The sequence below is a fragment of the Mytilus edulis genome, chromosome 10 (assembly GCF_963676685.1).
Source record: "Mytilus edulis chromosome 10, xbMytEdul2.2, whole genome shotgun sequence".
Taxonomy (NCBI): Eukaryota; Metazoa; Mollusca; class Bivalvia; order Mytilida; family Mytilidae; genus Mytilus; species Mytilus edulis.
Genome location: NC_092353.1, coordinates 58,178,456 through 58,250,544, shown reverse-complemented (window position 1 = coordinate 58,250,544; position 72,089 = coordinate 58,178,456). Strand labels below are relative to the sequence as shown.

General features: G+C 32.6%; 3 protein-coding genes across 3 annotated transcripts; 2 read left to right on the top strand and 1 right to left on the bottom strand.

Annotated features, from left to right (window-relative positions):
* Positions 1-14,049: 14,049 nt before the first annotated feature.
* On the top strand, positions 14,050-17,740 carry LOC139491542 (uncharacterized protein KIAA1958 homolog). The gene is made up of 2 exons (XM_071279292.1): positions 14,050-15,501; positions 17,726-17,740. Exon 1 carries the CDS (start codon positions 14,279-14,281, stop codon positions 15,194-15,196), a length of 918 nt encoding a protein of 305 aa, XP_071135393.1. The 5' UTR covers positions 14,050-14,278; the 3' UTR covers positions 15,197-15,501; positions 17,726-17,740.
* A 25-nt stretch (positions 17,741-17,765) lies between these two features.
* LOC139491543 (uncharacterized) lies at positions 17,766-19,543 on the top strand. The gene is made up of 2 exons (XM_071279293.1): positions 17,766-17,879; positions 18,916-19,543. Exons 1-2 carry the CDS (start codon positions 17,829-17,831, stop codon positions 19,366-19,368), a joined length of 504 nt encoding a protein of 167 aa, XP_071135394.1. The 5' UTR covers positions 17,766-17,828; the 3' UTR covers positions 19,369-19,543.
* An 18,536-nt stretch (positions 19,544-38,079) lies between these two features.
* LOC139492505 (uncharacterized) lies at positions 38,080-61,214 on the bottom strand. The gene is made up of 5 exons (XM_071280676.1): positions 59,979-61,214; positions 56,899-56,929; positions 50,805-51,094; positions 39,417-39,444; positions 38,080-38,527 (listed from the first exon to the last, which is right to left on the bottom strand). Exons 1-5 carry the CDS (start codon positions 61,170-61,172, stop codon positions 38,226-38,228), a joined length of 1,845 nt encoding a protein of 614 aa, XP_071136777.1. The 5' UTR covers positions 61,173-61,214; the 3' UTR covers positions 38,080-38,225.
* Between the last annotated feature and the right edge of the window lie 10,875 nt (positions 61,215-72,089).

The window sequence follows — 72,089 nt, the reverse complement described above, 5'->3', positions numbered from 1 at the left end:
GTTTTGACATTGTATTCGAAATCGTATTGAACACATTTTTGTTCGTTATTGTACTTTAAGGTTGTTGTATGTTGTCTTTTGTAATTTCTACCTTTTGGCATCCAATAAAGATGTGATCGAAGAACAGTGTGCTTTTTTCAATGCATGTTGGATTCACAAGGTTTAACTAACTGTCATCCCCGGTATAGGACAGACGATTCCAACTTTTGGAAATATATATTTCTTTCTATTCATACAAAAAAGATTTGTTAATCTCTTTTGCCAATTCATTTCAGATACTTTCGGCAGTGATTAAAATTCTTTATTACAGTATCAAAACAAATAGTAGAGTGCCCAATCATCAAATTTGATCGATTTGCCTTAACGGAATAACACACGGCTATATTTTATATCATTGGAAAGAGGAGAACAAACCTCATCGAAATACCATTGTCGTCGTTGTCTGCCGTGGTCACGTTTTTTTCAATTAGGGTCAAAGGTCAAAGCAAAAATTCCAGAAAAATGCACAGTCACATTTAGATAGCTTGTTTCTCCTACATATATGCGTTTAGAGCAAAATAAAAACAAATGATTTATAGCAAAATATCTTTTGTATCTACATTTAGAACTTATTTTATATTTTCATCGCCAAAAATGACTTTAGATTGACTTTTCCTGCATATAGGGTGCAAATTTGAAATTTTCAAACAGCTGTTGAATAACAGTGACCTTGACCTACTTCATTTCTAAATTTGAAATTTGTGTGTTCAATTCATTACATGTAAGATCTAAAGATATTTTTTAGATCTTATCTTTAATAATTTGTCGAAAACAAAAAGTGTTTTTCCCGTCTTTTGATAGTAAGGTGTTCGTCAATATCTAGGTAAATATCATATTTCTGTTATTGAGTGTGAAAAAGTATATTATCAAATGATTTGTTTCGAAATTTTTGTAACATTAACGTCGAAGTTGGTTGAATTTAAAGCTCTGTGTTTAGCTTTGCTTTACAGAAGTAAAAATTACTGCAAACGGGAAAAAAAGAGTGTTAAAGTTATGAAAACAAAACGTCTATTAGAAACAGGTAAATCACCCCATCCTACATATAAAACAGATGACTAAATGAGCATCAATTATCCATAATGTTTACAAGTATTCCAAAATATTATGAGGGAGAGGGTTATGTACAGCACCGATGAATTTTACAAACAATTGCAAACAAAAACGGCTTGTTAAACCAAAGGGACATTAAAAACTTATAAAATGAAGATAGACTGACAACAGCATGACAAAAACACAAAAAAAAAGAACAAATGCAAATAGAAAATTATGATCGAAGCTAGTATTACCTACTATCTTCTATGGTCTCCTGTAGTTTAAGCCCACCAAATACGTTAAGGTCAGAGACCATATGACAGGGCTTTTTATTGTTGTTTTTTAACATATCTTTCCCCACTAGATAGATTATTACTATATTTCCCACGATTTCAAAATTGAGTAGATGTTTTATTTATTGTTGAAAATATTATGGACTGCTTAATTTTCATTCAATAGCTAACAATTATTCATAAGGTACAAACAGAAAAATGAAATCTTATACATCGTCATCTTCGTCGTCATCAATGTTTTTACCTGCAACCAGACGAGTATTTACATTTACACATGTGTAATTTGCCAGACATGGGCATAAATATGTGCACGATAGATTTTGTTCAAAGCAAATGCAACTCTTTGAAAACACAGATTTCCCCTTACAAGTATAAACTAAATCTTACAGAAATCTATAAGACATCTGACCTTTGAGATAGACAAGAACAAGTCATTTTTCTTTTCTCATCCGACCTGAAGAGGAGAATGTAGGGTTGTTTTGCTATATGGGAAGACATCAATTATGTCTCGAGTGAAGCTCTTATTACATGTTGTTTGAAAGTAGATTCACAAGGAGGAAGTTTGACAAGGTAGAAATTTTAAATTGTAAAATTGAGAATGGAAATGGGGAATGTGTCAATGAAACAACAACCGGACTATAGACAGACAATTTTAGCCATGTTTACGCTGAATTGGTTTAGGTCACAATGATCTATTTTGAGTTTTGACTTGAGATCATTCAACCTAACAAAACGATCTCCAGCTGCATCTATCGATTCATCGATGTCAAACTTCGAAAGGTTTGACAAATCGATGAAATCATCTGGGTTGTCCTTCAAGACTGAGAAACAGTGCGCTTACCGATCCTAACCAGGGATGACGTTGTATCGCATCATGTTACAGTATATGTGGCTGGTAGAATGTTATAGATGGCAAACCCCAGAATTTTACATATTTTGTGGACCAGTATATAGCGGCACAAATATTGTGTTCAAGTGATAGTGCCTGTTTGAAACCATAGCTCATGCGTATGCTGCATGGAGGGGAAGTAATGAACGCATAAGATCAGAACATCTGTATCTTGTGACTTTATTATCATTATCCTAGTACCGTTGATTCCTTTCACATCGAACTCTTTGTCTACATAAATAGCATTTAAACTCATGCTGGTATTTACCTCATTGGGCGTACAAAACAATTCTTAAAACCTGAATACTCCTTCTGAGCAGATTTATGGTCCTTTGAAGTGCTAGCTAGATAAATGACTTCCTCATATATCATAGAAACTGTTGATCTTCCTTGATGCTGAACAATCGATTCGCCAAGAAATCTGCTTAAGGCCTGCTGGTTCTCACTGACTAAAATAAACTTTTTCTAGACAGGAATTTGACGACCTTCTATAAATGACCTGAAACACTTTTACAGACGAACAAGAACTTGTTTTAGCTTTAAAATAACCGCAGTTGTGTCTGCTAGTGTAAGATTTATAGCAGAAATTGTGGTACATTATTTTGTAATCATCAGTACGAAGATGGTCTAGGTCTGAAGCATCATGCAATATACTATGATCTTTCCGTGTTCCCATAGCCTCGATAAAACTTTTGATTGTGCTAATTCCTCGCATATTAATAAGCAATTCAGTAGAATAACTCTGACATATAACGCACATCATCTCATTGTATTTCATTCCTACTTCATTTAGGGCTTGTTGCGCATAGTTTAACAGGAATGTGAATGTGTGCTATATTCCCGGTCTGAAACGTGACCGAAGGATTTGATTTGTATATTACAATTATAACAAAACTATAAATTAAAAAAACAATTAAAGTTATAAAAACCAACAAAAAGAATATTTCGTAAAACAAAACAACGAGCTTCAAACCAACTGGACTATTCAAAACATACAAATCGACCAACCATACAAGCAAAAAAGAGAAATTAAGTTAGTGACAATTGTCCTAGTTAATGACCTGATAGTGTAAGTTACAAAACGATTAACGGCACGAGAAAGGCGTGTTTGAATCATGGCAGAATTATCACTAAATTTGTGTTTTGTGCTGGTTCATATTCTGGACGCCAGTCTTTGCTCCTTTCTTATAAAATCCACATACCAAAAAACAAATATTAAATACTAAACTCGTTCAAAGGATATCTACACGTCTCAATCTTCAAAATCGCTTATCTAAAAATACCACCATCGCTAACATTTTAAACAAAAAAAAATCGTGGTTACCCTTCTATCGATAAGTGTCATGCCAAAAAAATTACTTACATGTCCCCGTCTTTCCACCAACAATACGGTAAGGTCCACGTTTAATGGTCGCACATTTATTTTCTTTAAATTTTGAAACTGATATTACTTGAAAAACAAACAGTATTATTTATTTACTCACATGAAACAAACCGGGATGCGGTATTCAGTACGTAGATGAAACTGGACGATATTTATCTAAACGCACGCAAGAACACCTGTATCATTTTAAAAGACCCAATAAATTCAGCAGTATCATATATCAACATCTTAAGAAGCACAATCATCCTATTAAATATTTAACAGTTCAACCTTTAGAAGTAGTAAATAAGCAGCCTGGTGAATCTCATTCAACGTTTATACGATCACGGAAAATAATTGAATTAAATTGGATTAAAAAATTACAGACAGTCTACCCTCTCGGTCTTAATGATAATATCATGGGAATTGGTAATATATCAAAAACCGATTCTGTTAACACTTTGGATATGGTTGCTAAAACTGTTCGAAAAAATCTTTTTCATGGAAGTAGAAAAAAATCGCAATCAAAAAAATGTTAGGACCAACCATACAAATATTTCGGACTCAATTTCTATTTCAAAAAACAACGGCAGACATTATCTGTTAACCAAACTCTGATCTTTACCTATAAATAAATTAAATAAAATTTTAGAGGATTGCAACACAATTTTATATTGCAGTCCTACGTATGAAATCGTTCAAATTATAATGGCATATTGTTATTCTAAACTGTTTTCCAAAATTGATCGACCTGAAGATCATAAAAAACATTTCATTAAAATAAAGTATGTCAATAATGTTTTGATTTTGTAAATATTGCCGGTATTTTTAACGAGCATTCTGTTAAAGACCAAATTCATGGATATTTTGATAATACTGAACTCCCTCTTATTTGTTATATTTACAAGAAATCAACCCGGAAATATGTGTTTAATTATAGCCAATTGTGTAAAGATGTAAATATCAGTGAAAATACACCTATGTCATGTAATTGCAGTAATTCCGAATACACTTATGACCCCATTTCCCATGTCATAACAGGAGACCTTAACATCGTTCGCGACCGAGAGTTCAAATAACTCCTCAGAAAAGGACCTAAATATCGTCCCCCGTCAGTTATTAATTGGAATGAGTGTCGTAATACCATCCACGACTCACTCTGTACCTACTGCTTGAAATGGGTAAAATGGGAAAAAGCTGACAAAAAATCTTTGGACTCTTTTTTTAATTCAGTAATGAAGATGATTGATATTCGAATACAACATTTTAAAGAACCTTTTACTCTTAACAACAACCATAAAAACTCTATTTCGCGTATCAAACATAAACAAAAATAACTAGCCAAGGAATTTGTGTTTGTCCCGGCTGATAAAGCTGCTAATAATATCATTATTGTTTGACGAAAATTTTATATTGAGGTTCTGCAAAAGGAAATCATGAAATCACCAACATTCCAACTCACTTCATTTGTAGAAAACGACATCTGTACAAAACACAAACTTTTAACTACTTCTTCACAAGCAGAACCAAATACAATGAAAGTCTCAACTATGTACTGGCTTCTGAAGCTACACAAAAAAAACTTACAAATATCGATTCATTTCATCTTCAAGCCATTGTTCCACTTCTTAATTGTCTATTCTACTTACTAGTACACTTGGTACAATAAAATACCTGATAAAACATTGTTCAAATAAGGCCTTTGCAAATAGTGGAATTTATTACTTTTGGAGTGTCAAAAACGCGTTGGAAGTACTTGATAAATTGCATGCATATATTGGTGATTTTGAATCTGTTCAAAGTTTTGATTTTTCTACCCCATATACCACTTTGCCTCATATTCTTATTAAGAAAAAATTCACATCCCTAATTAACTGGGCGAGTACATATGTTCAAACTCTTTTAGGTCATTTTTTAGTAGCAATAAACAAAAGAACTATGTCAATTGGAAATGCGTTGATACTATATATGCGCTTGAATTTTTACTTGATAACATTTTTGTTCGCTTTGGAGATTCCGTATATCGTCAAATTATTGAAATTTCAATGGGGACTAAGTGTGCACCACTTATTGCAGACCTGTTTTTGTATTGTTATCAGTTACAATTTATGACTAAAATTAGCAAAGACCCATCGAAACAACATTTGATACAAAAATGTAACAATACCTTTAGATATTTGGATGATATATTGGCTCTAAATAATGACCACTTCAGTACGTATACTAAAGAAATGTATCCTGTTGAACTTCCTTTAAATAAAGATAATACTAACAATGACCACTGCCCTTTCCTCGATCTTGATATCTATATCATTAACGGGAAGCTTAATACAAAAAATGTATGATAAAAGAGATGATTTTTCATTTCCTATCGTTAATTATCCATGTTTAGATGCTGACATTCCCTTGTCACCATCTTATGGTGTTTGTATATCTCATCTAGTACGTTTCGCTCGTGTATGTAACAACGTATCCGATTTTAGCGAGAGAAATTTATGTATTACTGAAAAATTATTACACCAGGGTTTTCGATATCACAAATTAGTCAAAATATTTACTAAATTTTATCATCGGTATAAGGAAATAATTCGTAAATATAACTCAACATGCAGACATCTTATACGTTCGTGTATTTCACATCCAATATTTTATGGTAATATTCTTTAACAAGCACAAAAATGTAAGTATTCACCTTAAAAGCTTACAAAACCTTTAAGCAGACTTATTAAGAAGAGATATACATTTAGTTACGATACTGTTGTCAGGTCATTAAAGATTGCATATTTTGGCTTTAAAATTGATTCACTTATAGGGTCTTTGCATTTGACCTAAAACACATTTATTTAAAAAAAAAAACAGATGTTGGCATGACACGGGTTATGTTCTTCTCTTATATTTTATGATAGTATGATACTAAACCCCTAACGGGAGGGATTGTGTCTGATATTCATATGATGAAGATATAATCTTTCAATCAGTTTAATTGAGGTCTGGAACTGGCATGTCAGTTAACTGCTAGTAGTCTGTTGTTATTTATGTATTATTGTCATTTTATTTATTTTCTTTTGTTACATCTTCTGACATCGGACTCGGACTTCTCTTGAACTGAATATTAATCTGCGTATTGTTATGCCTTTTACTTTTCTATATTGGCTAAATGTAAAAGGGGAGGGTCGAGATGTTTAACCCCGCTGCAATTTTGCGCCTGTCTCAAGTCAGGAGTCTCTGGCCTTTGGTAGTCTTGTATGCTTTTTAATTTTAGTTTCTTGCGTATAATTCGGAGTTAGTATGACGTCCTTTATCACTGTATTAGTATACATATTTTTTAAGGGACCAGCTGAAGGACGCCTCCGGGTGCAGGAGTTTCTCGCTACATTGAAGACCCATTGGTTGTCTGCTCTATTGTCGGGTTGTTGTCGCTTTGACACATTCCCCATTTCCTTTTTCTAAATTTTGTGAAATATTGACATGCAAGCAAAATGCAAAACAACGCTTGAGCGTATGTTGTCAATCTGAACCAAACTAGCTACTACGAGCACAATAGTATTTCACAATAATCAATTTTTATAAATGTTTGAAACTAAAAGAATCATAGGCATAAGTTAGTTTTAGTGTTTGTTAATGTCCCTTTTGAAAAATTTAATCAAAATCAAAGAAATGAACAAAAGAGAACTCATAAATATCTGATATAAGTAAAATGATTTATGACTACATTGCACCACACTAAAGCTAACCAAAATTAACCATATCATTTTTTATTTTATTTTTTAAATTTCTTCATAAGGAAATTGGACCAATTAAAAAATTAGACCGTTGTTTTCTATTCAGTTGATGTGTTTGTGCTTTTGATAAAGGATCGATTTGAATTTTCCTTGAAATTCGGTATTTTGTTATTTTACTATTTTAAGGTAGATCATAAGTATAGTCTTTTTGAGACAGAATTTTCTTATAATTTGCCAAATTGAAGATGCTTTTTTCAAAAATATATTAAAAAGTATGGGTCACAGTGCTATTTTTCAAGATATGAGTAGTTGAAAATTGACTTCATTTGGTTAGATTGTTTATAAAAAAAAAACACATTTATGTGCACAAAAAAAATTCTATGAGATAGAATTTTGAAATAAATTGTGAGAAGATATGTTTTATCGTATGTTTTAAGAAAATAAAAAGAAAAATGGTGTCACCGAACTTGTTTTCTTGCTACAAGTAAAAGTAAAGAATTTCCCTATTAGTCGAGTATATTTTATCTACTAAAAGAGTTATCTCCCCTTAAAAGACTCATTTGAAAAAATGATTCTAAAAACAAACAAAAATGAAATTGTTTAAGTATTTTGTAATTGTTTATTTACATGTGACGCAATTTATTTCTACCTAGGTTTTTGACCAATCCACTCAATGAGTAAGGCAGCAACCATTTGATTTTCGGGGGGGGGGGGGGGGCTATGTTTTTTTTTCTGGACAAATTGTTTTCGCGACAAGTCGAAAACAATTTTTTTCTTTCAATTTTAGCATTACATATAGTGGCAGCTGAGGGTGAAACAAACAATTTTTTTTTCTCAGAATCAAAAACAAATTATTTTTTTCTCCAAAAACTGGAAACAAACTTGTTTTTCCAAAAAAAAACAAAGCCCCCCCCCCCCTCCAGAAAATCAAATGGTTGCTGCCTAACAATGTATGATGGACTACTACGTGTTTACAATCAACCGGGAACACGTGTTATTTACTGAAATACAACACTTTTTTTCGTTTTTTCGTTTTTTCGCTTAGTTTTTCATTTTGTGTATCCTCATTTATAGTTCGTGATAAAAAGTATTCCTTCCATGCTCAGATAAACGAAGAGTTTTTTCTATGCGAAGAAAAAAGGGTTTGAATTACCCGATATATAGCCATTAATATGTTTGATGATGGCACGGAGATTTCATGTATTCGTCCACCAGACAAAAACGAAACAACAGCGAAAAACACAATTACCCATGAGACAATCTTACTTGTGTAAAGTAAGCCGTCGATAACAGCCGGTGCTAATATTAACGAGTACAGCAATTTCCGTATTGATAGTTAAAGGCAAATGTGTTATCCTTGAATTCTGTGTTCGTAAAAAGGCGAAGAAATATTTACATATATGGCAGTGTAAACAAAATCTATAAGTACAAATGTATTTATTTTTGTCACATTTCAGTATATGAGACTTCCAAACTGTTCCCTTTGTTTTGAAGGTAGTGAAGTCAGCAACTGTAGTTTCATTTTGTTTTCGTTCGGACTCGGACATTTGCCAAACTGAATAAAATCATTACAGCTGATTTCCTTATGCTTGCAAAGTAAAATTTTGGTTGTCTTGCTTGTTTTGTGTGTATAGTTGTTTATTCAAGCTTGCAAATAAGTTCTGACGTAAAGAAATCTAGAGTTCTCGGCCTGTTTAACCATGGATGAATATCCATTGCAGAATCTTATTCAAAATTTAAAATACTGTAGACTCATATTACAAATTGTTATTATAGAAAAGACAAAGGAATAAGTACAAACGATTTGTTTTTAAATAGAAATCAAATGATTACAAAATAAGTTTGAATTATTTGTTCCACGTTTCAAAGGGAGTACTAATAACCGAAAATAATTTAAATTACATAATAAGATGAAAATTATACATCATAATATGCATAGTAATTCGTGTAAATTAAATCAAATTGGAGATGCAAACTCGTTAGCTGTTATTATACTATGCTATAGATAAGTAAACAGTTCTTGTTGATCTCAGTTATATGAGTACAATGTGGTTGCTCTCTGAAACGTAATATTTTATTAAAATAATTAAGGCAGCATTTCCATTTGTCATAGTTAACCTGAATAAAATTGAGAATGGAAATGGGGAATGTTGTCATTTGATATCATATTCGTTTTAAAGCAAATGATTAACATAGATTTGCATTGAACTGAATTTGTCAAGGGTTCTATTTCATGAATTGAATTTCAAAGAATTAATTTCCATCAATTTCAATTCTCTTAAGATTTTCAAAATTTAAAATACAAATATAAAATAAAATTCTTTGATATCTGTCACTAGGTATTACTATTTCCAGCTGTTGACTTTTAAAAAAAAAACTATTGTTGTATAAAGTTACGCAACAGAGGGACGGCATTCCCGATATTCAGCTAGAATGTAATACAGCCAAAAATAGCATGACATATAATGGTAGAAGTTTACTTATCGTTATGTTTTGATTCACGCATAATAATCAAATGAAAAATTGCAATAAAAATCCTAAATAATATTAATGTGTATTAATTGTTCATGTTGTTTATGCGACTTTCGTCACTCTGGTCTATTTGAGAGAGGACAGGTTTTTTTTTATGAAGGAATATTTTAAGTTTGGATATAATGCGTCTTCTGATTGGCTGACGTTATTTTGTTATGAGCCCATAGACATAATTTAGTCATGTGACCGTGACGTCATCAACGTTTTTTCATGGTTTTCTACGGTTTAAAATGGAATTTAGAATTAAATTATAAGAAATGACTGTAATATTTTTTCTGTATACTCGAAATAACATAAAACATGTGGTGCACACTGTTAAATAACCCGCTACGAGCGTTATTCAGTGTGCACCAAATTGTTTATGTTATTTCTTCATAGACAGAAAAAATATTACAGTCATTCCTTAAATACATAGTACGTTCATAGACTCATTGACTTTTGTTGGTGGAAATGGCCCATGGCAACCCAGGAAAATTTACATTGAGCTGGGTTCAACCTCACAACATCAGCAGACTAGTGATCACTGTAGTTGAAATAATTATAATACATGCAATAAATGGCAACCAACATGACCAAAGCCAGTCGAAATCTTATGCATTTACAATGTGTTCTGATATATGACGTTTTGGTTTAACGTTTTACAATATCAAGTAGTCACATGAATCTACGATACTGTTAATTTGTGTTATTAAAATTGAAAGCGTTCTGAAAACGGTGTCTGAGTAGGATTTTTTGTAGTTCGTTTTATTGTTACTTTGAGCGATAGCAAGAAGAATGGTATTTACCAAAATAAGCATAGATAGATTTAAGATATAGGCTACAAAGTATAAGTACTTTTAACTATATACGTATTCTGTAATTATCAACTTTTTTTTATATTCAGGGTTTTGTTTTTTCACATCATTATCTTGAACTTTGATGGATAGTTGTCTCACTGGCAATCATACCACATTTCCTTATTTGTAAAATTTGTTTCATTATTTAGAGAAGTCCGAATAACTCCAATGTCAATGGGTTTTTCTTTCTTAATCACACAGCCATTATTTTTACAGATAAAAGGCATTCTCACATTTCAACCTTTTTGTCTACATACATACCTTACTTAATTTTAAAAGACAAAGCAAAATTATAGTTTTAAATAACTATGGCCTATGTTCCATGTGCAAATTAAAGCAAATGATTAACATAGATTTGCATTGAACTGAATTTGTCAAGGGTTCTATTTCATGAATTGAATTTCAAAGAATTAATTTCCATCAATTTCAATTCTCTTAAGATTTTCAAAATTTAAAATACAAATATAAAATAAAATTCTTTGATATCTGTCACTAGGTATTACTATTTCCAGCTGTTGACTTTTAAAAAAAAAACTATTGTTGTATAAAGTTACGCAACAGAAGGACGGCATTCCCGATATTCAGCTAGAATGTAATACAGCCAAAAATAGCATGACATATAATGGTAGAAGTTTACTTATCGTTATGTTTTGATTCACGCATAATAATCAAATGAAAAATTGCAATAAAAATCCTAAATAATATTAATGTGTATTAATTGTTCATGTTGTTTATGCGACTTTCGTCACTCTGGTCTATTTGAGAGAGGACAGGTTTTTTTTTATGAAGGAATATTTTAAGTTTGGATATAATGCGTCTTCTGATTGGCTGACGTTATTTTGTTATGAGCCCATAGACATAATTTAGTCATGTGACCGTGACGTCATCAACGTTTTTTCATGGTTTTCTACGGTTTAAAATGGAATTTAGAATTCAATTATAAGAAATGACTGTAATATTTTTTCTGTATACTCGAAATAACATAAAACATGTGGTGCACACTGTTAAATAACCCGCTACGCGCGTTATTCAGTGTGCACCAAATTGTTTATGTTATTTCTTCATAGACAGAAAAAATATTACAGTCATTCCTTAAATACATAGTACGTTCATAGACTCATTGACTTTTGTTGGTGGAAATGGCCCATGGCAACCCAGGAAAATTTACATTGAGCTGGGTTCAACCTCACAACATCAGCAGACTAGTGATCACTGTAGTTGAAATAATTATAATACATGCAATAAATGGCAACCAACATGACCAAAGCCAGTCGAAATCTTATGCATTTACAATGTGTTCTGATATATGACGTTTTGGTTTAACGTTTTACAATATCAAGTAGTCACATGAATCTACGATACTGTTAATTTGTGTTATTAAAATTGAAAGCGTTCTGAAAACGGTGTCTGAGTAGGATTTTTTGTAGTTCGTTTTATTGTTACTTTGAGCGATAGCAAGAAGAATGGTATTTACCAAAATAAGCATAGATAGATTTAAGATATAGGCTACAAAGTATAAGTACTTTTAACTATATACGTATTCTGTAATTATCAACTTTTTTTTATATTCAGGGTTTTGTTTTTTCACATCATTATCTTGAACTTTGATGGATAGTTGTCTCACTGGCAATCATACCGCATTTCCTTATTTGTAAAATTTGTTTCATTATTTAGAGAAGTCCGAATAACTCCAATGTCAATGGGTTTTTCTTTCTTAATCACACAGCCATTATTTTTACAGATAAAAGGCATTCTCACATTTCAACCTTTTTGTCTACATACATACCTTACTTAATTTTAAAAGACAAAGCAAAATTATAGTTTTAAATAACTATGGCCTATGTTCCATGTGATGATCGTACGGTGACCTTTAAAGTAGTTAGCATTATGTGAATTCTGTTGGAAAGTTGTAACAATAGCAATAATGCCAATTGTCCTTTTGTTTTGAAAATAAATATTCTCGTTCTTCAAGTCTGTTATTTTTGTTTCATTACAATTATCTAAAAAATAAAATTTAAAGTTTCGATGCGTTTTGATTAGTTTCTAAAACTGTAACTTCTTCTAAGTTTCCCAGCACTACTGTATAATTGTTTAACTAATGATTATCTCACGGCTTTCCAGATGTGAAATCTATTGACTAGTATTACAGAGTCGGATCACTTTTAAACACCTTAAACCGTCAACCTGTCATTTGTATATTTGTATAATGCCTATATCTACTATGAACAAAACGAAATACATAGAATATTCCATTTAAACAGCAATCAAACAAAGAGTAAACATGTAAAAGGTCGTTAAAAACCTACTTGTAACAGCAATTAACCTAGCGTTCCGTTTTTATATTTGATTTTAAAAATTTGATATAATTGGTTTCATTTTATACAGTCATGACAGTACTTACAGAAAAAAACTATAATAAACAATAATTTTCTTTTAAACAAGATGGTGATAAGAGCTTAATTGTTTTGTCTTCTTTCTGTGGCGCATTGACAACATGTTCCAAAATTTTATCATATCTTCCTCGGTTCCATATGTTGCACTTTAGTTTTCCTTCAATTGTTTGAAGTAACTTTTTTGTGTATGTTTGCTCTTAATTTAGAGACTTTTGTGCCTGACCAATTGTTCTACAGTATGTCAGCTGTATACTCTAGTGCATGAAAACTGCCAACTTATTATTAAGATAACGGATAGATTAACCTCAAACTTACTGAGTTATTTGTAGAATGCTTTTTTTCACAAAAAAATCTTTAAAAAAAACGAATGAATTAATTTTACAAATTCCCTGAATTTAATCAGTGAATCTTTTAATAAGATCTGACTTAATTATTCCAGGGATTTTGTAAAATCACTAGTTAAAATCAGGGATTTTATAAAATCACTAATCAGTTCAGTGATTTTACCAATTCCCTGAAATTTCAGTGATTTTACATAACCCCCGATTTCACAAATTCCCTGTAACATATATGTCGTGTACAAATTGCGATTTTGCACATGTTATGACATGTTCAGAAATATCTTACGTGTTATCAATGCTCTTCAACTTTGCACTTGTTTGACTTTCTAACTATTTTGACCTGAGTGTCATTGATAATTCTTAAATTATATGATTGACTAAACACGCGTTTGGCGTATTAAATTTTAAGCCTGGTACCTTTAGTACTAATTATGACATGTACCGAAGGATTGTACATAATATAACTTACACTTCGGACGCAAGAAATTATTAAACGTGTTGTTTTCAATTTTTTACATCACTGGATCGATACCTCTGCTGGTGGACTATGAGTCCCCGAGGTTATCATCAGCTCAGTAGACGGTACTTCGGTACTGATATGATTTTTCTCTAATTTTCGAGCTATTTTCACACTTCTCAACCGGTGTGAGAAAAATATTTCTCGTCTCTAGAGAGAAATTTGTTCTCAGCAATTGATTGGATAATCAAAGTTCGTGACCTGTCGGAACTACTTTTTCAAGGTTAACAAGAATTCTCGGCCTTCTTCGATAAACATCTTAGTAACGTGTAAACAAACTATCGAGAACTCGTCGTCTGCAATTTTCATTATAAGAAAGAAATGTCGCTCAACGAAAACTTGACAAGGGGACAAAAAGTCAGACTTGTAGGGGGGCAAATGGGAGTTATAAAAGGTAAAACAGACAACTTTGGGTTTCCGTTGTGGGAAATTCAGCTAGAAGGTGGTAAACTTGTAACTGAGGCCAGATACAGGTTTGACATTATTTCTGAGCCTGACAGAACAGTCACACACCCATTAGAACATGACTCCCCACCACATGTTCCTGATGAACTCCTGTATCTGTTTGAGCCAGAGTTGAATGAAGTTGATAAAACGCCAAATGAAGCTCCTGTAAATGTGTCAGCACCACCTCAAGCACCTACACAAAAGCCTAGTTCAAAAGCATCAAAACCAAGACAGTTTGTTCCAGTTGATGAATCAACTGTAGAACAATTTGTTAAAGATCAGGAAAATCAAGGCACTGCCAGAAAAAATATAAGTGATATGCGCACACTTACACAGTTCCTACAACAGAAAAATGAAAAAAGAGAAATTTATAAAATTCCACCTGAAGAATTAAACAGTCTTTTATGTCAGTACTTTTTCTCTGTGAGAAAAACTGATGGAGAAGAGTATGAGCCATCCTCACTACGTGGAATGATGTGTTCATTTGATAGAATACTGAGGAGCAATGATTATGGCTATGAATTAAGTAAAAGTGTAGAATTTGCTAAAACCAGAGATGTTCTTACGGCAAAACAGATAGCGTTAAAAAAAATGGGTAAAGGAAATGGTGATAAAAGAGCTGAAACACTCACTGATGATGACATTGAAGCAATGTTTAAAACTTGGCAGCTGGGCTTGTCCAATCCTACAACTCTATTGCACACTCTCTGGTTTTTTAACACAATATATTTTGGCCTACGTGGTGTAACTGAACATTATCAGATGACATGGGGGGGATGTCCAACTATGTAAAGACTCTAAAAGTCAGGAATACTTGCAAATGAACGAGAGAAATACTAAAACAAGAACTGGAGCAAATCTGAAAAACACAAGAGAAATTCCTCAAAGGGCCTGGGCCACAACTGATCAAACAAAATGTCCTGTAGCTGCATACAAGCTTTACAAGTCAAAAAGACCTACAAAATATAGTAAGCCTGAAGATCCCTTCTACATTCAGGAGAACAACAACCCTGACAAGTCAGCCCTTTGGTTTAAGGCACAAAGAATTGGTATCAATAAATTAGGAAAATTCATGAAGAAAATGGCTTTAAATACAGGTAATAAAATATTGTAAACAGGTACATTTACTTGTTATTAATGTATATATTGATTCATACACTGCAACAAGTGTATTACAATATTTCTCCACTCGAGACAGTTAAATTTTATTATTTAAAGAGCGAGGCTTGCCGAGCTTTTTAAATAATTAAATTTAACTGTCGAGAGTGGAGAAATATTGTAATACACGAGTTATAACTTATAGTGTCGAAATTAGTTTGTTTAATGATTTGTATCATTCTTTTTCAAAGATTTTTAGAAACTTGTGTTCCTTTAATATATGCAATGTCATCAGGCAAGGTCGCCTTTTTCCCCCCACGTCACAATATGAAAATTCTGAAAAAAACAAAACATGATGACGTCATAATCAATTTTGATTTAGAACAGATATTTTACTAGTGGTGAAGTGAAAAATAGTTTACTCACACCACTCAAGAAATGTGCAGGTTTTCCCAAATTCATTGATTGGAGAAAGATTTGAGAAACCTATTTGTCAACAGTGACAGATAACTGTTTAATCTGTTTCTTTTATAAATCAGTTTAGTTTTGAAATTAAAAAAAAAATGAGTCATCATTGAGTATTTACCAATATGAAGGTAGAACTGTGAACAACATGTTGATAATTAAAATTTCAACAATGGTCAAATTAAGTTACTTGTACATTTTTATTCAAATTTAAGCAAGAGTAAATAGACACATTTTGACTCTTCATGTAAACTCCAAGTCCAGGAATCGAACCCAGATCCCTCATCTGTAGATGAGTGTACTGACCATTGTACTAACAAGGATAGTTTAAATACATGTACATGTAGAATAATCTGTGTCAAATACTCAATACTTTGGTTGATATGTTTCCCCCCTTTTTTTATAAAAAATTCTCGATATATCCAGAAAATTCATCAACCCTGCCGTCTTAAAATTTTGTTTAAGGTTGATAAAAATCCAAAATAAACTCTATCCTTTAACCTAAAAAAAAAGATTACATGTAAGTTTTAACGCAAGCATAAAACATTTGTACATGCCACAAAGAGACATATTACGTGTTATATTTCTCCACGAGAGACAGTTAAATTTTAAAATTTAAAATGCAAGGCGTGCCAAGATTTTGAATATATTTAAAATTTAACTGTCAAGACTGGAGAAATATAATACACGAGATATTCCTTTTGAGAGATTTGCTGAAAGTTGTGCTCTTTATTGGTACAATGTACATGCATAGGAAGATATGGTATGAGTGCCAATGAGATATAGATTTCACAACTGCATCAAGACTGTATTACAATATTTCTCCACTCAAACAGTTAAATTTTTAAATTCACCTAGTTTCCTGATGTCACAATAGAAAATTCAGAAGAAAGCAAAAAAAATTGATGTCATAATTGAAATTCAACCAATCATTTGCTGAGAACAAGAACAAATTTCTCTCTAGAGACGAGAAATATTTTTCTCACACCGGTCGAGAAAGGTGAAAATAACACGACAACTAGAGAAACAACTCTCAACCCAATCACCTTTTTTCATGACGTCACAATAGAAAATTCAGAAGAATGCAAGAAATTTTGATGTCATAATTGAAATTCAACCAATCATTTGCTGAGAACAAATTTCTCTCTAGAGACGAGAAATATTTTTTTCACACCGGTCGAGAAAGGTGAAAATAGCACGAAAACTAGAGAAACAACTCTCAATCCAATTACAATTTATAAAAGTAAACCATTACAGGTCAAGGTACAGCCTTCAACATGTAGCCTTGGATAACACAAGCTATAAAGAGCCCAAATTTAAAGTGTAAATTCATTCAAACGGGAAAACCAATGGTCTTTTATAAAAACAAGTGAAACAAGCAACATGTATAAATTGCATAAACAAACAACAACTACTGTTGTGTTCATCAGATTCCTGACTTAGGACAGGTGCAAACATTTGCAGAGGGATTAAATGTTTTAATGGTACCAAACCTTCTCCCTTTTACTGACACAAAACTGAATAGTATAACATCACAACATAGAAAAACACACAATAAAATATCAATTTGAAGGCATACATGTAAGTGACGTCATCATGGTTGTCTTTTTTCATGACGTCACAATAGGAAATTCAGAAGAAATCAAGAAAATTTGATACCATATTTGAATTTCCCCATATAAACACTGTACATGTGTATAACCAGCATGTTCTTTTAATCACTGCTTTTAATTATTAATACTGTACATATACTTGTAGGTATTATTAAAGAACTGTTACTGAACACAATTAAAATGATGAGAACCAACCTCTAGATGACAATACAAACAGGCGCCTAACCAACCATTCAGCTAGAAGGTTTATGCTTCAGAAGCTTGACGATGAGGGAATTGAACATAATCATATCAAACAGGTTATTAATCATAAAAATATTACTACAACACCACTTGACTACATTAATTACAGTTTTCATCCACTCAATTTTTGTCATGATTGAATTTTGAACAATCATCTGATAAGAAAATTTTGTAACTGGAGATATGAAAATATAGATTTCACAGAGTGTTACGAAATTCTCCACTCGAGACAGTTAACGTTAAATTTTACAATTTAAAACACAAGGCTTGCTGAGCTTTTCAATATTAAAAATTTAACTGTTGAAAGTGGAAACACATATCGGTGGAATTTGTTTCTCTAATTTTATCAAAGATTAAATTCATTGATTCATTGTTAGTTGCTTTACGCCACACAGCTGACGCCGCATTAGCACAAAAAGGCTATATAACGGCAAAATTTGAACCATTGAAATTCAATAAATCACTTGCCAAGAACAGATTTTTCACTAGTGAGGAGAAATATTTTTTCTCACACCGGTCAGGAAATGTAAAAATAGCACAAAAATTGAAGAAATCCTTTTTAAAATTGTCGGATTATTTATTTTTTATTTGTGGATCTCATTAGGGTCTAAGTGCAACCCTGAATTGCTAACTCTTTGAGAGCATGACACATGTTAGTCAAATTATTGTACTGTACTGTGTTAGGAAGTCTAGGGGGACACTAGTCCAAATAATTATGACGTCTTGAAAGGCTATTTTTTTATAATTTTTTGGACGCCGTACATCAATGTACAGCGTCCCAAAAAAAATATAAAAAAATAGCCTAACGAGACGTCATAATTATTTGGACTAGGGGGGACACAAGAATTTACAAAAAATGAGAATTGCTTACAAAGTTACATACATAGTGTAAGCGGATACAGGAATTTGACAAAACAGTAAGTTGGATCCAGGATCAGAACCCCTCAATCTGTCAATGAGACACCCTTATTTAATATTTCACAATTCTAAATTCTAGTCCACCTTTACTTCTTCCTCAGATCCACACTATTTCATAAAAATTCACATATGGTTCATACTAGAAAGTTTATGATTTTTTTACTGATTTTTTAGATATCTGGACACAAAAACATACAGAGTATCACCACTTACTCAAAACTGAACCCTCAGAAACATAAACAGATAGCCCAATGCATCTTAGGTAACCAGGATCATGAGGCTGAAAATGAACAACAAATACAGTCTTCACAGACAACGAGGACGGTTACGATGGGACGTCAATGCATCTTAGGTAACCAGGATGAAAATGAGCAACAAATACAGTCTTCGCAGACAACGAGGACGGTTACGATGGGACGTCAAGCAGTTCATCAAACAGAGACACAACTCGTGGTTGGGCAAAGCCAAAGTCACGATGCACCGCTTTCAGGAATGAACTATATCTTTGGGGCACCTATTTATGGAGGGACATTTAATATCAATATTAACAATACATCACCATCAGTTCAGCCTCCTCAGAAGAAACGCCGATTTGTTATCGAGAGTGACAGTTCACAAGATGAATAAACTACTGTGGTCAGCCGTTTTGAACTTCATTCATTCTCCTCGTGTTTATTTCAGTGAGCGGTGAACTTCATTCTACGCGAAAAAAGTTCTTTTTTCTTATCAACGTTCAATTGATAAAAACTATTTTAATGTTCTTTTTGTGATTAAATATGAATATGTTGGAATTCAAATTGAATTGGATTGTGTTTTTTTTAGATAATACTTGAAATTAAACAAAAGACTTATGTGCGTATAAATATGCTGGCGCGTAACACCGGATGACGTAGTTTAAGGCATGGTTGGGAGAATTTATTTTTTTATGAAACTAAAATAGGTTTTTTGGTCATTAGAGAAACAGATTCTTACATTGTTAGCAGTGGATTATCGTGTTTCTCCAATCTCGATAGTTAAATTATGAAATTTTAAGTCCTCGCCAAGGCTCGGACTTAAAATTTCATAATTTAACTATAAGGCTCGGACTTAAAATTTCATAATTTAACTATCGAGATTGGAGAAACACGATAATCCACTGCTAACAATGTAAGAATCTATATATAACAAACATTTCTAAAATTGTCCGTTTATAAATTTTGAAATTATAAAGAAACTAAGGTTTCAACTCCCTCAGGCAAAATTAACCTTAAATGAATTTGGCTAATTTTTAGGTAATTTTGTCATATAGCTAGCTCTTCAACGGTTTCGGTACTTATATTTCCTCGGATTTCAAATGTTTGACTTTTAGCGTTCCTGGTGACGGTAAATCAAGAAAGGCGCTCCGGACGCATGATTTTATTAAACGTGTTGTTTCAAATGTTTACATATATAATAAATACAGTTGTGTTTTTATTTTCTTTAGTAGTGAGCCAGAATAGGTCCATTCCTGATTATTTTAGTTTGCATTGGGAAGATCTTCTTCTCTCTTCTACTTCTTTTCTTCAAATAGGTAAGTTAGACGGCAAACGCACATACTTATGTATACGGAGTATATATCTCCCAATTGATACGATATTCCCGGGCTTGTATTTCCTATCATGATTTCCTTGATAGAGGGTTACTGCTCACAAGGAAGCTATTAAGCGAAGAGTTCCAAATCTTGTTGAAATCATCCTTTCGTGAATTTTACGGACGCCATCACGAGTTAATTGACTGTTATGGAATAACCGTTTCACAGATGATATCGGATATGTTCCTTATGCCATAACTACAATCACCGTCCATTTTAACGAATCTTACCTACCGAATTATAATATTTACAGGGTGTGTAATACCTTGAGCAACACGACGGGTGCCACATGTGGAGCAGGACCGGCTTATTCTTTCGGAGCACCTGGGATCACCGCCAGTTTTGGCGAGGTTTGTGTTGCTTAATCTTTAGTTTTCTATGTTGTGTCTTGTGTATTATTTGTCTGTTTGTCTTTTTCTTTTTAAGCCATGACGTTGTTAGTTTATTTTCGATCCTCTGGTATATTTCTCCCCTCTTCTATAACAAACATGGAAACATGGGTTTTTTAATCTAAATGACATAAACACATTTATGAACACTGATATAAAATAAAATGATAGCTATGTGATAAACGTTTTTAATTAATATATCCTCAAAAAAATAATAAGACACGGCTTCCGCTGCTTTATTTTTAAACCTATACCGTAAGCTTGAATTGACATAAGCGGTCATTTCAGTACCTGAATCGATGACAAACGAGACGATTTTAATTTTGAAATTATTAACTTCCTTCACACATATAGAATATTTGTTTCCCAACTTATTCAAGACCTTGCAGCCACTATTCAGACTTTGTAAAACGTCAACAGAATCTGAGATGAGAGTTGATGAACAAGGGTTATGTCAAAGAACGTATCGTCCTTTTTCTATGAAAGAAGGTTCATTGGAAGATACAAATACCTTATTGATAAATATTCAGGACCAACTTCACAAATAATACACGATGGTCTTGAAGAATAGATTATAGGTACTAACGTTGTTTATATCTTTTTTTAATGAATTGTCATAGTTTTCTTTGATTTGTCTTTATAAATTATTACTTCAACTGTTTAGTCTATTTTTAGTTATACCAATTTGATGTGGCTCAGTACTTATACATCCCGTCAATGCGTTACTACGGTAATTTTTGTATCCTTGTCTTTCGTTTTTGCTAATGTGCTTTGTCTATAATAATGTATTTTTTTGTTTTTCTATGTTCATATTGTGATTTTAGTCAACTTTGAATTGACAGGTAGGAGACCTATTAAGGTTTGTTTTATTGCAATTACCAAGTTTATAGCTGTAGGACAGTATACGTATATAAGATAACAGATAAATTAGTCATGTGAACATTTATGCTCAAAGTAAACAAACCAATTTTAACATGTAACGATAATGTTAAATATTGATCAAATATGAATAACAAAAAAGGTTCATTTATTGACCATAAACACAGTTTTAGATTTTTTTTCATTGTAATCAGAACATAATCAAAAAGTAATCAGCATTACAGGGTTTGAAAAGTAATTGATTAAATTAAATTACATGTAATCAGATTGTTGGCTGATTAATGATTACAGTGATAACTTGCAAAATGGTAATCAATTACAGCTGATTAACGATTACAATTACAATTACCCCAAGTCTGTCTGTCGCATGAAAATCATAAATAAATAAATATACTAATAGCCTCCTTCAACAAGTCAAAGATTAATATATTTTATATTTGTTTTCTATTAAACAAGACGATTGTTTAGTAAGGTGATGAGATCCAGTAAAATTTATATATACGTGTACTTGTTAAATTTGAGCTTTAAAAAATGGCTATTAAAACAGCCTGCTACTAGGACCTTTGATGCATCAGCCGTCTGGTGTCTGTCTTCCTGTTCCTATGTTTATTCCTTGGCGCAAAATGGTGAGTTGCCTTCTTCAGATATTCATGATATATATTTTCAAACATGTTATTGTCATTTTTGTAAAACATAACAAGTCTGGTTTCCTTTCTTAGTTGTTGTAGGGAGTTCATCATGACTGTGACACTAGCAGTTGTCACATACCTTGCAGCCCTTCTTTGTATACAAAAGTTTGTTCTATTTAGTCATGGTAGTAGACAAAATGGTAGATTGATTCTTTTTTGGTAGCTGGGTCCGATACAGCTGTGGCGTTTTCAAGTTGCGGTCTTACTAATAATATTTTGTCAGCCTGTACTTCTTTCAACTTGTGGCTGTATAGATGGTATGTTGATTTCATTTTGATAGGTGTCTTCCTGTTATCTAACTCGCCTGCAACTTTTCAGCGTCTAATGCAAGATTGCTTAGGAGACTTACACTTGCAAATATGTTGCATATGTATAGATGACATCATGATATTTTCTAGGACATTTGAAGAACACATGGAGAGATTAAAACTTGTTTTTGACAGAACTAGAGATGCTTGTTTGAAAAAGGCAACAGCTAAATGTACCTTCTTTAAGCCAAAGGTAAAGTATGTAGGTCATATAGTCTCAGAGGAAGGAGTTAAAACTGACCCAAATAAAATAGAGAAAATTAAGAATTGGCCAACACCGAAAACTCCAGAGGAAATTAGGCAATTTATTGGTTTTGCGGGATACTACCGTAGATTTATTCGAAACTTCAGACAAATTTCTAAACCATTAGCCGAATTAATGCCGACACCAGCTAAAAAGAACAAAAAGAAAACTCATACTCAGAAATCTTGTACTTGGGGAGAAAAACAGGAAAATGCATTTGTAAAATTAAAGGAACTTCTATCAACAGCACAAATTTTAGGATATGCCGATTACACAAAACCGTCGAATTACATACTGATGCTAGTGGATCAGGATTAGGTGTAGTCTTATATCAACATCAAGAATGCAACGATAGAGTAATAGCATACGTAAGCCGTTGACTATCGAAATCTGAAAAAAACTATCCGGCACACAAATTAAAATTCTTAACACTCAAATGGTCAGTTTGCGACAAATTTCACATTTATCTTTATGGACATACATTCAAAGTATTAACTGATAACAATTTACTAACTTATGCTTTAACAACTACCAACTTAGATGCCACAGGACATACGGTAGTTAGCTGCTCTTTCAGTATATGACTTTGATATTACAACTTCGATGCAGATGGTTTATCAAGGATACCAACCAACAAAGAGACAAACATACCAATGGAATCTAAGAGAATAAAGAAGAGGATTATGTAGACGAAACGCGCGTCTGGCGTACTTAATTATAATCCTGGTACCTTTAATAACTATTTTCGGAGAAAAAAGAAGAGAAAAAAAACTAAAAAAAAATATTCAAAAAGACAAACAGCGATCTCTGATCAACAAAAAGGCAATCAAATATGAAGACGTAGCATCATTAACAAAATTTCTACTGTGTGAAAGCCGCACACATTACCAACATTGTCAGGACTTGGTTCAGGCGCACAAAACATGCGACGGGATTTTACTAGTATATACAAGATTATAAAACCGGCAAAGGTTTGTCAAGAAAAAGAGAAAAAGAGAAATAATTTCTGACCCGTTGACAACAAAACAAAATAAAGCAATGACAGTGTAACATGTAAAACCAACGAGACTTGATTAACACGGACCCCATTAAACTCAATAATGCATTACTATGCGATATCCGCTTCTTGTAAAGCCCTGGTCACAACGAACCCCCGACACATCTCTGCAGTGCCACATCATGAAAATTGGTCAAATCGTGGGACATATGTGATCATCGTACGACAGTCGCCCGATACTTTGAGCATCGTGGCGCTGTCGTGTGTCGTAGGACAAATTAAAAAAGGACATGCACCTTTTTCACTCCACGATTTTTTGTCGTGTCACTGTCTGGTGGCTGTCGTGATAGTGTCTTACCACAACCGTGCGACTGTCGTGCGATAAACACATTGTCGTGGGTACCAACATAAACCATGTTAATAAAACCAAATCGTACGACTGTTGCACAACTGTCGTACGACAATCCTACGACTGTCACAAGACACTCGTGATACAGTCTTACGATTGTCTCACACATACCAAATTTTGTACTATGCTCGAACAACATTGATTGTCTGTCGTACGCCATTAGTACGTTCGTCGTGTATCATATTTTTGTTTTATTTAGAAGAATACAATCCGGCGAAATGAATGTTTTGAAAAACATACCGTCAAAACGAGTACGCTTGGCCCTGCTAAATAGGCGCCTTGCCGGACTCGAACAAGAGCAAAATATGGTCCTGGGGCTTAAGAAACCCTGTGACCATTTTCGAAAACTGGGGAATTGCTCGACGATAAAGGGAACACGGGCAATTATATGGGCCAATCAGTTCGTGAGGACGACCATATAATTAAATGAGGGATAACCTAAGTCATTGGAATTCCAACCCCTGCTTATCACTGTCCAAAAAGAATTTGTAATGACAAAGCTCTATAGTAGCTAGCGTGTTGCATTATAAATATTCAATAGGCAGGTATGCGTATGTACTGTTGAAATGTTGATAAATTGGAACGAGAATTCATCTACCCCCCCCCCCCCCCCCCTCTCCTAATTCATGAAGGAAATACATCAACTTTAACTAGGTATTTGAAGCGGCGTAGTCTTTCGTTGATAAAAATGGCGTTGTGATCTTTTCCTTTTACTTTTGAAATCGATATGTTTTCACCCCTTCCCGAAATTGAATATGTACATCGGGTAAGGATAAGCTCGTTTGTAAAACACAAACTCGACCGTGTTTACAAGTGTTTAACATACGGACAGACAGTACAGAAATTATGCTTCATAAATTCTAAGAAATTTTTAGAATTTTACAGAAACACGTTTATCGTTATTGACATGCGGCATAATCATAAAATGAAGAGAAAGCTGATCATACAGGATGCGGAATGATTGCAGTAATTTTTAAATCAATTATACGTGAAATGCCGTGTGAATACATGTAATATCAATATGATATGATAGAGAAATACATTTATTTACTTTTTGTATATCTTCTGTAGCTAAATATAACCGCCAAATCGAATTTATATACGTAATGATAATCAGACGTTTTTGTATTTGAGACGACCCTCTGTCCGCAGTGAAAGAGGGTCTTCAGAAATACTGTGAAACTGTTTACTCGCGTAGTGGTATTAACCATATGTGGATTCTTAAAAATTCTAAAGAACTTCTAGACAATTTTAAATCTCGGTCTTTTTCTGAAATTAGTTCCATCAAAACTTTTGATTTTTCAACCCTGTATACCACCATTCCCCATGTGAAATTGAAAAATCGCCTTAAAGAAATAATCCACAATGCCTTTCAACATAAAAATGGTAGCATACGCTATAAATTTATTACTTTGGGATTTCATAAGGCATATTTCGTAAATAGTGACAAACAAAAAGGTAAGATATGCTACACAGAAGAACAAGTGGTCAGTATGCTGGAGTTTCTTATCGACAACATATTTGTTGAGTTTGGAGGTAGACTTTTCCAACAAATTGTCGGCATTCCAATGGGAACAAACTGTGCGCCTCTTCTTGCCGACCTCTTCTTATTTTCATATGAATCGGAGTTCCTCCAGACACTTGTAAAATACAAGAGAATCAAAGAAGCCAGATTATTTAATTTCACTTTCAGATATATTGATGATGTTCTTTCCATAAACAATCCGAACTTTTCTGATTGGGTTCCATTAATATATCCCCCAGAACTAGAGATTAAAGAAACAACAGACACGGCTTCCTCCGCCTCATTTTTAGACTTATATCTCGAATTTGACTTACACAGTCATCTCAGTACCAGAATCTATGACAAACGAGACGATTTTAATTTTGAAGTCATAAATTTCCCCCACCTTAGTAGCAATATACCAACTTCACCTGCATATGGGATATATATTTCCCAACTTATTCGATATTCAAGAGCTTGCAGCTCCTACTCAGACTTTGTAATACGTCATCAGTGTCTGAGTAGAAAGTTGATGAAACAGGGGTATGTCAAAGAACGTCTCGTTCTTTTTCTTAAAAAGTTCATCGGAAGGTACCAAGACCTTGTTGATAAATATTCCGTATCAACTTCTCAAATAATACACGATGGTCTTGATGTATAGATTCTTCGTACTGATGTTGTTTATCATCTTAACAACGTGTTTTATAGTTCTTTCATTTGTCTTTGTTCTATTATTAATATTACTTTTACTGTTAAATGGTTCCATGTGATATCCGTTGCACGTGGCTCGGTACTTATACATCTCGTCAATGTGTTTGTATTGGCTTTCATTTTTTTGTGGTTTGTTTTGTATTTGCGACTTTTTGTATTTCTTTTGTTCTTATAACGTGACTCTGTACTTTAAAAGATCCCGTCAGTATGATATTGTTCTATTATATGTCATTATGATATATTTCTATTATGAATTACAATATACGTTGAACCACAAACGTCAAAATCATTCAATCGCGTAGTGGTATTAACTATTTTTGGATTCTTATAAATTCTATATATAACATTTGGACTAGTTTAAATCTCGGTCTATTTCTTAAATTTATTCTTACATTCTTTTGATATTTTAACCCTGTATGCTAACATTCCCATGAAAATTTTAAAATTGTTTGTACGCACATTGAACGACAAATTTATGTGACGTATAAAATTTTCTGACGTCAGACACTCAATAAATGTGTTCGTAGATAGTAGATGTTTTTGTGTTCTGTTAAATTGTTCCTTTTAAAATTGTTAAACGATGATGACTGATGTACCCATATTTTGACTATTATATTTATTGTGTCTGTTTATTTAACGCATCAATGTAAAAATATCGGAAATTGATGAGACTGTCATTACAAAAGTGAGAGGGTTAGCGCTATAGAACCAGGTTTAATCCACCATTTTCTACATTTGAAAATGCCTGTACCAAGTCAGGAATATGACAGTTCTTGTCCATTCGTTTTTGATGCGTTTTGTTATTTGATTTTGCCATGTGATTATGGACTTTCCCAATTGATCTTCCTCTAAGTTCAGTATTTTTGTGATTTTACTTTTTTTTTCATTTTACCTGTAAACTGTAGGTGTCATTAGTCGGTGTCGAGCGTTGTTGAAAAGGTTTAATAGAAACACGAGTCATATAAAATACTTTTGAAATGAAAGCGTACTGAGTATCACTCTACATGTATCTGTTAAATAACAAATCGGTTCAATTTACGTGAGCACAAGTAAGCACACAAACAAACGGTTTTACCGTATTCACTCCTATCATGCCTGTAAACTGTTCCAACTATCTGGAATATCTTTAAAAGTCCGATAACATGTTCCACACAAGCTCGATATTTCCTAATTGTTTTGTTATTTTTTTTTACATTATTAATCATTTGCCCATTTGCATTATTGAAAGTACATAAAATTAAAGCTCGGAATCACATATGAAACGGTTGATACGTCTTTCAATGACCGACCTCTAATAGAATAGTGTATTAGAATCGATTACTTTAGATAATGATTGTTGACACAAGGTGTTATTGATATCTGTATAAACAAGATGAAGGAAGAATGATGTTTACTAAAGGTAGGGTTTGAACTGGGTTAGAGAGTGACTATAGAAAAAAATTAAATTTTATAATTTATAATTTTATAGGGTGTTCTTCAGGGGATACATATGTTTTTAGAACTTTACAGTTAATACAAGTGTTGATTTCGGACTTCATCATGTTCATAATGCCCCGGCTGTCACTTTAACCATTCTCCTCTTATGCCCCTTTTTAAATGGGAAAAAAATGCAAATGAATTTACAGTAACTTGTGTATAGGTGGGTTTGTATAACATTAAAATCAATTAAATTATCAATTAAAGTTATTAAAAAGTTTTAAAATTTAAGATTTTTGAAAAATTGTATGATCAAAGTTTTGAATATCAAAATTCCAAATTTTTGAAAAATTTGGAAATTTTCACCAAACAGATTATTCAAGAAAACCATTATATATAATGCCCAAAACAATTGTGCTACAATAATCATGGTATATTTATGAGACTTTTTCAGTGTACCAGGGTTCGTTTCCCTGCCTAGGAAATCATCAAAATGCTGGTGCAAAGTGGGCAAAAACCCTAGTGGCCCCTCACTGATTAAAGTCTCTTTAATTCTTTTTCTTTATTATTTTTATGATTGATACATACAAATGGATTACACAAAAATGTACATGTACATGAAGTTATAAACATGATCAATGTGAATGAAAAGAGGGATACCCTACAAAATAAACCACAAAAAGTATTTTATTGATAATGCATGTAATTGTATTAAAATTACATAAATTTTGTAAATGTACATGTATGTCATTCATGGTAGAAAAAATATATATGTTTTTGGCATGGTAATAATTTGGCCGCAAACATCACTGGTGAAAACTATTTGTTGATCTGAACATCTGGTGCAGCAAAATTGGTATTTTAACATTATTCCCTACAAAGGCCTACATGGACAAGGATATTACTTATAAATGCTATACCATTTGTTCACATTTAAGGTTGATGTAAACAAAGAAAAGAAAATTGAACAGATGAGGCTTTTTGACAAGAAGACAAAGTGTTATTTTGAAATGATTTTAAGCCAGCAAATCAAGGTTAACATCATCTAGATTTGGAGAAATTTGCACGGCAACATGGAGGAGAAAAATCACCAATCCGTGTGAGTGTTGCTGGAAGGAATTGTTTTTTTTTTAACACAAGCAACAATTCATGGAAAAAACTATGAAAAAAATCAAAATCAAAACTGTAAACTTCTGCATGTGGTTTGTTTGTTTGTTGTGTTGATTTATAATATCCCTATTTCAATGTATTTAGCATGTTTAGGTGCAACACTGGATGCCATTGTTGATGTTGATGCAAGAGTTGATATTAAATGGCCGTTCAAGTAACATAATGAAAAGATTAAACCTGGTGAGTTTTTCATTTCTTGACTTTTGATAACAATGGCAACACTGTGTTGAAAAAATTATGCATTTATTTTGATTGAATTCGAAGTTAATAGTTTGTCTCTAAAAGAATGTTATGCTATGTTTTTTTGACGAGCCTGGGACTTTGTTGGCAGAAAACTTGACATAGAGAGAGTGATCCAGCTGCGAACGCGTTGGGTTAAATACTTCCTAAAAGCTTTATGTTTTAGATGGTGAAAGACTTGGATGCTTCATACTTTGTATATACATTGTAAATGCCTCATGTTACAAAGTTTTGGTATGAGAGTACCTTGCAAGATCTTAATGCCCAACAAACAGTTTTTACTTGACCTTGACTAGTAATCCAGGTTAAGTTAACTTTTGGTGGTCAAGTCTACATGTATATATCAGATACTATAAACAATAGTTGTAGTATATTTGTACATGTCCAACTGGTGGGTGTTATCTGACCTTGACCTCATTTTCATGGTTCATTGGTTATAGTTAAGTGTTTGAGTTTTGGTCTTTTTTCTACTACTATATGCAAAAGGTCTACTATATTTGATGTATGGAAATATTTTATGATCCATTTCTGTCACACATGTTTTATATAACCTTGACCTCATGTTCATGGTTCATTGCTCTGAGTGTTAAGTTTGTTTTTTTTTAATAGGGGAAAATCAATGGTGGTATTACACCTATTTAGGGAAACTTCACGTGTACTTGTGACCTTACTGTACTTTCATTTTTTTTCAAATTATTACTAAACTAGCTCATACATTGTAAACATGGACTATTATGAATGGATTGAGACACAGAAAGCACGTTTGAGGGAAAATTGCCTTGAAACGGGGGTTTACGGGTGTTTAATAAGACAGACGAAGCTATACTCGGTTTATAGTGTTAGGTTTCCTTGGGACAGAAAAAAAAGAACATTGTATGGTCACAGATTTTCATACATGTTGCACTCTGGGATATTTGACATATCAGAGGAGGTTGATGTGTCTCATCTGTGTCATCAGAAGAGATGCATCAACTCTGAGCACTTATCTTACGAGCCGCCTCAAATCAACAAAGACCGCCAAGTTTATCATGGTACACACCCAACAAGGTGTCGAAAACACAAACCCTACCAAGACTGTCTAATTTAAAATGGTAAAACAGTAATAGTTTTAAAGCAAAGTCATCTCTTCTCAGCAAATAAAATAAATGTAGAGAGACAATGGTCACATAAAACCACATGAAAAATGAAAAGCTATGTACACAAACAACATAAAATATAGAAATATAGCTAAGATGAGCACTAAACACAACCAGTACTGCATTGTACTGTTCAAACTATAACACTGAGTTCACCTGTATCATACCTGTATAGGTAAAAATTACCTGATTTTGACATACTATCAAACAGTACAGGTAGAAATATAATCTTGAATTTCATCCGATATACTTTTAGAGTAATACTTTTTTTATATTTTCAAGCAGAAATAAAAGTTCAATATCAGCAAAAGAATTTATTCATGTTATTAATATCAAATATATAGGTAGTACAAAGTTAATGCATTATATTTAAAATAATGAACTGTATTTTCTACACTTTAATATATTTATTTGTTGACATTTGTATGCTTTATGCTCTTATAATATACTAGATTATGGAGTGTGTGTCCGAGCGAGAACTGCTCTAGTTCATTACTTTAGGAGTATTTATCAAAAAGAAGAATTTCAATATTCAGGCCCATTCTACTATTTAGTCAGCCATCAGTCCTACCCTGATATACCCTATCTTTTTCGGGTAATTAAAACTGATAGCGTTTGACATTTTTAGCCGAACAAATTTATGCATTTTATATAATTTAAATTATTGTATGCTGGTTCATATTCTGGGCGCCAATCTTTGCTCCTTTATTATATAATTAACTAACAAAACAATTATGAAGCTTAGAAATGGAAAATTACTAAATACTAAACTTGTTCAAAGGGTATCTACACGTCTCAATCTTCAAAATCGGTTATCTAAAAATACTACCATCGCTAACATTTTTAACAATAAAAATCGTGGTTACCCTTCTATCGATAATTATAAGTGTCATGCCAAAAAATGACTTACATGTCTCCGTCTTTCCACCATCAATACGATAAGGTCCACGTTTAATGGTCGCACATTTTCTTTAAATTTTGAAACTGATATAACTTGAAAAACAAACAGTATTATTTATTTTCTCACATGAAACAAACCGGGGTGTGGTATTCAGTACGTAGGAGAAACTGGACGATATTTATCTAAACGCACTCAAGAACATCTATATCGTTTTAAAAGACCCAATAAATTCAAAAGTATCATTTACCAACACCTTAAGAAGCACAACCGTCCTTTTAAATATTTAGCAGTTCAACCTTTAGAAGTAGTAAATAAGCAGCCTGGTGAATCGCATTCAAAGTTTGTACGATCACTGAAAATAATTGAATTAAATTGGATTAAAAAATTACAGACAGTTTACCCTCTCGGTCTAAATGATAATATCATGGGAATTGGTAATATATCTAGATTTTTGGATATAGTTTCTAAAACTGTTCGTAAAAAACGTTCTCACGGTCGTAGAACAAATCGCAATCAAAGAAAATTTAGGGCCAATCATACCAATATTTCGGACCTAATTTCTATTTCAAAAAACAACGGCAGACATTATCTGTTAACAAAACTCTGTTCGTTACCGGTTAATAAGTTAAATAAAATTTTGGAAGATTGCAACACAATTTCATATAGCAGTCCTAAGTACGAAATTGTTCAAATTATCATGCATATGGCATATTGTTATTCTAAATTATTTCCCAAAATTGATCGCCCTGAAGATCATAAAAAAACATTTTATTAAAATTAAGTATGTCAATAAAGGCTTTGATTTTGTAAATATTGCCGGTATATTTAACGACCATTCTGTTAAAGAACAAATTCCTGGATATTTTGACAAGACTGAGCTACCTCTTATTTGTTATATTTACAAGACATCTACCCGGAAATTGTGTTTAATTATAGTCAATTGTGTAAAGATGTTAATATCAGTGAAAATACACCTACTTCATGTAATTGCAGTAATTCCGAATATATTTATGGACCCATTTCCCATGTTATAACAGGAGATCTTAACATCGTTCAAGACCGAGAGTTAAAATCATTCCTCAGTAAAGGACCTAAATATCGTCCCCCTTCAATTATTAATTGGAATGAGTGTCGTAATATCATCCACGACTCACTCCATACTTACTGTATGAAATGGATAAAACGGGAAAAAGCTGACAAAAAATCTGTGGACTCTTTTTTTAATTCAGTAATGAAGATAGTTGCTATACGTATTCAACATTTTAAAGAACATTTTACTATAAACAATAACCACAATAAACCTATTTCTCGTATCAAACATAAACTAAAAGAACTAGCCAAGGAATTTGTTTTTGTCCCGGCCGATAAAGCTGCTAATAATATCATTATTGTTTGACGTAAATTTTACATTGAGGTTCTGAAAAAGGAAATCACCAATTCACCAACATTCCAACTGACTCCATTTTCAGAAAACGAAATCTGTAACAAACATAAACTTTTAGCCACCGCTTTACAAGCAGAGCCAAATACAATGAAAGTCCCAACTATGTATTGGCTTCCGAAGCTACACAAAACCCCTTACAAATATAGATTTATTTCGTCTTCAAGCCATTGTTCAACTACTAAATTGTCTATTCTTCTTACCAGCACACTTGGTACAATTAAAAACCTGATAATAAATTGTTCAAATAAGGCCTTCGAAAATAGTGGAATAAATTACTGTTGGAGTGTCAAGAACTCGTTGAAAGTACTTGATAAATTGCATGCTTATATTGGTGATTTTGAATCTGTTCAAAGTTTTGATTTTTCTACCCTGTATACCACATTGCCTCACATCCTCATTAAGAAAAAAATCACACACCTAATTAAATGGGCATTCAAAAAATCAGAATGTGAATATATATGTTCAAACTCTTTTAGGTCATTTTTAGTAGCAATAAACAAAAAAACTATGTTAATTGGACATGCTTTGATACTATATATGCCCTTGAATTTTTACTAGATAACATTTTTGTTCGCTTTGGGGATTCCGTATATCGTCAGATTATCGGAATTCCAATGGGGACTAACTGTGCACCACTTATTGCGGACTTGTTTTTGTATTGTTATGAGTTACAATTTATGACAAAAATAAGCAAAGACCCATCGAAACAACATCTGATAAACAAATTTAATAATACTTTTAGATATTTGGATGATATTTTGGCTCTCAATAATGACGACTTCCGTATGTATATTAATGAAATTTATCCTGTTGAACTTACTTTAAATAAAGCTAATACTAACGATGACCACTGCCCTTTTCTCGATCTTGATATCTATATCACTAATGGAAAGCTGAATACTAAAATAATAAAAGGGATGATTTTTCATTTCCTATCGTTAATTATCCGTTTTTAGATGGTGACGTTCCCTTGTCACCATCTTACGGTGTTTATATATCTCAACTTGTACGATTCGCTCGTGTATGTAATAATGTTTTAGATTTTAACTAGAGAAATTTATGTATTACTGAAAAATTATTACACCAGGGTTTTCGTTATCACAAACTAGTCAAAACATTTACTAAATTTTATCATCGGTATAAAGACATCATTCGTAAATATAGCTCAACATGCAGACTTCTAATACGTTCAGGTATTTCACATCCAATTTTTTATGGAAATATTCTTTATAAAGCACAAAGGTGTCAGTATTCACCTCAGAAACTTACAAAACCTTTGAATAGACTTATTAAGAAGGAATATAATTACGATACTGTTTACACATTTATTCTAAAAACAGTTGTTGGCATGACACGGGTTATGTTCTTCTCATATATGTTATGATGGTATGATACTAAACCCCTAACGGGAAGGATTGTGCCTGATGTTCATATGATGAAATCATAATCTTTTAGTCAGTTTAATTGAAGTCTGGAGCTGGCATGTCAGTTAACTGCTAATAGTCTGTTGTTATTTATGTATTATTGTCATTTTGTTTATTTTCTTTGGTTACATCTTCTGACATCAGACTCGGACTTCTCTTGAACTGAATTTTAATGTGCGTATTGTTATGCGTTTACTTTTCTACATTGGTTAGAGGTATAGGGGGAGGGTTGAGATCTCACAAACATGTTTAACCCCGCCGCATTTTTGCGCCTGTCCCAAGTCAGGAGCCTCTGGCCTTTGTTAGTCTTGTATTATTTTAATTCTAGTTTCTTGTATACAATTTGGAAATTAGTATGGCGTTCATTATCACTGGACTAGTATATATTTGTTTAGGGGCCAGCTGAAGGACGCCTCCGGGTGCGGGAATTTCTCGCTACATTGAAGACCTGTTGGTGACCCTCTGCTGTTGTTTTTTTTATTTGGTCGGTTGTTGTCTCTTTGACACATTCCCCATTTCCATTCTCAATTTTATTATAATTTTGAAATTGCAATAGCCCTATCTAGCTTTAAATCCAATTTTAAGTAAGATTAGTAAATAGTACTCCTTTTAAAATAAAAAGCTATTACTATTCATGATAGGAATAGTCATTTTAATCACAAATATTGCCATAATCTTCATTTCCTGAATCAGCAAGGCCCTTTTTATAATATACTGAAAGAGGATAGTGAATGCTTGCATGTAGTTTATACTTTCTCCTCCTACTATTTGCCCTTCTTAGTTTTTAAGATATGAGACCTTTGCTTTGAGCATTGCGAATCTCAATTTTATGTCTTTGTTTCAGTTGTTTTGCAACCAATGAACCTGGTGTTATAGCAGCACCCAGCTAAATAGAGAGTTTTATGACAGAATTGGAATATTTCTTGTTCAACATTAGCACAGCAGCATGAGCCCGACTTGGGAAGTTTCTGTGAAAAAAAGATACATTCTTAGGATTGCACCTACTCAGCGAACGTTTGAATCCCTCACTCTTTTTAGTTGAGGTCAGAAACCGAACTAACTCCAGGCTATTTGGACCAAGTAAGATTTTTATACACCTTCTAAGCTCTTCTTGATTATGAAATGTCATCTTTAATGTGCTGCCATTTGCTATATAACTTCTGATCCAACATTTTAAAGGTTCACCCCCACACAAATAGGAGTTTACTTTACAAGAACCTCCAGTTACCCTTATAACACATAATTATGGCATCAATGACATTTGGCATGTGAGCCTTCATGAGTTGTAGGTTCCCCTTTTGAACTGAAAAACCAGTATTTAACTCAGCTACACATCTAGCTGTTATATCAAGAGCAGAGCGACTCTTTTCATTTTGCTTACGAGATCCTGAGAACATAATTTTACTAAACGTGCATTTCATAATAGCCCTTTTTAAACTTTGAGACAAATGCCTTACATCTCTGAGACTTTGAACATTATTTCCATGTACACTTTTTATCCCGGTAAATGATTTACTATCCCCATCCGAAGTGAAATGAGATATTTGAAGGTGATCACTGACTTCAGCTGCGCATCGGCGACTATACTCTCCCTCATTACCTATTGGGAAATCTTTCGCAATATTAGCTGTACATAAACCAGTATGGTTTGGGCATGTTACATTTTCCCCTTTACCTCTCAATTTTGAGGCAATTAAACACAATTTATTACCAGTATAAAGAGAGATTATTATTTTATTTTTTGTCATATTTTCACACATAACTTGGGTGACTTGTGTACCGCCCTGACAAGGTGTGCTGCCATTACTAAAAATTGGGTTATTATACATAGCATCAGATTCAACTCGAACCAACTTTTCATTGGATAGACGAAGTGTTTTGTTGTCATTTGCCAAATTTTTCCTTATATTTTCCATGTCATCTTTATTTACTTTTACCACAACTTTTGAAAATTTATTTGCACATTTCTGCAAGCCTGATGAAGAAGGGGAGATAATATTGGCTGCATTTAGGATTTCACTAAAATTTTTGTTTGATATTGGCGTATGTATTAGACCTACTTGTACACCAATGTTAACCGTGGCAGCCCTTCTTCCTCTTTTTAGAGATTCAACTTCGTCATATAATTTATGAAATGCACTTTTGAATCCACATATATTACATTGAAACCTTTCTTGCCATGCTAATCCCCACTTTACTTGAGCCTCTATGTCAAATTTTAATTCACCCTTACAGTCTTGTTTATACAACATGTGATGTTTCATTTCAGTGTTAATCATGAACTGAAGAGCATTCTGTTGAAGAATCTTATGTGTGAATTGGTCTGCAGATGACGCATTAGCTTTAAGGTATGTATCAACTAATGTCATGTTTTTTGGTTGGGGCGCAAAAGTTTACAATTTGCCATTGTGCCGTCTGCATTGTGCACTGACAAAACACCATCTAAACATTTATTTACCCTGGATTTATACACATCAGAATCCAGTCTCACAAACTTGAAAATTTCACAATTCTTACCAAATTTAATTTTTTTACCACCATTCCAAGGGACATAACCCTTTTTAAAACCATTTTGAGGTATTTTTTTTATTACTCTTTCTTCCAATTTTTTAATGAAAAATACAATAAAGGGGACTTTATGTAAATCTATAAGAAATATACTGTTATAATTAAAATAAAATGACTTTGATATCACTAACAGTAATTGATTATCTGAAAGGGAACCGTTATTTGTCACACTCAGGAACAGACCAAAAACTAAAGTTTTACATAAGGACTTATAGAAACTTCCATGGAGACTGTTAACATTTATAGAGACAATTCTTTCAGCTAAAACACTTTCATTATTGATTAAACATTACATTTCTTACATGTATTTGGGAAAATAATCACATTTGTTTTATTTTTTAGCCAAAAGATATCAAGTTTTGATGAAAAAAGAAGGAAAAATGGACCAAAACAGACCAAAATAGACCTTCAAATGAACTCAAAAAGGTGCAATAAAATTGTTTATCATCTTAAAGTTGTCTTTTGTATCCTATTTAATTGTTTGAATGCATATATGATGAGTATATGATCAGATATTAGTCAACATTGCATTTTATAATGATACACTGAAATGAGGATTTTTCGTAGAAATTAGACTGAAATCGCCATAGGATATGGCCTTACAATATTGTTATTTTCTCTGAAACTATAGCTCTGACTGAGACAAAACTTGTCAGTTATGCTTCAAATAACTTGCAATTGGAAGGACAAAAATTACATTAAGTTTTTTTGACATTTAGGTGTTTCTTAGGTGTAATACCACCAAATCATGGTACCTCACACCCGGTTGTATACGAAAGTAGGTCTAAACAAATATTCCCTTGAATTGCATTGACAGTTGTAGAAAATTAACCCTGCATTTCAATGCACCTTAATTTTTCTGAGTCATAAACATGAATGTTGGGTGTCTAAAAGCATCATTCTTTTTTTATTTGATGGTCTTATAAAATATTTTGGAAAGTTAAGGTTACATAGTTACCAAAGCAGGTAGCCAGTAAATAACAGTGTAAAAATTTGGGTTATTTACTTCCGGTGCTGGTTACTTTCTTATATGCAATGGAATGTGGTGTGAAATTTTCACTGTAGCACTGGAAAGGAATAAACTTTATTCATGCAAAGTATTTCTTTGGTTGAAATAAAGGTAAATACTGTACATTTTTTGTAAAAGTGCCAATTTAACAAAGACTAATAGGGGAAAATCAATGGTGGTATTACACCTATACTAAAGTATACTAATATTGCTTACTCGACAAGAAACTTTTTTTTGTTACTCGCAGCTAATATTTTGCATTATCAATATGCAGACAATCTGGTAATCGGTACTTTTATTTGAGATATCTAAGCACACTCCGTCTAGTCAACAGCCTAACATATCAACGGTGAACACTTGCATTTTTATTATTTATTTTCTAATGTATTATAGTTTAGTCTTTCATTTAGACACACGTCACACACATTTAATTGCTATTAGTTTGCATACAAAAGCTTAGATATGTCATATAAATATCTCACGCCGCCTGCATTTACCCGTTGAAGTGCCATCATTAACATAATGGTGGTCTTGACTTTTGACTTTTTTCTCCACTTCTTCAATATATCTTCCACCAAACCAGATAAATCCTTCGTAAAGCTGAACAAACTCTGTTCAACTTCAATGAAGCTTAATCCTAGTTCTACTCCTAACTGTAATGGACAATTCCTTATGTGGTTAGACAATTCCTTCAAATGGATGTCACTCGGGATGGCCTGAAGTTTGAAGTCTGCTTTATCTGGTATATGAAAAAAAATATTGAAAAAATTGAATCAAATTATACAATCAATACATCGGTCATGTTATTTGTTCTGATACATTGCTTAAGAACATCAAAACGTTTTGATAAAAATCCTGTTATCAACAAACAAATATAGCTAGTACTTATTTAAAAGAATATATACACACACACATCCTTTTTGCATTGTTCCTTAATTTTTGTCGAGCCTGCTACTTTTGTCGTAAAAGTGAGACATAGCGATCCTACATAATTCCGTCGTCGGCGTCCACAAATATCCACTCTGTGGTTAAGGTGTTTGCAATCTTTATAACTTTTAGAAACTATCTTGGATTTCTATCAAACTTTGACAGAAGATTGTATCCAGAAGTAGATTTAGTAATTTTAAAACAAATCCGGTTTATCCATATTTTACTGATATGTGGACTTGATGGTTTTGCAAATTAACTTTACATTCACTCTGAGAATTAAAGTTTTTAAAATTTTGATAACTTTCTATTAATATCCTGGAATTCTTTCAAACTTGGAAGAAGCTTATTTATGATTAAAAGCTTGTATCTGGGAAGTAATTATGTAAATATATATATATCTTGTTTTACCATATACTAGAACTACTTATCAATGAACTCGTTTCTTCCTTTTAGCATAACATATAGTCTGCAGTTCAAATCTTTAAAACATTTATTAGATATGTAAACCATCCTGAATTTTTATCCAACTTGGACATGGGCTTCTTACTATCAAAAGATCGTATTTAGAGGAACATTCTTTTTTGTTGGGCCTGCGATTAACAGCAAAAGTTTTGGCAAGTAATGGTTTCAGCGGAACCCTTGCGAATTGTTCCTTCATTTAGTTATTGAAATCACTTTCCATAAAAAAAATTACGTACCAAATAACTCTGTGTTTTCTCTGAATATCTAAAAAAATATACAAATTGATTGATATCAAATGAAAACGAATGTATCAATGTAACGATGCACAAAAAGAAGTAAGAAATAAATCTGTAAAAAGGTCAATAAAAGAGGTACGAAAGATACCAGAGGGACAGTCAAATCCATAGATTGAAAATAAACTGACAACGCCATGGCTAAAAATAAAAAAACAAACTAACAAATAATAGTACAAAAGACACAACATAGAAAACTAAAGACTAAGCAACACGAACCCCACCCAAACCTGGGGGTGATCTAAGGTGCTCCGGAAGGGTAAGCAGATCCTGCTCAACATGTGGTACCCGTCGCGTTGCTTATGTTATTACAAATCCGGCAAAAAGTCTAATTCGGTAGGTAACATTTGTGAAAATTGAAGGGTATTACATTGTAATAAACTTCAAATGCACATGTTTATTGCAATTATGGCATTTTCGGAACTATCAAGGGGGCAAATCCTACAAGAAAAAACAGGACAAACGATAACAATATCAAAATACATAGTTTGTCCGTTTTTCATTATCATAAGTATTTATATTTCTCCGAGAAATTCAGATATCAAGAATATAGTTACATGATTTATATATATACGCTTTATTGTGTAAAGTAGGTTGGCGTAGTTGAAATGAATGTTCATGTTACTGACATGAATTATCTCTCTCCTATTAAATTTCATTGTGGTTAATTAGATATCTCAGAAATAAATTACCTGAGCTGTATTTCGCAAAACTTTTAAAAGTCATTCTCTGTAAAAACCAAAAAAACTCATAGGACTGTTCACACCAATGTCACAGATTTTAAATATCTTTTCAATATTAAGCCCATATGATGCCCTGATAACAAAAATATCTTTAATTTTTATTTTGGGGTTTTCTGTTGACATGGTTACAGGTACCATATATATAAGCCCAGTAACAAAGTAGCTAAATCTCAAAATGCATCATTTTTCAACAATGTTCAACTTTCATTATGTTTTTAAAATATACATTTTTAGCCTAAATCATCGGTATAATGAACAAATAAAGGTCTGGTATAACAAAATGAAGTAAACGGACGTTATCTTGAATCAATTCAAAACATTAAAATTTGTATCTGAAAAGTGCCAATTTTTCAATATTTTCAAACTGCTGAAATAGGCAAGTTTTAGTAAATAAACTCATCATAGATACCAGGACTAAATTTAGTATAAACGCCAGACGCGCGTTTCGTCTACAAAAGACTCATCAGTGACGATCGAATCCAAAAAAAAGTTAAAAAGGCCAAATAAATTACGAAGTTGAAGAGCATTGAGAACCAAAATTCCTAAACGTTTTGCCAAATACAGCTACGGTTATCTATGCCTGAGGTAGAAAAGACTTAGTATTTCAAAAAATTCAAAAATTTGTAAACAGTAAATTTATAAATATAACCATATCAATGACAATTCATGTCAGCACAAAAAGTGCTGACAACTGGGCTTTTGATACCCTCGGGGAAATAAATCTCCACCAGCAGTGGCATCGACCCAGTGGTTGTAAATAAACTCATCATAGATACCAGGACTAAATTTAGTATATACGTCAGACGCTCGTTTCGTCTACAAAAGACTCATCAGTGACGCTCGAATCCAAAAAAAAGTTCTGTTGTGTAACGACTTGAGTCATGAATCCTTGGTGTGGTCAGTATTACCTTGATGAAAACTGAGCATAACATCCGACGTGCACATTTTCAACTGTTTTTTTTTCAATTTGATAATTGAAACAGCCGGTAAAAATACAATATTGATGTGAAGATCTAGAGTAACTGGTGGTTTTAGACCATTCTCAGACAGAATAGCAAATAAATTTAGTATGTCCTGCCTGTGTTTCACCTTTTAAGTGTTTAGCCAGAGGTTAAATGAGTTCATCACAATACACAAACTTTGGAGAGAAACTGCACTCCATAGTATCTACCTTGATATCTTATTTTTACCAACATTGATGGTTTTATCAGTGTCTGCATTTCGTCTGCACTTTATTTTGGGCATTACCCCTTTTGGACTTCCTGTTGTCCTTTATGTTTTCAATGAAGAAAAACCATAAGGGGAGATAATCCCTGAAACATAGTTGATTTTTTTCAGTTTTCAATCCACATTTTTTTTTTCTTAAATCAAAAAACGAATCCCTGAATTCTTTTTTAATGTTAAATGGGGGGTTTATCTTCGTGATTTTGGCAATATTTTCTATAAAATATCTCGGAAATTTTGACAAAGCTTCAATCAATTTTGGTGTAATTTGGTTTTCATTTAAATGTCAGAATCATCCCAGTTTTCAATAGAAAATAATAAAATTGAGAAAGGAAATGGTGAATATGTCAAAGCGACAACCACCCGACCATAGAGCAAACAACAGCCGAAGGCAACCAATGGGTCTTCAATGTAGCGAGGATTCCCGCACCCGTAGGTGTCCTTCAGCTGGCCCCTAAAATATGCATAATAGTACAGTGATAATGGACGTCATACTAAACTCCGAATTATACACAAGAAACTAAAATTTAAAATCATACAAGACTAACAAAGGCCAGAGGCTCCTGACTTGGGACAGGCGCAAAATTGCGGCGGGGTTAAACATGTTTATGAGATCTCAACCCTCCCCCTATACCTCTAGCCAATGTAGAAAAGTAAAAGAATAACAATACGCACATTAAAATTCAGTTCAAGAGAAGTCCGAGTCTGATGTCAAAAGATGTAACAAAAGAAAATAAATAAAATGACAATAATACATAAATAACAACAGACTACTAGCAGTTAACTGACAAGCCAGCTCCAGACCTCAATTAAACTGATTGAAAGATTATGTCTTCATCTTATGAATATCAGGTACAATCCCTCCCGTTAGGGGTTTAGTATCATACTATCATAAAATATATGAGAAGAACATAACCCGTGTCATGCCAACAACTGTTTTTTTAGAAATAAATGTGTTTAGTTCCGATGCAAAGACCCTATCAGTGAATCAATGTTAAAGCCAAAATATGCAATCTTTAATGACCTGACAACAGTATCGTAACTATATCCCCTTTTAATAAGTCTATTTAAAGGTTTTGTTAGTTTCTGAGGAGAATACTGACATTTTTGTGCTTTATAAAGAATATTTCCATAAAATTTTGGATGTGAAATACCTGAACGTATAAGATGTCTGCATGTTGAGTTATATTTACGAATTATTTCCTTATACCGGTGATAAAATTTAGTAAATGTTTTGACCAGTTTGTGATATCGAAAACCCTGGTGTAATAATTTTTCAGTAATACATAAATTTCTCTCGCTAAAATCTAATACATTGTTACATACACGAGCGAATCGTACAAGTTGAGATATATAAACACCATAAGATGGTGACAAGGGAACGTCACCATCTAAAAATGGATAATTAACAATAGGAAATGAAAAATCATCTCTTTTATCATAAATTTTTGTATTAAGCTTCCCGTTTATGATATAGATATCAAGATCGAGGAAAGGGCAGTGGTCATTGTTATCATTAGCTTTATTTAAAGTAAGTTCTACAGGATAAATTTCTTTAGTATACATACTGAAGTCGTCATTATTTAGAGCCAATATATCATCCAAATATCTAAAAGTATTGTTAAATTTTTGTATCAAATGTTGTTTTGATGGGTCTTTGCTAATTTTAGTCATAAATTGTAACTCATAACAATACAAAAACAGGTCCGCAATAAGTGGTGCACAGTTAGTCCCCATTGGAATTCCAATAACTTGACGATATACGGAATCTCCAAAGCGAACAAAAATGTTATCAAGTAAAAATTCAAGTGCATAAATAGTATCAAAGCATGTCCAATTGACATAGTTCTTTTGTTTATTGCTACTAAAAAATTATCTAAAAGAGTTTGAACATATGTACTCGCATTCCGACTTTTTAAATGCCCAGTTAATTAGGGATGTGAATTTTTTCTTAATAAGAATATGAGGCAAAGTGGTATATAGGGTAGAAAAATCAAAACTTTGAACAGATTCAAAATCACCAATATATGCATGCAATTTATCAAGTACTTCCAACGAGTTTTTGACACTCCAAAAGTAATTAATTCCACTATTTTCAAAGGCCTTATTTGAACAATTTATTATCAGGTTTTTTATTGTACCAAGTGTACTAGTAAGTAAAACAGACAATTTAGTAGTTGAACAATGGCTGGAAGATGAAATAAATCTATATTTGTAAGGTTTTTTGTGCAGCTTCGGAAGCCAGTACATAGTTGGGACTTTCATTGTGTTTGGTTCTGCTTGTAAAGAAGTAGCTAAAAGTTTATGTTTGTTACAGATGTCGTTTTCTGAAAATGAAGTCAGTTGGAATGTTGGTGAATTCGTGATTTCCTTTTGCAGAACCTCTATATAAAATTTACGTCAAACAATAATGATATTATTAGCAGCTTTATCAGCCGGGACAAAAACAAATTCCTTGGCTAGTTCTGTTAGTTTATTTTTGATACGCGAAATAGGGTTTTTATAGTTTTTGTTGAGGGTAAAATGTTCTTTAAAATGTTGTATTCGAATATCAACTATCTTCATTACTGAATTAAAAAAAGAGTCCAAAGATTTTTTGTCAGCTTTTTCCCGTTTTACCCATTTCAAACAGTAGGCGCGGAGTGAGTCGTTGATGATATTACGACACTCATTCCAGTTAATAGTTGACGGGGGACGATATTTATGTCCTTTACTGAGGAATGATTTTAACTCTCGGTCGCGAACGATGTTAAGGTCTCCTGTTATAACATGGGAAATTGGTCCATAGGTGTATTCTGAATTACTGCAATTACACGACATAGGTGTATTTTCAGTGATATTTACATCTTTACACAATTGGCTATAATTAAACACATATTTTCGGGTAGATTTCTTGTAAATATAACAAATGAGAGGGAGTTCAGTATTATCAAAATATCCAGGAATTTGGTCTTTAACAGAATGGTCGTTAAAAATACCGGCAATATTTACAAAATCAAAACCTTTATTGACATACTTTATTTTAATAAAATGTTTTTTATGATCTTCAGGGCGATCAATTTTTGGAAACAGTTTAGAATAACAATATGCCATTATAATTTGGACAATTTCATACTTAGGACTGTAATATGAAATTGTGTTGCAATCCTCTAAAATTTTATTTAATTTATTTATAGGTAAAGAACAAAGCTTGGTTAACAGATAATGTCTGCCGTTGTTTTTTGAAATGGAAATTAGGTCCGAAATATTTGTATGGTTGGTCCGAAATTTTCTTTGATTGCGATTTTTTCTGCGTCCATGAGAACGATTTTTACGAACAGTTTTAGAAACTATATCCAAAATGTTAACAGAATCGGTTCTTGATATATTGCCAATTCCCATGATATTATCATTAAGACCGAGAGGGTAGACTGTCTGTAATTTTTTAATCCAATTTAATTCATTTATTTTTCGTGATCGTACAAACTTGGAATGAGATTCACCAGGCTGCTTATTTACTACTTCTAAAGGTTGAACTGTTAAATATTTAATAGGATGACTGTGCTTCTTAAGATGTTGATAAATGATACTTTTGAATTTATTGGGTCTTTTAAAACGATACAGGTGTTCTTGCGTGCGTTTAGATAAATATCGCCCAGTTTCACCTACGTACTGAATACCGCATCCCGGTTTGTTTCATGTGAGTAAATAAATAATACTGTTTGTTTTTCAAGTAATATCAGTTTCAAAATTTAGAGAAAATGTGCGACCATTAAATGTGGACCTTACTGTATTGTTGGTGGAAAGACGGGGACACGTAAGTCATTTTTTGGCATGACACTTATCGATAGAAGGGTAACCACGATTTTTATTGTTAAAAACGTTAGCTATGGTAGTATTTTTAGATAAGCGATTCTGAAGATTGAGACGTGTAGATACCCTTTGAACGAGTTTAGTATTTAATATTTTTCCATTTCTAAGCTTCATATTTGTTTTTTGGTATGTAGATTTATTACAAAGGAGCAAAGACTGGCGTCCAGAATATGAACCATCACACAGTAGATTAAATTGTGTAAAAATGATAAAACTGTTCGGCTCAAGACGTCAAATGCTTATTGTCATAAGTTACCCGACAAATTTAACAAAAGATAGGGTATATCAAGGTAGCGACTGACGTCTGACTAAATAGATGAATGGGGCTGAATATTAAAATACTACTTTTTGATAGATATTCCTAAAGTAATGAACATAGAGAAGTTCTTGCTCGGACACACACTCCATAATCTAGTATAATATAAGAGCATAAACCTTAAGCACGGGGAGGCACTCTACTGTCTCCACACGGCACTAAAGACAAACTCTGTAAAAAATAAAATTGAGAAAGGAAATGGTGAATATGTCAAAGCGACAACCACCCGACCATAGAGCAAACAACAGCCGAAGGCAACCAATGGGTCTTCAATGTAGCGAATGTACACAATTGTCTGATATATATTTTCAGAAAGGCAAAGGTAACAGCTTTTATATGTGATAATTGTCTGCATCATTAACTGTCAGGATTGGGGGAAATAAGCATTGATTTTTAGGGAAATATTTAGAATTTTAATTGAAAAAAAAGCCAACAATCAAAATGGACGCCATTCCCATAGTAACAAAGCCCAAAACAAAATTCTAAAGTCGTAGTTGTTAAGTATATTAGTTATGTAGTTTGTGTACAACAAATGGTAAAAATCTGTGGCAAAGGTGTGAACAGAGAATGTCTCTTAAGAATTTTGGTCCTCAATGCTCTTCAACCTCGTACTTTATTTGGCCTATTTATCTTTTTTTGGATTCGAGCGTCACTGATGAGTCTTTTGTAAACGAAGCGCGCGTCTGGCGTAAACACAAGATTGAATCCTGGTTTTTATGATGCGTTTATTTACAAGGAAAACCGCAAAATAAGTATCGACAATATTTTCAACATGTCAATAAAACACTATATAGAACAGCCTGAACGACACGAATACAAAGGTTGATTTCAGGTGTTTCGAAAGAATAACATATCTAGATCCAAATGCGACAACCATCTTAAGCTTGCTTCTCCTTTAGCATGTATTATCTAGAATAAGTAGGCACATTGCACTTATTGTAATGGATTGCTCAGTGACTCTTATTTTAACCTAAAACACCAATGAAGACATAAAACATTGATCATTTAGTTTTAATTACCTTAAAGCTTAAATGCATGTGAATGGTTGTACAATTATAATGCATTGGACAACGAATCATTGTAATAACTTATGCTAACAGTAAATTGAACATCAGTTTGACTTAAATGTAGTTAAGTAAAAGTGAAGTTGCAATGATTTATAAGAGAATATTGGTATCAATTTAAACAAATTTATCGGACTACAAACACAAAGGTTTCTGGTTCGATGCCAGAAATTCCGTTGAGAAAATTTCAAGGACTGAATGTTCAGCTCTACCTTGAGTATGGTAATGAGAAACGATAGGGACGATAAATGATTGACCCTTGTTAAAAGATAGCCATATCTCTTGCACGTAAAAGACACCCGTGTAGATTTCGAAAAAAAAGCAGGTTAATGGCACTACAAAGCAGCTATGGCACTAGCAATGTGATAGGAATTATATAAGTTATAATAACTTTTTTTCCCAATCTACTATACATCAATAGAATATTGATATTAACAATCTTCCGTACATGAAGTGCCGAGGCAGAAGGTTTTGTGATTAACAGCTAACCCTTTTTGCTAGGAGGTCTTTAAAAGCCAACATTTTTTTGACATTGAATTCGATTTGACTTTATAACGTCATATACGTAAGGAAATTATCCAAAGAAGTACGTGCAGAAGCCTAGTTAACTTAAAATGGATGGTTTTAATTTTGATTCACATATTCCACGGTAGGTATAGTGTCCAGCTAGGATCGAGGTTTTTAGAGTGATTTTTTCCATTTTTTCAAGTGCAGTTCGGGATTTTTTGATTGACAACACATTCGATTAACTGCTATTTCGTTATTATAATAGTTTTTTATAAATAACTACCCATCTTATATTGAAAACTTTGTATGTTTCGATCAACAAGGAAGCACAATTTCCTTGTATTATAACCAAAAATTCAGTGTTTATTATTGTCCGGGTTGTTTCGAGAGCAACTATGAAATCGTCCAGGTTTTAAGACAAATGGTCCGGGTTTTTTACAGAAAATTTTAATAAGAGAAAGGTATTCTAGACTTTAAAAAATGACTTTTCTAGATAATACCTGTTATTTAATGAATTAAGATATTATCTTTTCTCAATAAATCGTAAAAACAAAGTGTATATCAAAGTAAATTAAAATTTCGTAGTAAACCATGGAGTTTTATACGGGACGTATTATGGTACCCCGTTGTCTATTCGTTCATCGTCAGCATGTCGGACAAAATCTCAAAAACTCTGTAACCAATTTACATGTAACTTGGGTGAATTGTCTATTAAGGTATCATTCCTTTCGAATTTTTAGAAATTATTGATTTTACGTTTCCAAGTTATGGAATTTATTAAACATTATAGAGTTTCGTAAGAGCCTGTGTCTTTGTATTTACTGCAGTGAAAGTCAAACAAAAAAGGACACTCTTCAACATTAAAAAGAAGAAAAGAATTCATGACAAAAAACTTCCTGTTTTGGTGAGGGTGACTTGTTTGTAGATCTTTTTTTACTGAACATTCTTGCTGTTTACAGTTATCTCTATCTATATAATGAACTTGGTCAAGTAGTTTCTGACGAGAAGATTTTTGAAAAAAGTTAAGTTTTTGACATTGAGAAATATTTTATATCGTATTAAACTTTGAAAGTCATCAATGACCTAACGAATAGCCAATGAAAATGTCGTAATATCGTCTTATGATGATGTATAAGGTGTCAGGTGAATGATTTTCTTGTTACTTGCAAGAAATTTGATATGTTCACCAGAAGAAAAACGACTACTCATCCGGACCATATTAAGGGACCGTGAACCATTAACTCCGAATGAGGAGCCCGGACTGCTCTCGAAAAAACCCGAACATAAACATGATAAATAAATGAATTTAGTCTCATAATATCGTTTTCAATGCAAAAACAAGCATTTTTGTAATGTGTCTGTTTTTCTAAGGATATATAGATTCCATATGCATTTCCTTCAACATTGTCAGTGTTATGTGTATAAAAATGGCCTTATACCATGTATACTGTATTTTGGAATCAAAGTATTTTGAGGCTTATTTTAACTTTTTTAACGAAAAAATAATGTCGGGTTAGTAATATCTTTCTATATCAAATACTATCATTCATTATATAACTGTGTATATTAAACACAAGCGTCTATATCACATCATGTTAGAGATGAAGTCTGATTGTATACATTTTTGTTCATATTATCTATTAAAAAAAAGTGGTCACACTCTTAAAAGCCCATCAAATCACTCGAAAAACCACGATCCTAGCCGGACACTATACCTACCGTGTATTCTGACTGTTAAACAGTACTCCGTCTGATATATACAAATACTTATAACCTAATTGCACGGAAAACGGACAGACTAAATTGCATTACATAATTAATTTATAGTTTTATTATAAATTATGCACTTAATAATACCATAATATGGTTATATAAAATTAAGAGATGGATTAATATTTTTTTATTTTAATTGTTCAATATAACGATTTTTTTTTTCAAACGAGTACACCAAAAGCTTATACAGACCTTATTAAAACGGTCCAATGAATGTTCTGCTTAACGCTTGTTGTTATATATATATTTCATGTTTTTAAACTACCAGTGAAATCATGAAATAGGTGTGTAAAGATCAGATTATATGAAAATGGCAAGTACGTCTCCTACAACAATAAGTATGTACAATTGAGCATGGGGAATGTGTCAAAGGGACAACAACCCGACCATAGAACCAACAACAACAGAAGGTCACTAACAGGTCTTCAATGCAGCGAGAAATACCCGCACCCGTAGATGTCCTTCACTTGGCCCCTAAACAATATATATACTAACTCAGTGATAATGAACGCCATGTTAAACTCCAAATTGTACACAAGAAACTAAAATTAAAAATAATACAAGACTTACAAAGGCCAGAGGCTCCTGACTTGGGACAGGCGCAAAAATGCGGCGGAGTTAAACATGTTTATGAGATCTCAACCCTCCCCCTATATCTCTAGACAATGTAGAAAAGTAAACTTATAACAAGAAGATGTAACCAAAGAAAATAACCAAATGACAATAATACATATATAACTACTAGCAGTTAACTGACATGCCGGCTCCAGACTTCAATTAAAGTGATTGAAAGATAATGTCTTCATCATATGAATATCAGGCACAATCCTTCCCGTTAGGGGTTTAGTATCATTCTATCAAAACATATATAAGAAGAACATAACCCGTGTCATGTGTAAATGTAACATAAAATATTGTCCTACATGAAATATTGTCCATCGAACAAAATTGCAAATAAATTACTGTCCACAGACTCTTTTTCATTATAATGAAATACTGTCCTTGTCCATGAAGTTTTGTCACCTCCTTTTAGACAATATTTCACTCTGAATTTTTGTCAATGACAATATTTCACTATAAAAAGTGTCCAAGGAAAATATTTTTTATAAAATTTGTCCGACCTCAATATTCCATGGATGACAAGATTTTCACTATGAAATACAGTACATGAAAACATTTCTTAATCAAATTATTACAAGAGTAAAAAAAAGTACACAAGCATGCACATTTGAAAATTTAAACAACTGAAATTATTTTGTAATGCAAGTATACGTATCTCTAGACATTTATATGTAGATAAGGACCTCATTGCTTGATGCATCCTCATGAACTATTATCGTGGTGGACAATATATAATAGGATACTATTTTGCTTTACACAAACAGTGTGTTATACAATTAGTAATCGAACAAAAATAGATGCGTATGTTTGTTTATTTTTTTAAATCAGGTCATTGTTTATTTTGGTTTGAATTGTGCACTTACCCTCCACTAAATGACATTCAAATGCAAAAATAATGAGTGTTTTTGGTTAAGTCTAACTAATTCTGGTTTTGTTTTTTTAATTATGTTCTTAATAAAACTTTGCATGTAAACTTCAATGAATAAAATCGTAATCGAACATACAAATACATAACATATTCAAAATCAAGTAATGCATACAACGTATATGGATGGGGTATTTTAGAAAGATTGATCATTATTCTGTAATTGAAATACAATGTGTCACATGGAAGCAAACATATTTTTAGTCATTTGTCATTATTGTACACTTGTTATTCGATTTATAGCTTTAATATCTTCAACTATGGTTATCCCGAATTAAGAATGCATTATGCATATAAACTTTATACCTGACATATGAGATGACTATCTATCTTTGCCTTTTCCAAGGCAACAGAAAGGTTTTTCAAAGTAGGATCCTTCAGGTTATCTAACTGAGATATCTTCCATTGTTGCAGTGCCATGGACATTTTCCCCTCTGAACTATGACCAGCATATGTGGAAAAAATATTCTCCAAATCCTTTTGTTCCATGCCCAAATAAATATAGAATTCTCTAAAAGAATCCATTCCAATCTGACTGCCCAGTCTAACTAGATGTTTGTCACTTGGTTCTGTGTGCAATTCAGTGTCGGTGAGACCTTAAAATATCATGTTTTTTCCAATTAGCAAAATCGAAGGCAGTAAATTAGTTATAATATATGTACCTGTAGTAAACTCTAAACTTATGTAAACATAGTCGTTATGTTCGTGCATTTAAAAACTCTTGCGAATAAAGATGTACGTTATAATTTTATCTTGAATAACACATATTTTTGTAATATATATTGTAATCAGAACACGCGTAAACTACATCATAGTCTGAAATACAACACGCATACCTAATTAGTGCAATATAGTTCAAACGTTCTTATATACACATGTATTAACGACAAATATCTCAATGTAAATATTGCTCCATTTTTTACTTTTTTAGTTGAATTTAGTATCTCTTGTGTGACACGTACGATGTAGGCAAATCAGAACGATTATTTTCGATGTACTATTTTGTCCTGTCGATACACGTGGTCTGAACATGTTTTGATTTATTTTAAAGCTTTGTGCATGTTACATTGAATATCTCTTTTTAGTTGATTTTCTAGATTTGAAACTACTGTCGCCAACTTTTTTTTTAATTTCTTAGTTACAAAATATGATAAATAATTTTCATGTCTTCACTGTCGACGTATATTTACACAAATTGTGTGTGTGTGTTTGGGGGGATAGCTGTCCTCAGGGCTTGCCCAAAGCAGACATTTCCACATGTAGGGTCTAAAGGAGACTTGTCAATAGGTCTGCAGCAGTCCTGGTCTACATACGACTAAGTTAACTTTCTTGTCTGCATGACATATCTCAAGTTAACTTTGAAATTAAAAAAAAAATACTTTTGTACTGATTAGAAATTCACCCATCTGTAGGTATGTCCTCTGTACATCCTTTAGCATTGCATCCGTACATTTATAGCATTGCAACAGTATATTTATAGCATATCACTATACACACAGCTTTAAAACTACACTTTGAACTTATCTCAGTCATAAAAATTCCTAAGATAATATTCAGATGGAATTTTCTATTTATTTTTATGGACTCGTAGATGTGGAATTTCAACAAATAAGGGTACACAAAAACTATTTCCTTTCTAACTTAACCTTCAGCAAATATTATCATGATTAAGCGTTTAGTTAAAGAACTGAAGGTTCCAACAGGCCTGTCTTAATCACCTGTATCTACTACGGTTTGGGAAATCATATGAAATAAGGGAATTAAATAGTATTAAATCATAATTGTGTTTGTGGCCAAATTTGTTTTAATTTGGCCAAGTAGTGTACTTAAAAGCAGAAGATTTTTGAAAAAAAAACACTTTTCAGGACAATAACTGCAATGAGATGTCAATTGGCGATTTATGTCACGTTGCATTCTTTATAGATCTTTCTTTGTTTTGATATGTTTGATGCTAACAGTATATCGCAATATAGGACATTAAAGATAATTAACAAAAACTGTCAAATTTCCTAATAGTTATCAAAGGTACCAGGATTATAATTTACATGTAGTACGCCAGACGCGCGTTTCGTCTACATAAGACTCATAAGTGACGCTTATATCAAAATATTTATCAAGCCAAACAAGTACGAAGGTGAAGAGCATTAAGGATTCAAAATTCCAAAAAGTTGTGCCAAAACGGCTAAGGTAATATATTCATGTGATAAGAAAATCCTTAGTTTTTTTATCAATTCAAAGTTTTGTAAACAGGAAATTTATAAAAAAAAAAAACCAACACATAATTGATATTCATGTCAACACCGAAGTGCTGACTACTGGGCTGGTGATACCCTCAGGGACGAAACGTCCACCAACAGTGGCATCGACCCAGTGGTGTAAAACAGTTATCAAAGGTACCAGGATTATAATTTAGTGCACCAGACGCGCGTTTCTAAGAACTATATATCATTATAGAAGGAAGATGTCATGAAAATTTTACAAACAAAGCAGTGACGTACAGACGACATCAATACCTAGCCGATTTTTTTTTTTATTTCCGCTAAAAATCTAATTTCCAGAGGAAAACTAGCACGATTGCTGAGAACTTTCTTTGAAGAATGGATTCATCGTTCATTTTTCTATCGCATTTCTAATGTTTTTTTAAATAATGGATCCAACGAATAAGAAAAGCTTGATGAAGCAAAAATATCCGCAGATATTCATGACATGCATGATTTTCCCTATTCATCCTTTGTATTTTTTGTATATCATGCTGTTAATTTCAACAGCTTTTAAATGAGAAAACGAATACGATCACTTTCTTATTAGTAATATTTTTTTTAAAATCTATGTAGTAGTTAATTACATACATTTCGCCAGAAGTGGTTAATATTATATTCTTGTTCAGGACGAGAACAAATTAATAATACATTATATAGTTATGTCATGTTTTTGAAGTTGACCGGGATAAGGGGTGAGACATTTTGACTGCCACTGGAAAATGAGGGTAAATCAGATGGTCGCCTACGAATCCCTAACTAAGTTAACGTTGTTGTAATTTGTTGTTCGTGTTCATAACGTGCTGCAGGTGTTGAAAGTTCTCTAAACGATAAATTGTTTTAAGTCCCCGTTTTGACCACACGTGGCTTCGGAATATATGTATGACGTAGAGCCAAGTCACAGCATGAGTTAACGTTAAGCATAATGATTTAACGACTTAATTGATTGTTTCTTTGGATGGCATGATTATAAAGAATTAATGAATAATGAGTTTTATTAAAGTAGATTTGAATGCGACTTATTAACCTTTATAATTAAAAAAAAATCCAATTTTTGTATTAATAACATACAAAGATCCTTACACACATTCATAATCAGAATGTGTTTGTATCAATATCATCCGTGTGTTTACTAATCAGTGGTGTTAATCATTTCTTAAAATCATTCGTTGAAATACATGTCGCTAACTGCGACCACGCTCAGGTATGTACATAGTAATATTTTGTTGTCATGCATGGACCCGTCCACGTCCATTCTCTGTTTTTGATAAATGTATTTATATTTTTGTCCATCTGATCAGAAATGTATGTGAAGTTAGCAGCCGGTTCGTTATTAGATATTCGCTATTCAAATTTAAATGAAAATCATGGAAAATTCAAATATTTTATAAAATTCAAAGCATGATTTTCAGAGTTGAGAGGAGTGACAGGGTTCGTAGGAAATCGTTAAATGTCACCTTTCAGTTGTCGTTAACTGTCCTCGAATATAAACCCTTGTATCTAAGTTCCATATTTGTCTTGATGTTATAAAGATTTCTATAAATAAAACGACATCAAAGATGTAATTTTATACATAATATATGATACAAAAACAAAAACCGATCACTCTAAAAACAGTCAAAAATATAAATATAAATATTTATGAAAAGCCCCCCCCCCCCCCCCCCCCCAAAAAAAAAATTAATTTTGAAAACCTACCGGAGACCGCTTAAATGATGATGAGACCCCCTTGTCTTTCAATGTCAATAAAATTTGAGGAAATCATAGACTCTTTATATATAAAGGTTGTATCAAAAGGATTGTCCAGAATAATGTCATTTTCGATATCTACCTTTGTCCTGAAATTTAAATTTTTTTTAGCTGAAAAGTGACAATCTATGCCCTCTGTAGATATCAAAGATGACCTTATTCTGGGAAATCCTTTTGATACAATCTTTATATATGTCAGTCGATTTTTATGGACATTGAAAGAACAAGGGGGTCTGTCTGTCCACAGTCAGGCACATGTCTCAGATTTGTTTTTCCTATGTGACTTATTATACCACAAGGTACTTAACTCGCATTTTAGAAAAATGTCAGTCGGTGGCGAAATTCCGTTATATGCCGATTTCCAAGCTGTCAACCCCACTAAAATTTGTAATGTCGTAAATCCAAATAGGTTCATCTTCACAATGATGTATAACATGCCTACTTTTGTTGTCGAAATCATCCGTTTCAATCCTACCCAAGTATGTCAATCGTAACTATTTTGCATTGGATTGGAAATAAATGTCTCGCAGTAATAGATATCTCCCAACTCCTTGTGTATCTCGGTTTCTGATTGGTCAAATTTTATGGGAAAGTCTAAATGATTCTGGGAGTTATCTGATCTTATTTCAGTTCATACGTTAAGTCAAGAGAGAGTCTGAATGACATTGACGTAATGGGAAAATATTTGTCTAAAAAATGAAACTTGTAACTTCTTAGACATACCACAAAAAGTAACATTTTTTTTTTTAAACAATTTTTATAATTAATCATTTACTGCGAGTTTTGTGTTTCCAATCAAACGTCGGTTGACGAAATAATTAAGATTGACATACTTCTACAGATTATTCTGACAACAAAAGTTGGCGTGTTATACACTATTGTGTAAAAAAATCAATTTAGATTCACGATATAACAAGTTTTAGTGGGGTTGACAACTGAGAAATCGGCATACAACGGAATTTCGCGACTGGCTGTCATTTTTAAAAAGTGCGAGTTAAGTACCTTGTGTTATATTAACATGATTAAGGTATTTTGGTGAAAAAAAATCTGCGACAAGCGCACGTTGGCCTGTCTCATGGTAATTTTAGCAGTCTCAGGTAGGTTTGAACTTTGTATTTCTTTTTTTCGGGGATTTCCATATATATTTCTAAACGTGTCTAGAGTGATCGATTATCGTTTTTGTTTTAAGAAATATTAGATATAAAATTACAGTTTTGATGCTGTATTATTGATAAAAATCTATATTACACAAAGACAAATATGCAACTTGCATAAACATTGATAATGTTTTAAATGTGAGGACAACATGAGGTTAAAACAACTTAAAGGGGTCATAAAACGATTTCCTACGTATCTTTTTACTCATTTTACTATGAAAACCATGGTTAGGGGTATGTTTGGTGCCTTAATTAAAACGAGTTTAACTCCGCCAGATTATGTATGTACCTGTATTTCAGTGGTTCTCGTTAGTTGCTGTGTAACATATTTGATATTCGATTATTAGTTTGTACATAAATTAAGCTGTTTGTTTTCTCGTTTGAATTGATTTACAAGACATGACCTTTTAAACTTGCTCTTTTTGTATGTATTTTGCTCATCGTGAAGGCGGTACGGTAAGCTTAATGACTTTTTTTCTATTCAACAACAGTGCAGCACACGCTGTTAATTATTCTCCACGAACACGGCTGCATCAGTGAACGTCTCTGTTGCATAAGTATCAGCAATTTAAAGAATCTTCAAGAAGTTGAAATGCATATTGTTTGTCGTATACAAAAAATACTAATAAAACATAAATCACTAAAACGAGTTATTATTCTAATGTATTTGTATCATCCATCGTTAGATATCGAAGTTTCATAAGCTTGTTGTCTCTTTGACAAAGTCCTCATTTTCATTCTCAATTTTCTAAATAAACGATATGATTTAAACGGCAAATTACAACAAAGACTAGTGCACTGTATGAACACTTTTGTCAATCTGTGATATTTGCCTCTCGTGTGCCTTATCCATAGGAACAGGTTTATGAGTATGATATCCTGCCATTGTGTTTTTTCTGAGTTTTAAACATCAACATGGATAATTTGTGGCAGTAGTTCTATAGTTCGTTTTGCGGGTGATGAGGTTACTATCTTTGTATCTACATTTAATAACGAAATTAACCAATTATGATCTGCTGAGAGATGACTATTCTTTAACATGTTTGATGTAAAAGAGAAATAACCTTATTTTTTTTAATTCATCAGACTCCCTTTTTTTAACAATGGCCTTTCGTTGCCAATCGTCTTTGTCGTCTGATTTGTAGTGGACAGTTGTCATTTTACCAATCATCAACATATTGTTATATACCAATATGTGTAATTGTTACATCTAAATTAATTCATATAGTCATTTACCTTTACATTCATGTCCACATTTCGTTTGTTTCTGAAATTATATAGTTAATGTTTTGATCATGTATATGTTGAATTTCCGAACATAGTGTTTACTAATTAATAAAACAGTTTAACTGAAGTATCTGCAAACGATTAATTCACTTTACTCATATCCAACTTACTTCAATGCCAATAGGTTGCATTTCTGTAAATATTGACAATGCAATTTTTCATAGGAACTCCTTTTATGACTAAAACTGTACCACTTTTACTATGAAGTTTTGAAAAAAAATTGTTCCTAGAATTGAAAGTGCATATGCACTACAATTTTTTTCGAAGGTCAAAATATAGGGATGTGCGGCACAAAGTTGATATGCCCTGAACTTCTCAGAGTATGAACTGACACTAATTTTCTTAACTACCCCTACCTCGAATGAAGGGTTACCACAGATTTCAATGTAAACAATATGCACATGTATATTTAGATGTAACTCTTGGAGTTACGATTGATTTTAAATTAAACTTCAATTTACATATTTCAAATATTTGTAAAAAGGCTGCAATGCAATTGAATGTTTTGAAAAGAATTGGGAAACATCTAAACAAACTGAGTAAACTTACAATTTATTACCCTTTTATTATGTCTAATTTTGATTACTGCCCTTTGACTTGGCACTTCTGTGGGGAACAAAATACCAGAAAAATAGAAAAAATACAAGAACGAGCGCTTCGATTTATTTATGAAGCCCATCAGAGCTCATACGAAACACTCCTACAGATTTCAAACCTTTCATCATTAAAAACTCGTAGAATGCGCTCAATTGCCTTGGAGACCTTTAAAATAATCAATAAAAAATGTCCTTTGTTTATTCAAGATTTAGTTGTAATAAAAAACAATTCATATAATTTCAGGTATGTAAAAAAAAAAAAAAAAAAAAAAACACTGCTGAGGTACCTTGACCTAGAACCTCAAGTTATTGTAAAAGATCTTTTAGATTTGAGGCAGCACGAGTATGGAACTCACTTCCTGATTAGGCTAGACTCTTGACTTCTTTTGAAAAGTTAAGAAATTATATAAATTCCTGGTGTGGGGGTCAAAAATGCTAATGCAGTTCATGTCGTTTTCACCCAGTGCTGTCTCAAAGCTGATATTTCTTTCTTTTTATAATGGCCTTTTGCTCTGCTTTTTATGCATTTATTGAATATATCTGCCATTATATGCTAGTGCTTATATTTATTTATTTATTGTTTTTATGCTTTTAGTCTATTTTATTTTATGATCTTCAACCGATCTGCTGATTCCCCCGTTTCAATGCACATAGAGGCACTTACCACCTGAACTTTGACTCTGGAGGTTCACATATCAAATAGATTTGATTACTTTACTTTAAAGAGCTCACCAGAGCTCATGTTTTGTCTGTTATTATGTATATGTGTGCCGACTCTAAATAAAATTTACTTACTTACTTACTAGATGTAACATTCCAAAGTTATGTCTCTATGAGATTGAACACACAGAGCATAACTGGGAACCAGTATGTAAACAAAATTAATTTTCTATGAATATTCTAAATCTCCCCAAAAGAGGCGTGGTTTGAGAAACAGCTGTATTCACAACGTGCAACCTATACTAGCCAAATATATGGTATGGGTTCTGTTCATTGATAATGACCGTAAGGTTGTCTATAAAAGAGGGACGAAAGATACTAGAGGGAGGGCCAAACTAATAAATCGAAAATAAACTGACAATAATAATTGCGTAACAAACTTAAAAAATCATGAAACTATTTACAAGTTTGACTGATGTAACCGATTTTTGACATTGTTCCCTATTATGTTTTCACGCATTTTTGCCAATAAAAGGGAATTATATGCGACAGTCATACAAGTGAGGTTTGTATGGCAGACAAATAGAGACGATATTCCCGGGCTTGTATTTTCTATCATTATTTCCCTGATAGAGGGTTGCTGCTCACAAGGAAGGTATTACACCAACAGATCAAATGGCGAAGTTGAAATCATCTTTTCGTACATTTTACGGCCGCCATCACGAGTTGGTTGACCGTTATGGAATATCCGTTTTAGAGATAATATCAGATACTTTCTTTATGTCTTAACTACAATCCAGTTCCTTTTTCGCGGATTTGACCTACCGAATTATACTATTTACAGGATTTGTAATAACATCAACACCGCGGGTAAAACAGCATCTGCTTATCCTTTTTGAGATCACCTCAGTTGTTGGTGGGGTTCGTGTTGCTTAGTCTTTTGTTTACTATGTTGTGTCTTGTCTTCTATTATTTGCCTGTTTGTCTTTTCCCTTTTTAGCGCTGGCACTGTCGGTTTATTTTCGATCTATGAGTTTGACTGTCCCTCTTATGTCTTTTGGCCCTCTTTTTAATAGCTGTCAAACTAGGTTTTATCTACCATAGTCTAAATACAGAAATGTCTATACCAAGTCATAACTTTGACTGTTATTTTTCATTCGTACAATGTGTTTGAACTAACCGTCTATTCACTACTACATGTAATGATTTGTTTTACAATTTTTCTCAAATAACATTTTTTTGTCAAAAATTATCACATGGCTAGGCAAATTTTAGCTTTGAAACTTATATGGAGATATTGGCGTGCTGATCATCTGGCTATTTCAAGCTCGTCTTTTTCTACAATATTTTGTGTTCAAAACAGAAAACATGGGTAACAATCACGTATTGAGGTTAATAACTCCGATAACGAATTGAATTTGGTGGTTTGTTTTGATGACTTAAAATAAATCAAGCCGTGTCAATTACTTTGCTATCTAAGGGTTTCCTATATATCTTGTAGTCTTCAAAATGTTGAAAATAAGACCATTTGCGGTCAACAACTTGTCAAATATTTCGACAGAAGATATCTTCTTGATCTTTTTTGTGTATCAAGACAAACGGTTAGAACATAGAAAGGGTAAAATTCTTTATCAAAATGAAAGGAATTCTAAGTGTCGATCGACGACAGATGACGTAAACGGTGAAAGCTTATTGTAAGCAAATTATCATACAGGTACTTTGGTTATGTAAATTAAAATGAAGAAGGTTATTCTAGATATAACTATCCGTTACCTTGTCAAAAATCCAGTACCGTAAGTATCTTGTTCCGTGTTCCATCCCCTGTCTACACACCCAACTGTCAATGTTCATGACTTCATGTGAAGATTTGAAGCACACGTTACGACCGCATGGAATGCCTAGTTCTATATCGTAAAGATGTGATACGTTCTGTGGTTTGATTTTCCTACCAAAACTGTTATAATGGAACAAAATGGACGATTCTAGATTCTTTGTGAGACATTCTTGTACGCTTGTTGCAATATCTGGTGATACAGAAAGTAACAGGTTTTGATTTGTCATATAAACAATTACTTGATTCCCTTCCAACCATATTCGGAGTTCATTCTCTTCATTAACATTGAACACCGCAGCCTGGTAATAAAGACACAGTTTTTGATTTTCCTCTTTCAAAGGCCAAGCGTTAACTGCTGCTCCAATAATTTTGTAAGCCAGTGCGGTAGGAATTGAATGACGGGCTAATGTATACCTCAAACAAATCGTTCTTCCTTCTTGTTTGTCTAGTGAATTGAAGTTTAATGGTCTTATAGCCTTTATCATGCATGGTACCAGATACACATCAGTAGACAAAGACGTTTCTTTACCCGCCTTAGGAATTATCAGAATGTCCAAATGAACGAGAAGCTGTACAACGAATTCTCTGGTAATCTGATCTGGCATATATTGATGAAAATGTTCTTGCTGCCAAAGCTTTAGTAGGTCTGTTTTGTATATTCTACCTGTGTCACTCAATGTTTGCAGAATGAGTCTTAGGTTCGGTTTTGTTGGGAAAAACTTCTCGTCAGTAACGAATGACCTCAATATGTTAACCAATGCAGGAGGGTGAATGATAATGAAGTTGTCTAACCATGGAAGATCGTAATACATTAGTTTACCAAGAGAGTGCTGTACTAAGAGAAAGTCGTTCAGTTGACGTTCATTTAAAGCCAGGTCGTTATTCAGCATGTTGACTTTTTGTAAGTCTTCCTTTGTTATGATGTTTATATTCTCCATTATCATGTTTCCGATTTGCATTTGTAACGGAACCCATTGCATAGGTCTACGCTGACCCCATGACGATTGTTGCATTGCAAACCGGACGATCTGATCTGTCATTTCATGTATTTCGGTGTCGTTTTTATCTATTCCACTGATAAAGTATACCGTTTCAAGATGTATATGATGTTTCTTTTCGTGTTCAGAGAACATCTGTCCTAACTCGCAGATAAAACCTTCCTTTATTTGTGCGGTATTTATCTGAAAGATTGAAAAATAACTGTTAAGCTACATGGTCAAGTTATAAACTGCCACTTTTAAAGTATCGGTAGGATACCATCGTAAAATAACTTCAAGGTTGGTTGGATATTTCGATAAAGTGAGCTGGTACAATAATGATAATATGGTTTTTTTTTTTGTTATACTAGACTAGTCTTTAGTTTTAGTTTAAACATATTTATTTATAGTGGATTGGGAAACAAGTTTTGCAACTTATATTAATCCCTTTCCACTTTGCGGGTGCGAGTGCTGCCTTGTAGCGGCATTAGCCTGCTCTTTTTCGAAATCTACAAGGGTGTCTTTAACGTGCAAGAGATATGGCTCTCTCTTAACACGGGTCAGCCATGTATCGTCCCGTCCGACGGACTATCATCGTTTCCTCAAGACCATACTCGCAAATGGTGTCAAGGGAGAGCCGAAAATTCAGTCCCTGAAATTTTCATCCCAGACGGGAATCGAACCAGGAACCTTTGTGTTAGTAGTCCGATGCACTAACCAGTACACCACGGCTCTCGTCTTTGATACATTGTACCTGTTTAAATACTTTAGGTTCTGACGAGATCGGAATGATATGATAATAGTAGAAAAACTTAAACCATATTATTCTCTTAATATGCACATCTACATATTATGTCATTTAAACCTACAATATTAATATTTTTGTGTGTGGTTTAAAGTAAATGTAGATCATAGGTATATATTTTTTTAGATATAATTTTCTAATAATTTGTCAAAATGAAGATTTTACTATGCATTTTTCTAAAAGTATAATAAAAAGAATGGTATCCGTGCTATTTTCCAGGTTATGAGTCGTTGAAAATTGTCTAAATTAGGTTCGATTGTTCATGAAAAAAATATTTTTGTGTATTAAAAAGATCTATGAGAGATAATTTTGAAATGTGTTTTATAATAGGTTTTAAGAAAATAAAAATATAAAAATTGATGTCACCGAACTTGTTTTCTTGCTACAAGTAAAAAATGAAATTTCCCAATCAGTCCAATAAAGTTTTTATACCAAACCAGTTATCTCCCCTTAAATAGCTTATTTGAAAAAAATGATTCATAAAACTCAAAATTTGATATTTGTTTGAATATTTTGAGATATACAATATATCACCAAGTTTTCTTTATATAAATAAACAGTCTAGCTAATAAATTACAAATCTGTCTCCACATTTGCCATTTGTTTGCTATTTTAATCATAACTAGACCATGAGGTACTGGGATTGTACAATCCAAGATGTCCAAGTCTACCATAAATCTACCTTAAGTAGAGTTTTTATGACAAGCACAGAACTGACTGACTGACTGACAGACAGACAAGCCAAAAAATTTACTCTACGCATAATAAATGAATTATTCGGTCTAGATGGGCTATTACAGATTTAACTGCAACATCAACATCAGAAATAAAAAAAAATGTTTTTAATTTTGCAGATTAAAATATTATTTTTTGTGTTGCATTTTAGACTTTATTTTCCACATTTTAATGTTTTACATGTTGCTTATTTACCTTGCATAGGTCTCTATGTGTAGCCGCAAACAGAATCATTGGCATAACGTCTTCAGTTTCTTCAGTGTAGGTCAAAATGGAATCAACCCAGTGTTTAAGTATGGCTGAAACAAAATATGTTACTCATTTATGACCTTGATTTGCTTGACTGCACATAATATTGAAAATAACAAAACTTAAAATAGAATCTTGGAATTAAATGAATAAAAGAGAAACACCACTGACCAAGAAAGAACAAAAGGTACATGGCATATGCACTTAAAGTATATTCACTGTATACCACCATCATGGATTGTACAATAGCACTACACTACCTGTCTATGTATTTGCCTGAATCTGCTTAATTTAATACAGACTTTCAGTTTATGTGTAAGATTTTGATTAAGAATGGATAAAGGGAATGTGTCGAAGAGACAACAACACGATCAAAGAGCAGACAACAGCCGAAGGCCACCAATGGGTCTTCAAAGCAGCGAGAATCTCCCGCAACCGGAAGCGTTTTTCAGCTGGCCCCTAACAAAAATGTATTTTAGCTCAGTGATAATTGACGTCATACTTAACTCCAAAATATACACAAAAAAACTAAAATTAAAAATCATACAAAACTAACAAAGGCCAGAGGCTCCTGACTTGGAACAGGCACAAAAATGCAGCTGGGTAAACCATGTTTTGTTTTTTTTTAGATCTCAACCCTTCCCTACTCCTCTAGCCAATGTAGAAAAAACAATCACACAACAATACGCACAGTAAAACTCAGTTCAAAAGAAGTTCGAGTCTGATGTCAGAATAGGTAACAAAAGAAACTAAGCAAAATGACAATGATACATTGATAACAAAGGACAACTAGCAGTTACTGACATGCCAGCTCCAGACCTCAGTTAAACTTATTTACAGATTATGTCTTCATCATATGAATATCAATTACAATCTATTCGTTAGGGGTTTAGTATTATTCCTTCATAAAATATATGAGAAGATAATTACCCATATCATGCAAACAACTGGTTATAGAATAAATGTGTTTATTTCCGATGCAAAGACCCTATAAGTGAACCAATATTAAAGCCAAAATATTCAAACTTTAATGACTGACAACAGTATCGTAAATAAGTCTGTTTAAAGGTTTTGTTAGCTTTTGAGGTGAATGCCGACATGTTTGTGCTTTGTAAATAATATTACCTTAAAAAATGGATGTGAATACCTAAATGCATAAGATGTCTGCATGTTGAATTAAGATTGTGTATTTAAAGACAGAAGAAAAGTGATCTATTGCATTATTCAAAATGTTTAAAGACAACATTTTGTTTACGAGTCAATTTGTTAACTTTGCCATTTCAGAGGAGATAAATCAATAAGCAAATGTTTTCTTCTGTTTTCTTAAAGCACATTAATAGAGATTCATCTATTCATACTTAATTTGTATCTCAAAGATTTCTTTTTATTTACAAGAATGTTTTTTTCATGAATAATCTATGCAAACGTAGATTAAATGTTCGAAAAGATCAGCACTAAGTGCTAAAAGAAGTTAGCCTTGTATATTCTTAGAGCATATGGTCAAAACATGCATCATTTCTAATGTGTACAGTATACAGTATATACAGTATTTTCTAGTTATTTTAATGAACGTACATGCAGCAGTAACCCCTTCCGGATATTCGTACAACTGATCATGTAATCCTTTTCTACCATCAAACATCAATAAAAAAGATCCCGTGTGTTGTATGAAAAGTTGATGAGTCATATCATATGACTTTTGGCCACCAAAATCGATAAGGTCAGAAGGAGCTATTTTAATTCTGTATTGACCATTTCTCACTTCTTCTAAAATATCGGATTGGAGTTGCAGCTTTTGAATTTCAAATGATTGCATCTCTGCAGTTGTTGAGATCATACAGCTGTTAGAAATGTTGGTAAATTCTTTTGAATCTTTTGTCGTTGATTCCATTTTTAATTTATCCTTTTGAACATTTGGATTAGTCATATTTAAAGATGTTGCTTTTGACTGTCTAGTATTTCCTACATCTGGTTTTCCTCGAAGAATTTTTGCCAAAATATCATGTCCTCGTTCACCTGCAAAATATGTAATAACAATTAGGAATAGTAAGGATACATTAATGTATCGATTTGTAAAAGATAATCATTTTTGACAATTACTGTTTAGAAATTTTACATAGATAACAATACTTAGTGAGGTCTATATATATTGTCAACATTTATAATGCATCCGTTATGAACTTATCCATTATTAGCCACGTTGGACATTCCAAAACTCAATCTAAATGTGTTCAAGTGTTTCATATTCATTGAAATATTCAAGTGTTTAATATACATCATAAATCAATACATTAATCTTAATAAGATTAAAAAAATATGTCAAAATACCTTGTTTAAAGGGAACCATTTTCCTCTTGTCAATATCAATACCATTCTTGCCAAAATATATAACTAATCCGTCAGTAGAATTCCATTTAAGTGGAACTTTTTCGCCAATAAGCATGCTTGCTAGAGTGGTTTTACCTGCCCTACATGGACCACCTAATAATACATAAAATAATGTTTTCACTAGAAAACGAAAATAAGTCTGAAACGGTCATTTTGATCTAAACAGCTCTTCAATACATTACATTTGTTAGTCATATAAGTTTTTCAGTCAATTCTAGATGTATCTTCTGCAGCCAGTTACGTACTGATGAGATCATTCGTTTACAGTCAATTATATAATTATTGTCTTTAATCACACTGTTCAAAATATTATAAGTACCTGTACAGACCAACAACATACTGCTTAGTTAACATTACTACTCGAGGATTTTTCATTACAAATTTTATTAATTACCGTCATTAGATGTTACTTTATCATAAGGTACAAAATTTATTCAAAAATATCAATTTGTGTTGGCCCAAGATGACTTTTAAAATGTATATATCATTGAAAAAGCTCCAAATTATCTCCCTTTGGTGCAAAAATGCTATTTTTTGCCATTAAAATTAAAATATCTGTTTTAACTCATCGGTTACTTCTGTTTGTTCAAATGATAGATTTCTTGACATTGTCAAAACAAATAATGTACTTTTTATAAGCAAACCAAAAAACTCTTATTTTCAGTTACAAATTGGTCATCTTTATCTCAACATTATCCAGAAGAAACATATGCATATTGTATTTACTTATAGCAATACACAAAATACAAAAAAAAACAATTATCTCGACCCATATCACACCATAATTTGAGGTATGCCAAAGGAGTATGAAAAATCATTATCAAATATTAGGCAAGTTGAAATACCGCTTTAAAATGTTGATAAGGCAAAACAATCACCTATGTTCAATTAGCAAAATTCTTTCAGAATATAATAAATGTATACTATAAGTTATCTACGTTTTGTAGCATACATATTACCCCCTTCCCCAAACTGCTTTTAGAAAAATGTGCAATTCACAATCCATGGTAATTTGATTTTGATGGTCTTCTACTTTAACAACGATAAACAAAAATCATGCAATTGAAATGCATGCGAAAGTCAACATCTGAAGAAGGATTAAACATATTCAAATAAATTGTAAGAAGCTTTCATGAAACAATGTGTTGTAATCGCTTTATTCTTTACTCACGACAAAATACTATTGTTTCAACAAAACAAGCCTCAAACAAAACTGTTTTATATTTAAAATTCTTTATTTGAAAGGTACAGTTGAAGAAAGAAAATTCACAGAACAGGCAGTTTCATCGGACATATTATCAAAACAAGATACCCTTATGATGATCATGATGATTGTGGCCAAGTTTGATTGAAGAAGATTTTTGAAAAAAGATAATATAAAAATACAAAAACAAATACAAAATTTACTTTATAGGGCAATGACTCATCATGGGGTTTAATGACAATTTAATTCGTGGTGACTTCTTTGTGGATCTCAGTTTGCTGAACATAAAATAAAACATAAAATTACTTATTCACAGACAGCAACCCAACAACGGGTTGTCTGAATTGTCAGACAATCTATCGCGACATGTTTCTTAAGTCATATATTTTTTTGAAATATTGTCATAAAGTCTGTGAAAATAACTAGAAAATACTGTAATGTTTATCGATTGTGTCCTATTTAACGATAGTGACATTTTAAATAAGTGTAAATTCCCAGGAATATATTACATCCGCCGTATTTGGCACAACCTTTTGGAGTTTTTGGTTCTTGATGATCTTCAACTTTGTACTTGTTTGGCTTTATACCTATTCTGATCGGAGCGTCACTAATGAGTCTTATGTAGACGAAACGAGAGTCTGGCGTATTAAATTATAATCATGGTACCGTTGATAACTATTCACACAACTGGGTGGATGTCACTGCTGGTGGATGTTTCGTCCCCGAGGGTATCACCAGCCCAGTAGTCAGCACTGTTTATATGAATATCATTTATAAGGTAATTTTTATAAATTTCCTGTTGACAAAACTTAAACTTTTTCGAAAAACTAAGCATTTTCTTATCCCAGGAATATATTACCTGAGCCGTATTTGGCACAACCTTTTGGAATTTTTGGTCCTTAATGCTCTTCAATTTTGTACTTATTTGGCTTTATAAATATTTTGATTTGAGCGTCACTAATAAGTCTTATATAGACGAAACACGCGTCTGGCGTATTAGATTATAATCCTGATACCTATATAAATTCGTATTACGGGTATTGCATTTATAGGATGAGTTTTTTTCAACTGTTGATGCATCTTGTCTTACACCTCTAATAGTTTATACCTCGGTGTAATTGTGCTATTTTGATTTGTTGTCTTGATCTATGCTCACGAATCATCACAATTTAAATGAATAATGTATACGTGACCATAGAATAGAACCTTAACGTTAAAATAAATATGTCGTTTTTTTCGAAAAAGAATGTACACTATGATCATGATGAATAACTAAAATCGCTAATTGAATACAAAAAATTCCATACTATATGATGCTCCCATATTCAGAAAGGGTTTCTCATTGTTGAAAGGTGTAATGTGATATATAATTTCTTTTATCTTCGCTTTTTTAACTTTGTTGAGAAGATGTCTTAATGAAAACCAAACCACATATTCTTATTTATATATTACATCTCAGAAGTTACTACCTAGACTTAAACGGTTCTCGTAAGAAAGAAATTCCCCGTGTGATAGCATGCGTTCAAAATCCTCATCATTACCCAACCACGGTAGACTTATGTCTTTTTCTGCAAAAGAGAAAACAAAAACATACAGAGCCAACAGATGTATTTTTTTGTATTTTTTTGCATTTTATTGTCCATGGTAAGGATTTTGAGATCAGCCCGATCTAGAAAAACCTTACCATCACAATTAAAGACCACAACGAGGGTTGGTCAAGGACCGACATACTTGCTCGGGAAAGGTTTTGGATAAGAAAGTTAAAAGATGGCATAAATGACAAAAACATAGATTGAGTCACTCATTTTCCCTTCCATAACTTGTTTCCAGCATCGCAGGCTTCCGTACTAGACTCATACAGTGTTTTTTTTAGAAATGTTTCAATTATACCAGTTTGAATTTGAGGGTTCTGTTCGTTTGGAAAGGATGTACGAGTACGCAGTCACGTTCAATTATATAACCTTAATCAAAATTTATGATTATTTTTAATTATTACCAAACTACTTTGTATCTGGGATGTTTAAATGTGCAGTCTCTGTTTTATTACTCTACCGTTGTCAAATTTGAAATTTTATACCAGGTTAGATCGGGCAGTGCTCTCGACAGTATGTAGTGCTTTTAATGTAAGTGGGTGTATTGCTATAAAATTAAGCTAGGTTTTGATTAATTTATAAACATGATAAACATGCATATTTATATCGATAAAAACAAAATCAAAAGATACATTCACATTGTTAATCAGAAATCTTTTTACAATAAGTTAAGGTAATGACCGATAGTTTTTAACCGAATCGTATCTAAATTAATGGACTCGGTAAACAACTTCACTATACATAGTGGTATGTGCTATCCCGTTTGAGTAATATTTGCTACTGGTACAGGCAAAGAGTCCCAAACCACAGATTAGTGTCTATAAATGAATTCGAATGTTGTAACGGTGAATGCCTGCACCTTTATAAATATAAACCATGCAATTTACCATTATAACTCCTTTTACGAATAAATCTGTACTAGTTTTTATTTAACGTTTTGTAAACGAATATATTCGCAATGGAAAGGGCATATGCCCTTTAATTTTATAAAGGTCAGCACATATATCTGTGAAACATATTTTCAACATTATTATCCATCGAACTTTTAACTTATACTAAAATATTGTACTATCCCTCCCTTCCTTCCTTTGAATTCATTTCGGCAGCTGTATCATTTTAAAATAAGGGTAAAAAAACATTGTTTAGTTAGTCAAAGATTCTACATTTCGGATTGATTTCCCCAAGTACACTGTACAAAGCAAGTCCTATATATATATATATGTGTGTGTGTGTGTGTGTGTGTGTATGCAATGACCAACTGAGACGCAAAAGATACTACATTTCAAACACTTACTAGTTGTATTGTCTGAATCTTCTGAATCTTTTAAGCTGGACTTGTCGTTAGACGGTGTTTCGCTTTTGCTAGGGCTTTTTAATTGTTTATCGGGTTTTTCTGATGAATTAACTTTCTTCTAAACATAAAGATAAGATAATTCATAAATACTACTAAAGTATCGAGGTATTAATTGTTAGCCAATATTAAGAACAACGATAAATAAAAAAAAACATTTAAACTAAATATAGGGCAATGATGTAGTTACATTATTCAATGCCCTTTAATTTTCCACATAATTAATAGTACTTATAACTAACAAGTGTGGTTAATTTACCTGCACAGTAAGCAAAAGACAAACATATCGATGTGTATAGTATATGATCACTTTCCAAAGAATATTCATCATATTTTTTTTTTAATTGACAGACGGAAAAAAATATTTTGTAATGACGTTAGATCATTCACTTTTTGCGTTTTAAATGTTGTTACGAATGACATTATATATTACAATGTAATACAATAATATTAAGAATACAAGACCAAGAGCAAGATAAAAAAAATATGATAGGGTACTTATAAACATTAAGATATTCATCATTCATTCAGCATGCAGTAATACATGTAATATGAGTAAATAAACTCATCAAAGATACCAGGATTTAAATTTCATTAAATTTGCAACAGACGGGCGTTTTGTCTGCATAAGACTAATCAGCGATGCTCGAATAAATAAATATTAAAAAGGCCATATAAAGTACGAGGATGAAGAACACTGAGGACAAAAAAATCCTAAAAAGTTTTGGTAATCTATTTCTGAAGTCATGGAAGTAGAAAATTCTTAGTCAGTCAAAAAAGCATAGTTTTGTAAACAGGTAATTTATAATTATGACCATATCAATGATAATTCATGTCAACACAGAAGTTCTGACTTATACATGTAATACACACTATACAAATGTAATCAATGTGGTAACATGGTAACAGTTAATGTATATGGCGGCCTCCATACAAGCACATTCGCTGTGGTAACAGTCAATTTAAATGGCACCAAACAAAATAACAAGTAGATACCAAAAAAGAAATAGAAACAACAAAAATTTACACAATAAAAAAAATTGTAAATATAAAAACGAAGATGTTGTATGATTGCCAATGAGACACATCTCGATAAGAGGCCAAATGACACAGAAATTAACAACTATAGATCACCGTAAGGCCTTCAACAATCAGCAAAGCCCATATCGCATAGTCCGCTATAAAAGCCCCCAAAATGACAATGTAAAACAATTCAAACGAGAAGACTAACCGCCTTATTTATGTACAAATAATTTTAAAAAATCAAATATGTTACACATAAACAAGCGACAACCACTGAATTAGGTAGGTTTAAAAAAATGTAAAGGAAGAGTGTCAATAAGACAACTATAACCTAGACCAATATGACGTTAAATAAAACAACGACCAAAGGTACATTTAAATATAAAAATTTTGTTGTTAGGAGTAAGGACGAAAACATTTTATATCAAATAGATAAACTTGTTGTTCAGAGTACAATTGCTAAAGTGTTAATTTATCGTCATACTAAATACTTATCAAAGAAGGTACATATTTAAAATAGTGAGACAAGATATACCACAAAATAAGTAAACATTGAATACAGGAAAAACTCAATTATGAAGGCCGTACTTTGACCTATAATTGTTAACCTTTTATACATTGTGACATAGATGGAGATTTGTCTCATAGGCACTCATACCATCTCCTTATTAAAAAAATACACTGAACGAATAAGTTTGATCCATGACACAATATAACTAGAATATCAAACCGTTGGTGCCTTTTTTACAAAGACATTACAGATAGTAATAAAAAAAGGTGGATTTGAAGACACCTCTTACATGTGACCAAATGGCCGTAAGTAAAACAACGTGCATTGTTATATAATAATTTTGTTATAAAGGAGTACGGGCGCAAACATTTTATATGAAATAAATAAATTTGTTGTCAGAGTACGAGTATAGAAGAAAAGTATCGTTATACTAAACACAAATGGTACAATAATGAGACGAGCTATACCACGAAATAAGTAAACCCCTAACGGGCGGGACTGTTCTTGATATTCATATGATGAAATCATAATCTGTCAATCAGTTTAATTGAGTTCATGAGCTGGCATGTCAGTTACTGCTAATAGTCCTTTTTTAATTTATGTATCAATGTCTTTTTGTCTAGTGTCTTTGTTAGTCTTGTATGATTTTTAATTTTAGTTTCTTTTATATATTGCGTAGTTTAATATGCCGTCCATTATCACTGATCAATTATACACTCTTGTTTAGGGGCCACCGGTGCACGACTGCGGGTGCAGGATTTTCTCGCTGCATTGAAGACCAATTGGTGGCCTTCGGCTGTTATTTGCTCGTTGGTCAGGTTGTTGTCTCTTTGACACATTCCCCATTTCCATTCTCAATGTTATTTGACACCGGATATATGTATCCGTGTTGTTCCATATATTAACCAATTTATGTTATTTGTGTTTTCAGTGTTTTATGTTTCACAGTCATATCATATTCATATTTCTGTTACTTAACGATTGACGACAAATAGTGTTGCTTTTTGGCTTCACATACTGAATATTTAAATTAGCACGCTAGAAAGTTAATGCAATACTTTATTATTATTTAAATGATATATATTTATATTCGCGGCAATACTTACCATATATGTTATAAGCACTTTTCGAGTAAGTCACTGGTCAATACATATATCAGGATGATAGTCGCCGCTTCAGGTACTTGTAACTTTATTTATTAGTTAAGTCATGTTT

What these genes read in the sequence shown, in the direction of transcription:
- LOC139491542 (XM_071279292.1), top strand. Translation starts at nt 14,279, where the DNA reads ATGTCGCTCAACGAAAACTTGACAAGGGGACAAAAAGTCAGACTTGTA.
- LOC139491543 (XM_071279293.1), top strand. Translation starts at nt 17,829, where the DNA reads ATGCTTCAGAAGCTTGACGATGAGGGAATTGAACATAATCATATCAAA. An exon ending in AACATAATCATATCAAACAG is followed by an intron (nt 17,880 to 18,915) that starts GTTATTAATCAT and finishes CTGATTTTTTAG; the next exon opens with ATATCTGGACACAAAAACAT.
- LOC139492505 (XM_071280676.1), bottom strand. Translation starts at nt 61,172, where the DNA reads ATGTTCTCTGAACACGAAAAGAAACATCATATACATCTTGAAACGGTA. An exon ending in GGTACTGGATTTTTGACAAG is followed by an intron (nt 56,930 to 59,978) that starts GTAACGGATAGT and finishes ATATAATTTCAG; the next exon opens with AAACAAACGAAATGTGGACA. An exon ending in ATGTGGACATGAATGTAAAG is followed by an intron (nt 51,095 to 56,898) that starts GTAAATGACTAT and finishes TGATATTTTAAG; the next exon opens with GTCTCACCGACACTGAATTG.